Below are 72,089 nucleotides of genomic sequence, written 5' to 3'. Positions count from 1 at the left end.
TAACTAATATATTAAAGCAAAACCAATTTGTCCACTTGTCATTTTCCTAGGGTGTCCACCTAATGTTTCATGTCATCCACTTTCCATGCTTATAATTTCCACATAATTAATCAATTAATTTTAATCATAATGCTAATTAACATTTAAACCAATATATAACACAAGCATTGGTCAAACTTAACATTTAAAGTTTTGAATTAATTACTTAACAAATGTTTTAACCAACCTAAATATAAAAAAATTCAATGTTTAGATTAGATCGATACAGAAGGCAAGCGGGCAACAAGCTACGCCGCTACCCATTTTTGAATTGCAAAACCCAATCTTTTAAAAACTGCATTTGCTGATCTTCGAGTCATAATATTACTATGTGTGACATTTGTCAATTTCGGGTTATTTTATATTTGTATTCTTAATGTAAGCCCGACCCGTTTTGTATCCCGAACCTTTCGATATTATCAAAATGATGAATTGTATGTTAAATATTTGTTTTATAGTTGTTGGGTAAAAAAACACCATTTTCAGTTCTTAAAATTTCCCGAAAACGCTCAAAACGAACTCCAGGGACTAAAACTACCAAAATGGAGACTTGAAGGACCCATTTGTAGTTTGTGCTTCTTGGGTCTATAACCAACCCATTTTCATGAAACACCCTTTATGAAAGACCCATTCAACTTACTCTATATATACACACCCATCTTCTTCATTTGTGCTTGCTCATTTCTTCATTTCTCTCTCAAATTCTTGAATTCTAAGGTTGTTCTTCATAAGCTAATCTTTCATTTTAACTAACTTCTCAACACTTAAAGCTTGATGTTACAACATATATATAATATACACTTCTTGTTTACCTTCGGTCTTTCATTTCTCCGGTCTCGGCCGGTTGAAATGTCGGGCTAGTAAGGCAAGGTTACATGGAGGACTTTGTAGTCCTTGTTTATATATTTAACAAATCTAACCATATAACTTGTTATACTTGCTTAACTTCTACCTATTTTAGTTTATTGTTCATATTTGTCAAGTTCCATGGTATTGGGTATGTGGTGACTAGCTTCGGTTTCATCCCGAGTTGAGAACCGAACCAAAAATTGAACTTTTGTTTAAAAGCATTATTGTTAACTTTTTGAATGTAAAAGTTGAGTATTATTATTTATAAGTTATTTTACAAGTTCTATGGTAATTGGGTATGTGGTAACCATCCTCGGTCTTATTCCGAGTCAAGGACCGAACCAAAAACCGAACTTTTGTTTAAAAGCTTTATTGTTAACTTTTTGAATGTAAAACTTGAGTATTATTATTTATAAGTTATTTTACAAGTTCCATGGTAATTGGGTATGTGGTAACCATCCTCGGTCTTATTCCGAGTCAAGGACCGAACCAAAAACCGAACTAAACCGAGTTCACTCGCTTAAGACACACAAGTGTGTTTTTAGCCACCAAAACTCATATTTTTCTTCAAGATTATATTTTAAATCAATTTTTGTTAGTTTCTAAACATACTTGGCATGTCGGTAACCAACTTGATCTTATAACAAGTTCGAACCGATAAGGTCGTATACTCGCTTAACGAACGTTAAGGTTCTTCACAATAGAACTACATACTTGGTTAAGTCTATTTTGATTTTATTGAGTTATCTCATAACATTTATTATTTTGGGAAGTTAACTGTGAGCTTGGTCAATTATCAAGTCTCGAACCGACAAACCCGAACACTCGTTTAAACCTCGTTTTGGGTATTCTTATAACCAAGGGTTTTGCAATATCGCATTTTAACCCACATTATTACTTAACATAGGTTGAGTAAAAAAAAGAAAAAAACTAATGAATAGAATACCGAGACCCGGTTTCGAGTAAACATATTTTACAAAACTCGTTTCTTTAATTTCTCAAATATCTATATCTTAAATCCTAAATTTTATTTATTTACTTTATTTGTCATGTATTTTATTTTAAACCCTTCCAAGACTACCTACTAACACAAGACCCGTTTAATATAGGTCTTGCTCGTTAAACCGATCTCTCCGATTATTCACGACACTATCTTTCAAGTTACTTGTTAATGTGAGTACTTTTTTATCCCCCGTTTTCCATCTTTCATTTTGGGGGTGGCATTGCATACTTATTCAAATTCAAATGATTTATACTTGAGTCTTAAACCACAACACGTATTGTATATGTTTACTTAAATAAATGCTCGATTTGGTGTTATATGCTTTACATGATTATGTGCAAATTCTTGAATGCTAAGGCGGGTAGCCTCATCAAAGTATGATCATACGTTAATTCCGAGTATATATGGTATCCCCATATAGAAAGGTGTCGTCAATGTATTCTTATTGACGATTTCATTATTGTCGTCAATGTATTCTTATTGACGATTTTATTATCTAAATTGTTGCTATTATTTATTGTTTTCATATACTAGTTGTGGATTTCATACTATATACTTATTGTCCAAAACTATGAAAATTGCTCACCAACCTTCGTGTTGACAAACTCTATTTTATGCAATGTTACAGGTTTGATGTTAGCTTGATTGGATTACTTGAAGAAACTTATTATCTTGGCTTTAGGATATTAGAAAATAAAAGAACAAGTTGTTTGTTTATCTATCTATTTGGCATTTTGTATGAACAATTGTTGTGTTATTTATGATGATATGGATTTAAATGAGTTGTTTAAATATTGTAACTTTATAGTGTCATTATGCAATGAGCAATCATGTCGCGCCTCGATGTTTCCGCCTTCATTGGTCGGGGTGTGACACTATGCATGACACGCTGAACACGGGTAAGTTACTCCACAGCTTCAGGCGCGAGGAAACCAAAAGTGTTAAAATCAAAAGGAATAAATACATGTTGATTGTTAAGACACGCCTTAACATTTGCTTTGACTTTATTACATCTAAGTAATATATTAAAGGAAATCCAATTTGTCCACTTGTCCTTCTCCTAGGGTATCCACCTAATGTTCCATGTCATTCACTTTCTATGCTTATAATTTCCACATAATTAATCAATTAATTTTAATTCTATTGCTAATTTTCTTACTATACTATTAAATCAAAACAAGATATTCACATTACCTTCAAATAAGATGTCCACACAAGCTTACAAGGTTTCCATCTCTAGAATTGCCACATAATTCACTAATTAATATTTTCTAGAATTATAACCTCACTAATTAATGTTTCTCGAATTATAACCAAATATTTCCTTTTTAATTGATTTAAAAACCGATTTTGACTACAGTTAATTATTTATAACTAATTTTTGTTAGCTTTTTTAGTATGACTATTACTTTAGCAATTAAATGATTTGTATATTTATACAGTTTCTCATTCACACAATTTATACATATTTTTCCTACATCTCGTGGTTTTGTAGAAAACAATGTAAAGAATTCTTATGATAGCCACACACACACACACACATATATATATATATATATGACGTTTGAATTTTTTTCCACCCGTGTGTAACACGGGCCACTATCCTAGTATAATAATAATGTAAGTGGAGATTTTCATCAATCATAATCATTATTATTTGAAGCATATTTAATTTGCATTTTGAGTATACTTCATAAATTACACATTGTATCCTAAACAAATAGTCTTTAACAATGTTTAATGCATATAGATTCAAAAATAAAGCCCACTCTATGCATCAGTAACAGAACCCCATATAAGTTTCAAATATTCAGCAAACTGTTTTTCTCTTCCTATTATAATTGTATTATGATTAGCGCCTTCGATGATCTTAACCTCTGCGTCGGTTACCTTAACTTTAATATTGTTGCTACATTCCACTGGCACCACCTGGTCCCTAGACCCCTGGACCACAATCACATGTGCTTGAACCCGTCGCAGTATTTCAAGACACGGGTCCATCATCTTGGCTCCACCACATATCACATTGTGCATTGTGTGCCAAGCCGAATAGTGCGTGTGCCTGAACAAGTCCACCACTAGGAAATTGAGCTTCCAGCACATCACCATCCACCATTTAGTCATTTATATACCTGTCAGATTTCATACGATAGTAACAAAGTTTCTAAACTGTTTCAATAAAGTCACGCGAACTTTTTTTTTTGCTGGTCAGTAAAAAGAATTCAAAAAAAAAATCATTAAAAATTATAACTCAAAATATAAATCGAAAACAAAAAATGTAAAAAAAACACAAAAATATTTCCTCCGTTGTCCTCGTTCAAAAATTAAAAAAAAAACAACCGACCCAAAAACCCATTTTGACTCATTCCAACTTGGACCGTTCCAACCCGAACCTATTGACTCATTCCTATAAGGAATATAAATCTCAATTGATACAGTCAAAGCGGTTACACTAATATCAAGGAACAAATTATGCTATTCAATAATTTTCCTTATTTACTTGCACAAATATCTCCTGTACATTCAATTGATGGTTATTGCTCCTCTTGTATATTTTCTATAAATTGGTTGTAAACATTATATAATTTATCAAAAAATATTCAATCATTAACACATATTTTACATGATAATCAGAGCTCTTCAACTCCTCTGAGTTCTTTTCCGATCCAAAACCACCTTGCTGCCTTCTTTTTTTTTTTTTCTCATACAACAGACACATTATGTCTTCCTCCACCATTATTGAACTTTCAACCCACAACCATTTTCCAATCAAACTAACTACAACCAACTTTCCCTCATGGCGAAAACACGTCCTATCCATGCTCATGGGTCTTGAACTCGAACAATTTGTTGACGGTCGAACCGAACCACCACCAAAAACACTTGAAGGAAAACCGAATCCAGCCTATCGTCTCTGGTTTCGCCAAGACAAAATTCTTCTCGGGGCACTTCTTGGAAGTTGCTCGGACACGATTCAACCAATCGTCTCATCTGCTGAGACCTCTAACCAGCTTTTCACACGTCTCACCGACAGCTTTGCTGGTGTCTCACGGTCCCGGACTATCTCCCTTCGATCAAAACTTGCTACAAACAGCAAAGGCACCAAACCTGTAGCAGAATACCTCAACGAGATGAAAGCTATAGCCGATGAATTAGCCTTGGCTCACAAGCCGATTGATGATGATGATGATCTCATAGTTCACATACTCACCCATCTGGGTGACGAATACAAAGAAATCTCTGCCGCCTTAAAGATTCGAGACACACCGATCACTTTCTCTGATTTCTATGAGAAACTTGTAGATCATGAGCGATCGCTACAAGCCTCTAAACCAGCAACCCTAATCACCACAGTTAACAGCACGTATCGTCACAACAACACAAATGCTGTCCGATACCACCTGTCACACCCGGCCCTGAGCGGCGGAAACAGCCGGGCGCGCGCGAGTGGGGATTGATAATTAAGCACGGGCCATTGCAAACATTCAAAGATTTTCATTGCGCATGAAATGTTTAATACAATACATTACATTGTTTAGAAATTACATAAAAACATCCAAGTATAAAACTGTTGAAGATTTCCACGCCATATCCCCATGCGCGGCGGGAACAACCACGCTCATCGAAGGGATAGAACTAAAATCTTCCAAAAAGCTAGTTTAGAAGTTCAGCGTGAGGTGCTCTAAGTGTGACTCCATGCGCTACCTAATTATCTCCTGAAAGACACGTAAAAACATTTGAATCAGTATAAACTGAGTGAGTTCACAAGTTTTTGCAACTTGATAAATCGTATTGCATCATAATCATTCTGAAACATAATTCTGGTAGCATCATTAAAACACATGCTTGGTAAAACATAGTTCTATCAACATATTCTGATAAAATCGTTCCGCGGTTTACGCGCGAACATTTCTGGGAACTGTGCTCGTCTATGCAAAGTGGCGCTGCCACTACGAGCTAAAATAAGTAATACCGTCCCGCGGGTTACGCGCGAACGTTTCAGGAAAATGTGCTCGTCCATGCAAAGTGGCGCTGCCACTACGAGCTAATCAATAATTCCGTCCCGCGGGTTACGCGCGGACGTTGTGCCGGAAAACAAGGCGCTCGTCCATGCAAAGAGGCGCGACCCCTACGAGCGGGCTCAAACCCATAGTACTGCCCCATGACCATACTAGGCACTCGTCCATGCAAAGAGGTGCGACCCCTACGAGTGGGTGGATCAAACCAGCAGTCCATACCCTTAGAGTTCCAATGGTAAAGTGATCACTTACTCGAATCTGGTGCACTAACATCGAAATACCATAGATAATTGTTCGCATTGCTCATCATGAAACATAACTTAAACACGTAATCGTTTGCATAGCTTGTAAGTATACCATGATAAAACATTATTTAAGTACGTGTCCCTCGCCCCGAAAACAGTTTAAAATAGTGAAAATAGTGAAAATAGGGGCTGTGAGACTCACCTGAGGTTCTTGTTAAGGGATTAATCGAGATTCGGGTTTTCTTGGTGTTGGCCTCGGAATCGAAGGTCTAGAATACGATTAAATAACAAGAAGTATATGTATTAAGATCAATAAACGGGAGAACATAAGGGTTGGAAAGTAGATCTCAGGGTTATATTCTCGGCTTACCTAGTAACAGGATCGGAAATGAAAACAACGGATGCTTGGGAGAGGATTAGTGCAAGTTTGTAGTTCTTTGAAGTGTGTTTTGGGTGATAATTTAGGTTACAAATTTATAGGCAAACTCAAGGGAACACAATCCCTTGCTTTAGGGGATTGAAATCTTTTCATATCTAAATGTAATGATGATAAAGTATGGAAGTTATTATTATTTACTTAAGAGTGGAGTGGTGGATAAAAGATTTTGATTTGATTTGGACAGAACATGCAGGTCTGGGGTTGGTGAGAATAGGGTGGCTGACAGTTGACTTTTCATGTTACAGTGTGCTTTTTCAGGTACTTTTGTCAGTGTACAGTAAAAAGTGGAAAATCTCTGAAACACGCTACTGTTTCCTTTTGGGCGGGAGTAATCTCCTTATGTCTGGAGAATAGACTAAGTGTTCTGTGCGCATCACTTTGTGCGCATAGCTTTCTGCGTGAAGGACATTTCTTTGCTGCGGGTAGGTGCGTAACCTTCTCGCAGTTAGGGACATTGAGTTTCATTTGTAGATTCTCCAGGGGGTCTTGGTATTTCAACATAGTGATCAGTCATGTTGAAGTCAATTCCATCTTGGAGCTTCAGACAAACTAGCTCTCAACGTTCCCGCCATGCGGGTAGGTTAGTTCCCCTCCCGCACGCGCATAATTGGTTTTGGGATGCACCCGCCTTAGCCTCATGCGTGACGGTCAACCCATTTAGACAACATAAAGTTTCATGAAAACATAAGGCCAAAACGTTCACGCATGGCGCATATAACATATGCTCACGCTGGTTCTTAACATGGTGCGCTCGCGCAGGGCGCACATAACAGATGCACGCGCTGACTATCATGGCGCGCTCGCGCAGGGCGCACATAACAAATGCACGCGCTGACTAATATGGCGCGCTTAATATTCACAATCACCTAATTATTAGGTTGATTACTTAGCTTATGGGTTTGGGAATTTACCGGTTGTCACATTCTCCCCTCGTTAAACGAATTTCGTCCCGAAATTTAGGAGACGTTGCTGTCAGAAGCCATGCTCTGAAAGAGGTGTGGGTATTTCATGCGCATCTGGTCTTCTCTTTCCCAAGTGAATTCAGGCCCACGCCTCGAGTTCCATTGAACCTTTACTAACTTGATTCTGCTTCTGCGTAACTTTTGTTCTTTCCAATCGGTTACTGCTATAGGTTCTTCTATGAAGTGCAGCTGTTTGTCGATGTGAATCTCTCCCATCGGCAAAATTAACGTTTCGTCAGATAAGCACTTTTTGAGGTTGGACACATGGAACGTATTATGAACTCCATTGAGTTCGGCGGGTAAACGGAGCTTATAAGCAACCGGACCGATCCTTTCCAGGATCTCAAATGGCCCAATGTAGCGTGGATTCAACTTTCCTCGCTTGCCGAAACGGGGGACTCCTTTCCATGGAGAGACTTTCAAAAGTACTTTATCCCCTACTAGAAATTCCAATGGTTTCCTTCGCACATCTGCGTAGCTCTTCTGTCTATCGCGCGCTGTCTTAAGGCGATCCCTTATCTGAAAAATCTTGTCTGTTGTTTCTTGGATCAATTCTGGACCAGTCATTTGCTTGTCACCCACTTCAGCCCAGCACAGTGGGGATCTACACTTGCGCCCATACAAAGCTTCGAACGGCGCAGCCTTAATGCTTGTGTGATAGCTATTGTTGTAAGAAAATTCAACCAATGGAAGATGAGTATCCCAGCTACCTTCGAAATCGATTGCGCACGCGCGTAGCATATCTTCCAATGTCTGGATTGTTCGCTCGCTTTGCCCATCCGTTTGAGGATGATAAGCTGTACTCATATCAAGGCGAGTACCTAGAGCTCCTTGTAACGATCTCCAAAACCTTGATGTGAACCGACTATCTCTATCAGAAATGATGGACACTGGGACTCCATGTTTTGAAACTACTTCTCGAATATACAATCGGGCTAACTTTTCCATCTTATCGGTTTCCTTGATCGGCAGGAAGTGCGCTGACTTAGTTAGCCGATCTACAATAACCCAGATCGTGTCATAACCCCCAGGTGTCCTTGGCAGTTTGGTGATGAAGTCCATAGAGATTTGTTCCCACTTCCACATGGGAATTTCTGGCTGTTGAAGCAATCCTGATGGTTTCTGGTATTCAGCCTTTACCTTTGAACACGTCAGGCACTTACTGACATACGTCGCGATGGCGCCTTTAAGATTGGGCCACCAATACAGCGTTTTAACATCTTGGTACATCTTGTCTGCGCCAGGATGTACAGAATACCGCGTCTTGTGAGCTTCGTTTAATACTTGCTCACGCAATCCTCCCTTGAGAGGGACCCATATGCGGTTAGCGAAATATAGATTGCCGTTCTCTTTCAGTTCCAAATTCTTAACCATACCCCCAAGGCATTCGTTTTTAACAAACTCTGGTTTCAAGGCTTCTTGCTGAGCGTCTCGGATGCGGGTAGAGAGATCTGCGTGAATGGTCAACCTTAGAGCCTTGACTCGTAGCGTTTTTATTCGCTCCTTCCTACTTAGCGCGTCTGCTACCACATTCGCCTTTCCAGGGTGGTACTTGATTTCACAATCATAATCATTCAACAACTCCACCCATCTTCGTTGCCTCATGTTTAAATCCTTTTGATCAAATATATGTTGAAGGCTCTTGTGATCCGTAAAGATTATACACTTTGTACCATAGAGGTAATGGCGCCAAATCTTTAGCGCGAAGACAACCGCTCCAAGTTCTAAATCATGCGTTGTGTAGTTCTTTTCATTGGTCTTGAGTTGGCGCGAGGCATACGCTATGACTTTGTCTCGCTGCATAAGGACACATCCGAGTCCTTGATGTGAAGCGTCGCAGTAAACGACGATGTCATCTGTCCCCTCGGGCAGAGATAGAATTGGCGCACTACATAACTTCTGCTTCAACATTTGAAACGCTGCTTCCTGGTTTTCGCCCCAAACAAACATCCTGTCTTTCTGAGTTAGCGCGGTCAGAGGTAGAGCTATCTTGGAGAAGTTCTCAATGAAGCGTCGATAGTAGCCAGCTAGCCCTAGGAATTGCCTCACCTCAGTTGGGGTTTTTGGCGCTTCCCAGTTTTCGATGGCCTTGACTTTAGAAGGATCAACGTGTATTCCTTTCTCGTTTACAACGTGACCGAGAAAATGAACTTCTCTAAGCCAAAACTCACATTTGGAAAACTTCGCATACAACTTTTCTTTCCTCAACAATTCCAAAATCAATCTCAGGTGTTGCTCATGCTCGGCCTTGGTCCGAGAGTAAATCAAAATATCATCTATAAACACAATCACAAACTTGTCCAAGTATGGTTTGCACACGCGGTTCATCAGATCCATGAACACAGCCGGCGCATTAGTTAGCCCGAAAGGCATCACTAAGAACTCATAATGGCCATATCTAGTTCGGAAGGCTGTTTTCGGCACATCTTCCTCATGGACCCTAAGTTGGTGGTATCCTGACCGTAGATCTATCTTCGAATAATAACTGGATCCTTGCAACTGGTCAAATAGGTCGTCAATCCTCGGTAAGGGGTACCGATTTTTGACTGTCAGCTTATTCAGCTCCCTGTAGTCAATACACATTCTGAACGAACCATCCTTCTTCTTAACAAACAGTACTGGGGCTCCCCAAGGTGAAAAGCTTGGGCGTATGAAACCCTTATCCAATAGTTCCTGTAACTGATTGGATAGCTCTTGCATCTCAGATGGAGCTAGTCGATAAGGCGCTCGAGCTACTGGCGCAGCTCCTGGGACTAAATCAATACGAAATTCTACTTGTCGCGGCTGCGGCAATCCGGGCAAATCTTCAGGAAAAACTTCTGGAAATTCGCGCACTACTGGTAAGTCTTCAATTCTTCGCTCATCTCCTTTCTTCTCTACTACATGCGCCAGGAAGGCGTAGCACCCTTTCCTTAGGCACTTACGCGCCTTTAGGCACGAAATCAGTTTCGTCGCAACTCCCCTTCTTTCCCCTTGAATCACCAAGGTTTCTCCGTTCAACAGTGGGACCCGAACCTGCTTCTCATGGCAAATAACTTCCGCGTGGTTCTCGACTAACCAATCCATACCTACCACGATGTCAAAACTTCCCAAGTCTATTGGCAACAAGTTAATATTGAACCCGTGACCTCCCATGACTATTACACATTCTTCAGTTCTTTCGTTCGCGCATAACTGCCTACCATTGGCTAGTTCTATAGTATAAGGCGTGTCTAGCCTACTGGTTGCTAGGCCTAGGGAGTTTTTAAACTCAGCAGATATAAAACTTAGGTCAGCGCCAGTATCAAATAAGACAGATGCAAAATGTCCGTTAAGCAAAAACGTACCGGTTACCACATTCGGCTCTTCTTTAGCTTCGCCTGCGCCGATCACAAAAGCTCTCCCGCGAGCTTGGTTCCCCTTTTGCGGGCAATCCCGACTAAAATGCCCTGGCTTTCCGCATGCGTAGCAGTTGTCATTGGCTCCAGCTTCTTTAGCACGGCAATTCACCGTCTTGTGTCCTGGCCTGTTACATTTGGCGCACGTGACGCTCGCGCATTCACCCTCGTGGTGAAACTTGCATTTGTTGCACCATGGGTAAGGGCCACTGTATCCTTTGTCCAAGGCTCCTGATTCGGGTTCTGGGGTCTCATTCTGACGACCCTGACTAGATTCGGCCTTGCTGGCCTCATGTGTCGCAATCGCCTGCGCGATTATTTCCGCGAGTTCCTCGGGTGTCATGGTAATTCCCTTGGCTTTAGTTGGAGGCATTCTCGCTTTAAAAGAGTGAAAATATATTAAACTTAGCGCATGTACTCTGAGCACATAATGTTATCATTATTTACTACACTGTGTGACCCGTGTTCCTAAGTGTGTGTATAGTTTCTTTTGAAAATATTTTCTTTGAAAAATATTTCATGCGATTCCCCAACGGTTATAGTCTAGGTTAAAACTTCTTTTCCTAGTTCGCTATAACCATTGCTCTGATACCAATCTGTCACACCCTGCCCTGAGCGGCGGAAACAGCCGGGCGCGCGCGAGTGGGGATTGATAATTAAGCACGGGCCATTGCAAACATTCAAAGATTTTCATTGCGCATGAAATGTTTAATACAATACATTACATTGTTTAGAAATTACATAAAAACATCCAAGTATAAAACTGTTGAAGATTTCCACGCCATATCCCCATGCGCGGCGGGAACAACCACGCGCATCGAAGGGATAGAACTAAAATCTTCCAAAAAGCTAGTTTAGAAGTTCAGCGTGAGGTGCTCTAAGTGTGACTCCATGCGCTACCTAATTATCTCCTGAAAGACACGTAAAAACATTTGAATCAGTATAAATTGAGTGAGTTCACAAGTTTTTGCAACTTGATAAATCGTATTGCATCATAATCATTCTGAAACATAATTCTGGTAGCATCATTAAAACACATGCTTGGTAAAACATAGTTCTATCAACATATTCTGATAAAATCGTTCCGCGGTTTACGCGCGAACATTTCTGGGAACTGTGCTCGTCTATGCAAAGTGGCGCTGCCACTACGAGCTAAAATAAGTAATACCGTCCCGCGGGTTACGCGCGAACGTTTCAGGAAAATGTGCTCGTCCATGCAAAGTGGCGCTGCCACTACGAGCTAATCAATAATTCCGTCCCGCGGGTTACGCGCGGACGTTGTGCCGGAAAACAAGGCGCTCGTCCATGCAAAGAGGCGCGACCCCTACGAGCGGGCTCAAACCCATAGTACTGCCCCATGACCATACTAGGCACTCGTCCATGCAAAGAGGTGCGACCCCTACGAGTGGGTGGATCAAACCAGCAGTCCCTACCCTTAGAGTTCCAATGGTAAAGTGATCACTTACTCGAATCTGGTGCACTAACATCGAAATACCATAGATAATTGTTCGCATTGCTCATCATGAAACATAACTTAAACACGTAATCGTTTGCATAGCTTGTAAGTATACCATGATAAAACATTATTTAAGTACGTGTCCCTCGCCCCGAAAACAGTTTAAAATAGTGAAAATAGTGAAAATAGGGGCTGTGAGACTCACCTGAGGTTCTTGTTAAGGGATTAATCGAGATTCGGGTTTTCTTGGTGTTGGCCTCGGAATCGAAGGTCTAGAATACGATTAAATAACAAGAAGTATATGTATTAAGATCAATAAACGGGAGAACATAAGGGTTGGAAAGTAGATCTCAGGGTTATATTCTCGGCTTACCTAGTAACAGGATCGGAAATGAAAACAACGGATGCTTGGGAGAGGATTAGTGCAAGTTTGTAGTTCTTTGAAGTGTGTTTTGGGTGATAATTTAGGTTACAAATTTATAGGCAAACTCAAGGGAACACAATCCCTTGCTTTAGGGGATTGAAATCTTTTCATATCTAAATGTAATGATGATAAAGTATGGAAGTTATTATTATTTACTTAAGAGTGGAGTGGTGGATAAAAGATTTTGATTTGATTTGGACAGAACATGCAGGTCTGGGGTTGGTGAGAATAGGGTGGCTGACAGTTGACTTTTCATGTTACAGTGTGCTTTTTCAGGTACTTTTGTCAGTGTACAGTAAAAAGTGGAAAATCTCTGAAACACGCTACTGTTTCCTTTTGGGCGGGAGTAATCTCCTTATGTCTGGAGAATAGACTAAGTGTTCTGTGCGCATCACTTTGTGCGCATAGCTTTCTGCGTGAAGGACATTTCTTTGCTGCGGGTAGGTGCGTAACCTTCTCGCAGTTAGGGACATTGAGTTTCATTTGTAGATTCTCCAGGGGGTCTTGGTATTTCAACATAGTGATCAGTCATGTTGAAGTCAATTCCATCTTGGAGCTTCAGACAAACTAGCTCTCAACGTTCCCGCCATGCGGGTAGGTTAGTTCCCCTCCCGCACGCGCATAATTGGTTTTGGGATGCACCCGCCTTAGCCTCATGCGTGACGGTCAACCCATTTAGACAACATAAAGTTTCATGAAAACATAAGGCCAAAACGTTCACGCATGGCGCATATAACATATGCTCACGCTGGTTCTTAACATGGTGCGCTCGCGCAGGGCGCACATAACAGATGCACGCGCTGACTATCATGGCGCGCTCGCGCAGGGCGCACATAACAAATGCACGCGCTGACTAATATGGCGCGCTTAATATTCACAATCACCTAATTATTAGGTTGATTACTTAGCTTATGGGTTTGGGAATTTACCGGTTGTCACACCACCCAAATCGGTCCAACACCTCTGGGCCTCACACCGGACCAGGCCGTTTTTCAAATCGGGCAAATCAATTTGGGTCGCGATCCACTGCTGCTCCAAATGCAATCGGAGGCCAACCGACAAATTATCGTACTAACCGTCATAATTTCTTTTGTCAATTTTGTAGCATTCCAAGACATGACACCAAGGATTGCCGGAAACTTGCTCGGTTTTTGCAAAACAACAACATTGCTATTGCCAAGCCATCCTCAAACCCGCAAGTCAACTCATCCATGGCAAGCTTATCAACCTCACTAATGTTTGACACCGGTGCCTCCGATCATGCCGCACCCAACCAAGCCTTCATGCACAACCTCTCCGAATACGGGGGGCCCGACGAGATCGTTCTCGGTAATGGTAATACTCTTCCCATTTCTCACATTGGTCACTCTTCTATTCCTACATCATCTCGCTCTTTACTACTTCACAATGTCTTACTCGTTCCTAAACTACGTAATCATCTTATTTCGGTTGCTAAGCTTTGCAAAACTAACAACGTTTCTGTTGAATTCTTTCCTTTTCATTTTTTGGTTAAGGATCTTCGCAGGGGACGCACCTAATGCGGGGAGTGAACATCAATGATGTCTACTATGCAACACCCAACCCTCGACATTCTCCCATGCAAGTTAATTTAAGCACCAAGACATCTAGCTCTCTCCTTTCGTGGCATCACAAATTTGGACACCCATCTATTCAAGTTCTAAAGCGCCTACTAAATAAATTAGGACTTGTTTACAATAATATGTCCGCTAGTTATTTTCATTGTGATGCATGTTCGTTAAATAAAAGCCCTTTGGTGAAAACTCTTTTACTGTGTCTAAACCGCTTGAACTTGTTTACACGGATGTTTGGGGACCGGTTCAAACCTCAAATGATGGATATTCCTATTATGTACTTTTTGTCGATTTTTACTCTAAGTACACTTGGCTATATCTCATTAAAAAGAAATCGGACGTTTCTATATTGTTTCCACAATTTAAAACACTAGTTGAAAAATTCTTTCGTACACCACTAGTGTCACTTTTTTCGGATAATGGAGGTGAATACATAGGACTTACTTCATATCTTCAACAAAATGGTATTTCTCATTTTACAACCCCTCCACACACTCCGGAACAAAACGGAGTCGTGGAACGCCGACATCGACATATCATTGAAACCGGGCTTTCTCTCCTTTATCATGCTAATCTACCACTCACGTTTTGGTCTCACGCGTTTCAAACCGCGGTCTATCTCATAAATCGACTTCCCACAAAAATACTAAATTTCTTGTCACCTTTTGAACAATTATACAAATCCACACCTACCTACACCAAACTTAAACCCTTTGGTTGTTTGTGTTTTCCATGGCTCCGTCCATATGCTAAATCGAAGCTTCACCCTCTTCTCATCGTCTATATCACTCCCGCCATGTTGAATTTGTTGACCACAGTTTCCCATTCAACACTCAAAATACTGATCAAAGTCCTCTACCCACTCCTGCCAACTTCCTTTCTACTATTTATAAAAGAAAACCACCTTCTCTAAACAACACCTCATCTCCTTCTAGAACTAGTTCTACCTCCATGCAATCCCCACGTCAAATAAACCCTTCTGTCCCATCAACCCACTCCCAACAACCAAACACCTCACACTTCCCCATCAATCCCTCTTCTACTTCCTCATCTACTTCAAGCCAACATATTTCTTCACCCACCAACTCTTCAATCAACTCTTCACCATACACATCCGACCCCACATCAAATTCACCTACTACCACACCCACATCCCCATCTGACTCCAATACTATTCCAGCCGAAAGCCAAACTTCATCCACACCTGAATCCAATCTCATTCCAACCGATAGCCAATCACCACCCTCCACGACCGCCACTCCCACAACCGAAACCACTTCTTCTTCCCCTACTGCTCCCTCTCGGCCTCAACGAATTAGAAAACCGAACCCAAAATATTACAATTCTCATACTGTTAACAACACTACTCTCCACCCTCTTCCACCCACACTTGAACCTACAACTCACAACCAAGCATCTAAGGACCCACAATGGCGTGCTGCTATGGACTCCGAGTTCAACGCGCTACTTCAAAACCAAACATGGGAACTTGTTCCCGCTACATCCGATAAACCAATTGGTTGCAAATGGGTCTTTAGAATTAAACGTAATCCAGACGGCTCTATTACAAAATACAAAGCCCGTCTTGTAGCGAAAGGGTTCCCCCAACAACATGGAAAGGACTACTTCGATACCTTTAGTCCCGTCACTAAACCAATCACCATTCGGACTATTCTCTCCATTGCACTTACCAAAAATTGGCCACTACGTCAATTGGATGTCAATAACGCCTTCCTTCATGGAACACTTCATGAAGATGTCTTCATGATTCAGCCACTAGGCTATGTTAATCCACAATACCCCAATCACATTTGTAAGCTCAAAAAGTCCTTGTACGGCTTAAAACAAGCACCACGTGCTTGGTATATCAAACTTGCAAACTTTCTTCTTCGCTTTGGATTTCAAAAATCCTTAGCCGATGCCTCTCTTTTTATCTACAAACATCAAGATATCATTTGTTATTTCATGGTTTATGTAGATGATATAGTTCTTACGGGCAACAACTCACAATTCCTTGAGCATTTTATCGAGGCTTTAAGCCGCAAATTCTCTATCAAGGATCTTGGTATGCTCCATCACTTTCTAGGTGTTGAAGTCATTCCCACACCAAAGGGTCTTTTTCTATCACAACATCACTACATCCAAGACATTTTGCATCAGTTTAAAATGGATGGAGCAAAAGATGTTACCACCCCACTTAGCGCCACTGAACCTTTATCCGCCTCTGACTCCTCTCCTACGGTCGATGTAACACCATATCGGAAACTCGTAGGATCACTTCAATATCTGGCATTCACTCGCCCGGATATTTCTTTCGCCATTAATAAACTCTCCCAATTTATGCACCACCCACGCGAAACACATTGGCAGGCCCTCAAACGTGTCCTCCGTTATCTTAAAGGTACCATTCATCATGGCCTTTTTCTAAACCGAAATTCATCGCTTGATCTCTCGGCCTTCTCAGATTCGGATTGGGGCGGTGTACATGACGCTGGTCGGTCTACCACTGCCTACATGCTTTACCTAGGCACTAATATTATTTCATGGAAGTCTACTCGTCAAAAGTCGGTTTCACGCTCCTCAACCGAAGCCGAATATAAAGCTCTAGCAAACACTGCAGCGGAAATCACTTGGACTAAGAATTTATTGCATGAACTTGGCTTTACTTCAACAACGCCTCCAACACTGTTTTGTGACAACTCTGGTGCTACGTATCTTTGCGCCAATCCCGTATACCATTCACGAATGAAACATATAGCACTTGATTATCACTTTGTTAGAGAAAAAATTGCGGCTGGACAGTTACGGGTTCTTCATATTAGCTCTCAAGATCAATTAGCGGACATGCTCACCAAACCTTTAACGAGAGCACCATTTCTTCGTAATCGGTCCAAGATTGGCGTATCCGATGGATCCTCCATCTTGCGGGGGCGTATAAGGAATATAAATCTCAATTGATACAGTCAAAGCGGTTACAGTAATATCAAGGAACAAATTATGCTATTCAATAATTTTCCTTATTTACTTGCACAAATATCTCCTGTACATTCAATTGATGGTTATTGCTCCTCTTGTATATTTTCTATAAATTGGTTGTAAACATTATATAATTTATCAAAAAATATTCAATCATTAACACATATTTTACAATTCCGACCCTAACCCGATCCAACCCATGACCTGTTTCGACCCAACCCAACCCAGTTGCCACCCCTACCGGTCACAAAACTTTCCTTAGGCGTTCCTATATTGCGAACTTAAAAAACAAATTATTTTTGTTTTCTAAATTATGTGATCTAAATGGATAATATATAAATCCTGGTTATACTGTCTATTTTTTTTTTCAGTTTGGCATAAAATGAACATTTATGAAACCTGAATATTATGTAGTGAATTATTTTGAAAACAAATTAACACTTTTAAAAAATTTAACAATTTTAGAAAAAATTCAGAACATTGGAAACCTTAATGAAATTTGTGTTACTTTAGTAGAAGTATAGAACAGTTGGAAATTTTGGTTGTTATTAGACTTTCCCTTAAGAAAGAAGAAATTTGATAAAAAAATTTAAAATAATAATAATAATAATAATAATAATAATAAAATCTAAAAATTTTGTACCTTTTTCGCGTAACCAGCTTCAAGATCTTTTCCCATTTTCTATGATTCCTACACAAAACAAAACACACACATCTGCCCAAATGTTCATACCATGTCATGAATGCTGATCCAAACAACAATGGTGGCCATACACTCTTGCATGCAAGTCTTTTCAATGCTATTTCACTAGCATCCTCTTCTTTGGACGATAAAAAGTAAGGCTGCAGGTTAAATTTAACCAAATTAAATAAAAAACAACAAGCTTTGACTTTTAAAGTCAAACTGATACGTTCTGAATATTTAACAAAAAGAGTAGTCGTTCATATGAAAGAAAGCTATAACCATATCATGTTACACTACACAACAATTTTTAAATATTTACTTCTAAAATGGAAGTTGATATAGATTTGATCATTTGAATTTGAAAATTACTAGTTGACTTTGACTATCTTGAACATGTAAAGGGACTTGCAAGATTTTGACTTTGAAAGTCAAACTGATGCATTTTAAAAATTTAACGAGAGGAGTATTCGTTTACGTGAAATAAATTTATAACCATGTTTAGTTTTACTTTAAAAGTTACAACACATTTTGAGCTAAAAAGAAAACCTTTTTTTCTAAAAGTACTGAAGTTGACTTTGACTTTGACTTTGACTATGGTGAGCATGTAAAGAGACTTACAGGAGCAACTAGAGTGATGGATTTGATATTTTTGGGATATTTTGCTGCTAATGCTAAAGCAATAATACACCTCATGGAGTGTGCAACTAAATGGAAAGATTTCAACTCGAATTCACGGATGACTGATTTTTCGACGGCTTCCAAATGGTCATTTAAAGTGTAAAGACAGTCTCTTGGCTTTGGGCTGCTTCCAAATCCCAAAAGATCAACAGCGAAAAGTCGGTATTTAGTATCAACTAGTTCTGGGAATATGGTTTCGGTCCAAATAAACAAAGACGACATAAATCCGTGTAGAAATATCACATTTTCTGTCGATGTGTTACCAAAATCTTGATTTCCTGCATGATCATCAAGAATCAATATTTAGAATAATCAGATACATATTTACACTAAGATTTTTGTTGTAAATCAGAATTTATCAAATCTACATCCAAACACTGCTTTTGCTGCGCGTTCATTACCAACGATCAGTTTGATTCGGATTATTCTATATGAGTAATCACTTTCAAAGTGAATAGATGTTAATAAAGATTGGTCTTTAGATTTTTGCTGTTACATGAGGTACTCAAGCCTAAAAATAAACTTGTTTAGTTAACAAGCCTGAGCTCAAGCTGGCTCGTGAGTGTATTATTTATGTAAATTTTATTTAATATATTAAAAATTATATTTAAGTATATAACTAATAATAATAAGTGTATATAAACTAATTGATAAACAATAAATGAGCCTTTTCCAAGCTCGAAACAAACATAACTCGAGCTCTCGTAAGTTAAACGACCCCAGCTCAATTTAAACATATACTCCTTCCATCTAAGGCTGTCCAAACTGCTCGCCGTTCGACGCTCGCTCGAAATTGCTCTAAAATGCTCGTTCGATTTCCGCTCGGTTTGGAAGTGAGCCGTTCTGCTCGGTCCGGTTTGAAAACAAACCAAGCACGAGCAAAGCCTCGCTCGGTTCGGTTCGGTTTTGCTTGAATTATTTTTCATTTATTATTTTTATACATATATTTTAAGTATATATATATAAATAAAGTATTTTTTAAAGTTTTTGAAAATTCTCTCTTTTGTGTTGACTTTAAAGTTCAATTTAAACTCTAGTTGCTCCTTTTAGATATGTTTTTTTAGTTAACTTTGAGTTTTAGATATTTTAGGGTTGGAAGTCTAGACATTTTGGAGCTGAAAGTCTTGAATTAATGATACTTTTTACTTTTATAAATTTTAAATTAAAAACTTTGTACGAAACCAAGCCAAACCAAGCGCTTGGTTTCAAACCAAACCAAGTTCAAGTATAAAAATATCGCTCGTTTCTTAAAATTCAATCCGCTCGGATCGTCTCGCTTTCAAACCTAATCAAGTATGAGCAAACCTGCGCTCGGTTTTGCTCGGTTCATGAACAGTCCTACTTCCATCCATTATAAACAGTTACACTAAGTTATAATTAAGCTGCAATCTTGGATGTCACAAATAAACAAGATTAATCCTTTAACTACTTTGGCTACATGTTTTCTTTTTTTTCCCTATTTTTATAAATTATCATATACTGTTTATAACAAACTTTTGGGCTTCTAAATGTTTTTAACATCCTGTTCTTTCTAAGCTTATAGAATCCACTATGTTTGATTTGACATCCAAAAGTCAAACCGTATATTTTCACCTAATTAACTACAAAATGTACAGATGCATAACATAACGTAACATAACATTAACATGAAACTAATAATAAAAAGTGTTACCTTTTAATGACTCCTTAACAACAACATGAAGCTTCTTCTGATCACCACCACTACTCATCCAAGAAACACACCCCTCACACCCGCAATCCGACCACCTAGTTTTCTCCGAAACATCCTTAACAAATCTCCTTTGTGTCTTTCCAACAAATCCCATTTCCTTAAAAACATTTTTCCTACCAAACAAAGTATTTGAAATCCCATTATTCATTTCCTCAAAATTGTTTGTTGGATTTTGTCTTTGACTTTGACAGTAGCATGGGGTTGACTTTCCCTCCAAATATTCATCAATATATTTGTAAAAAATGCACATTATGAAGTCTAATAAATCAAGAAAGATGAACACCATTGGATTTATTATAGATAGGATAATATCTGCCATTAAAGCCATCCTTGTTACCAAATCACAAATTTATACATACACACACATATATATATATATATAGAGATAGATAGATAGAGAAAAAAAAACACAAAGAGAACCTAACTAGAAGCAATGAGAGGATTCAAAGATGAAGCATAATTTGACAAATACATGCGACGTACTTTTTGCCACGTCATGTAGAATATTGAGTAGTTGGAAGTTACACTTTTTGCCCTTGCACTTTGCTTATTTGGACTTTAACTAACTAAACTTTTAAAAGGTGAGGTGATTTATCTAGGGGGTAAACAAGCTTAGGATTGATAATTAAACGAGTTTTATTTAAGGCTCGGGCTTAGCTTGTTTCGAGTTTATTATCGATTTGAGCTCGAGTAGATCGCGATCAGCTTGGTTCATTTGCAACCATATAGCTTTATCTGTTTATAGCTAGTTGGACTTTGGACTAGTCGAATACAACTAAAGGTTGTTTTTTTATGGCTAGCGGTGCAACTTGTTACCCACTTTTCTGTTTGCCTTCTATTTTGATTTTAAAAATGTTTGGAAAAAAGGAGAGTATGACAAGCATGTTGAAGTAGACGGTTCAACAAATGAAAATTTTATACTTTTAAATGATTATAACCGAATAAGCGAATGATTAAATACACTTAAACGGATGCATTTTTTTTTTGTTTGAGTTCAATCGTTATGTATATGAAAATAGGGAAATGAGTATAAAAAGACATAAACAAACCCAAAAAGTAAATAGAAATATCGTAAACAATATACAAATTAAAGTCCTAGTTGTAGGAAGTTTGGGTTTCTCAACGGAGACCCAAGTTTAACCCCCACTTACAACACTTTGAAGGGGACATGGGCGGCTTAATAAAGGAAGACTGGATCTTTGTGATCTACAGTTCGATACTGCGGGTGTCCGGGTTTTACCACCAGTGAGCCTTCAGGTGGGTGGATTTTCCCCGAAACTGAAGATAACTTGGAGACACTTAAGGTCTCCGTACGACTGGGTTAGGCCAGCCGACGGTGGCCTTTTACCATTAGGTCACCTCGAACGGAGTACCTAGCTATTCATTTTATGTTTGTTGGCCGTTAAAAAAAATATATATACAAAATTAAAGTCTAAATGTTATCACATAATTCAATAAGATAATAATAATTAATAATATACTTAGATTAATATATACACAATCAAACATAAATGAGTCTAATTGAACGAAAAGGGTGTGTGTTTAGAGGGGAAGGGGCACATGCAAGGGTAAGCTTTATGGGTTTCAAGTCACAAAGTAAACCCACCCCTACCTTTGTAAGTAGATTGCCAAATTGCAATTCATGGCAAACCTTTGTCAAGAAGAATATATGATAATTGGAAAAAATAAATGAGTAATTAATTATTATTATAAAAAACAAAAACACAAAAAGTTCTAGGGTACTAGTGGGTAGGTGCCGCCGGTGAATTTGTGGTTTGTGGGTACATAAGGGTAGAAATGAGATGGCAGTACGGGATTGACCGATGCATAGATAATACCCATGAGTGCCCCTTCCCCTCTATTCGTTCTTTTAACAAAACAAAAAAAAACACATTTACGTTGGTTTATTTATAACAAATTGATTGATTTTAAAACATATATCCAAACATATTGATGCAAGTAAAGGGGTTGTAATGTAATATATTAATTTATTTTTCCATTTTTGCCGATTGGCCTAATATTCTATTGGCTTTTACGATAGGGTTATTCGACCAAAACTGTCGTTCAATGAAAGCCCATCACGTACATGATTCGGTTTTGGTTAATACTCACAGGATTTAAATCTAAATAAATGTGTTTAAAATAGGTTGATGAAATTAATGGTAATAAATAAGCGAAATAAACTAACTTATGGAGTTATGGTTACACCATTCTTATTATCAACCATTCATCTATCTATAATATATATAAACGAAACTCCTAAAATCCTATGTGTCGCGATGTGATCGCTCCTTTCTTTTATGGAATCCATCAGATTGCTTGATTTTAAATGAAGGTCTCTCATTGATTTAACCCAAATTCATGGGTATGGGTCTTACCAAAACCAGATAGCTCTTAAACGGGTTATAACATATCATTAAATTAAAAATTAATCTTACCAATTATTTGATATGAAAATCCTATAAAATAGGGATATACTAAAATTTAATATCAAATTTAAAAAGAAAAAGATATTATTTATAATTAATAAACAACTTTATAGTAAAAAAAAAATATAAGCGGGTCATGAGTCATCAAATCCAGATAGCTTTTAAACGGGTTATAACATATCATTTATTTATGAAACTCTTTCATTATCAAACCCTAAGTATATTATTAACTTTCTTACAATAAAGAAAATTAAAATCCAAAAAAATAAATATTTAAAAACAAAAAAATATAAAACAACCATTCTCTCAAGCCATCAGATTGCTTTATTTGTAAATGAATGTTTCTCACGCATTTGACCTGAATTCACCGGTAAAGGTCTCACCAAACCCAGATAGGTCTTAAATAGGTTATAACATCTCATTATATTAAAAATTAATCTCATAAAATATTTGATATGAAAATCTTATGAAACAGGGATATACTAAAAATTATATCCTATTTTATTTAAAAAAAAGATATTATTTATAATTAAGAAACAATTTTATAATAAAGAAAATAAACGGGAAATGGGTATCACCAAACCCTGATAGCTTTTAAACCAGATTATAACATATCATTTATTTATAAAACTATTTTATTATCAAACCTCAAGTATATTAATTATTAAATTTCTTACAATAAATAAAATTCAAATCCAAATATACATATATAAATATTAAAAACGAATGATGTAAAATAACCCCTCATAATACGATAGATAAAATCTAGTTATTAATATTGCTAACTAAATGTTTTCAAAAGTAATAAAAAAAACACAAAGATGTTTATAATATAGTGGCATCAAGATAAAGGTGTTCATCTCAAATATTTGAGAGTAAAGGTAGTTTAATAAATAAATATATAGTCATAATATAGTTACTAATAATAGTTCCCAAAGCCTATGTTTATTTAGTCATATTAATGATATTTACAAAGTCGTTCTGTCTTTTAATGGTGGGTTTGATTTATGTAAAATGAAAATGAATGTTTTCGAATTAGACCTAAAAGATTCAGACATCAAACAATTATAAGTCTCGTATCAAGTATCTAGAAAATTTGTCTTTAATGTCTATTAAGCATAGGAGTTTATGAACATGTTGAAGACTATATCTGGGTTGATGCTATGATATTCACATTATATCATATCATATTATATCGTTACAGGGTTGATTTTGTCTCATTTAAAGACGAAACATCAGATCAAGGGGGTATTAGGAGATATGTTTGGTGCGTATGTGATTAGATATGTATATATTGTCTCAGACCTGTGTTGTATTCATATTATCTAGATATGTGGGTAAATTTTCTTTGTTTTTTTTGGTTTTCGGTCAATGGACTTGTCATAGATGTACCCTGCACATCTTTTGGGATCTACAAGCACTCCTCATTTATAATTAGAGTATTGTAATACAAGCCGTCCTCATATGGATTTGTAATAAAATCATAACGTTTTGGTTTTAAAAGCACAAATATTGTTGATTTTACATAAATCAAGTGTTACCTTCACGTTTCGCCTTTTTCACGGTGTTAATCGGTCATACAAATTAATAAACGAGTTGGAACAATATTTTATAAAAACGACTAAAAGAACAAGGCATAATGCAAGGACTGGATCACCTGTTTTCGAACAAGAAAATTTAACCGACTCTGAGAAACGTTGAGAACAAGGTATTTTTCAATCATAATATGAAATACCAGTTAATTGAGGAGTCTTACATGTAAACTATCCGTCCAATTTCTTCAAAGATTTCAAGTTGATTTTGATTTTGGAAGTCCGGTTATTTTTCAATTGTTTGTGAGACAACGCGTAATGGTAACTAAGCACATAGAGGGGTTGTGCGACACGTGACGTCCCAGTCAGCAATGACTAGTTTTGCTAAAAGTGGCATAGTAGTAAAATGTTACATAACCTGTAACATTCGTTATTTTTCAAAACCCAAAAACCCGACCCATTTTAAATGGTTTTGTTTATTAAAATAAATACATATAGTATATAACTCTCAAGTTTTGATTCCTCGTATTTTATTTAGCATCCGTCAACGTTTATTACTCGTAACTGTATTTGTATTCGTTAAACCAACCCGTTTTGTCATTTCAGTGTATTATTGTTTGTCGTGCATCATTAATGTTTCAATCTCGATACTTTACGGTTAACTTTTGTCACACCCCGACCAAAGGCGGCGGAACATGCCGAGATGTAACGATTGTCCATAAGCACATGACACTAATTAAAGTGACAGTATTTAATAAACTCATTTCATTTCACAACATCGAAAATGTCACATAACAATTATCCATAAAATAACCATAAACAAGATATCACAAAATATGGTAAATTGATATTGTTCATTTTTACTAATATCCTAAGGTCTTTGATGTCGTTTTCTTCACAATCATAAATCAACCAAGATGCAAACCTGCAACATTTCATAAAATAAAGTTTGTCAACACAAAGGTCGGTGAGCAATTCATAAGTTTGATCATATTAGTATATAATAAAGATAGCCACAAAACTTGCATACGAAACGATAAATAAAAGTGGTAATTTGGATAAATAGATATCGCTAAATACATTAGCGACACCTAGCTATAAGGGGATGCCAAATAGTCTAGGATTTTATAGTTATCGTTAATTGCATTACGTTAACGACACCTTGCTATAAGGGGATGCCAAATAGTCTAGGATTTTATAGTTCCACCAACCAAAAGCGATAAACACATAGGCATATAAGCATAGAACACCAAATCGAGCAATTATTTAGGTAAAGTATACAACTACGTTTGTGGTTTAAGATTCAAATATAAAGCATTTTGTTGAATAAGTATGAAATGTCACCCCCAAAATAAAAGATGGAAAATGGGGTATGAAGTACTCACCTTCAAGTGGTAAACTTGAAAGATGATAATTTGGAGATTTGTCGGAACGACGAGTTTAACGCACAATGCCTAAAAAGAAAAGAAGTCTTGAATTTAGAAAGGTTGTCTTGAAGGTCTTTAAACAAAATAAATGTTGAGAAATGTAAATAATTAAAGTTCAAGGTTTAAAATGTGACTATTTAAGAATTTATAATAACAACCCTTTAAAAATGTAAGTTTGCTCGAAACCGGGTTAAAGTATCTAACCTTAATATTTACTCAACCTATGTTAAGTAATAAGGTGGGTAAAATGCAAGAATGCAAATCCCTTTGGAATAAAGATACTAAAACGGGTTTTTTTTATCGAGTGTTCGGGTTGTCGGTTCGGGTCTTGATAATTGGTCAAACCCAAAGTCAACTTTCCAAGATATCGAATGTTATGAGATAACTCAATAAAATTTAATAAGACTTAACAAAGTATGTAGTTCCATTGTTTTAGAACTAACAACGCACGTTAAGCGAGTGTTCGGTTTTGTCGATCCAAACTTTGTTATGAGATCAAGTTGGATCCAACATTTCCAAGCACTTAAGAAAATATTTAAAAATCAATTTGTAACTATTTTTAAAGAAATATACAAGTCTTGATGGCTAAAAAAAACACACTTGTGTGTCTTAAGCGAGCAAGAATCGGTTTGGTTCGGTTTCCATCTCACAACAAGTTCATAGATGGTTTCCACATGTCCAAACACTAAATAACTTGTATAATAATGTACAAATAAAAAAATACCAAAAGTGAACAATAAAGTCTTTAAACAAAAGTTCGGTTTTCGGTTCGGATCGTGTTTCGGGTTAAGACCGAGGTAAGATTCTACAAACCCATAAACATAGAATTTGTAAAAATGATTTTAGAAACTTTGATCTAGCACTAAGTATGTTTAAACAAACAAAACTAGTAACAAAGTTCGGTTTAGAGCTATTTACGGTTAAACCGAAGCATAGACTCTTAAAAACTCATAACCATGGAACTTGTAAACATGACCAACAAACTAAAATAAGCAAGATTAATATGTATGAACAAGTTATATAGATGTATATATATCAAGGACACGAAATCCTCCATGAAGCCTTACCTTATGGGGTCCGAAACCTCACCGACCGGAATCGGAGAAGTAACTACCAAAGGTAAACAAGGGGTGTATATTATATATATGTTGCACAACCATAAACAAGTATTAATAAGGCCACATAAACTAATTAAGATGAAAGACCAAAATCCTTCAAGAACACTTAAGAAGATAACCTTGAATCTTTGATGTTTGAGAGAGTTTTTTTTTTTGGAGTTGTAGCAAGGGAAAAATGAAGAGGAAAGGTGGTGTATATATAGGGTAATGTTGGTGGTCAAATATGGGTGTGAGACACAAGAGTTTTCATGCAAAATGGATCAAGACAAAAACACAAAACAACAAAAAAAAAATAATAAATAAATAAATAAATAAATAATAAATAAATAAATAAAAATACAAATAAAAATAGGATGTTTTCAAGACCCAACAAGTGTGAAACAATATTGTAACATAAATCCATCATTTTGATTATAACATAAGCTTCGGTTTACAAATCGGGTCGGTTTACATAATAAACAAATACAAAAACGAATACAAACAAGACCCGAAATTGACGAATGTCACAACTTTCGTTCGTCTCTATTTGTTTTTGCTCGATTAACGAATCTCCGAGATTTAGAGTTCTATAAAGTTATGTTTATTCAATTTGCAAACAATCCGGGTCTAATACGATAAGTATCTAAGATCTATCAGTGTCATATCAATATTAATACGTTTCAAAGTTTGGGACCCAATGCATAAAATTATTTTAATCTTTTGATCTTAAAACAATTCGAAGTTCGAGATTTAAATTGTAATTATAGTTTAATATCAGTTTTAAGGTATTTAGAAACTATAGGGACTAAACATGCAAATTATAATTAAAATATAATATAATATGCAGCACCCCCCCCCCCCTTACCCCGCTTTTCCGGCGAGAGTACTGACCGGCGACCCACCGTAATTCCGGCAACACCCAATCACTCCCTAATCCTCGCATTTTGACTCGTTAAATCAGTGCAACGACTTTTGACGTCAATAGCAAATCATAATCAACATGTTAATTAAGTTATAACGTCCATTAACCATCGCTAATATGGCCGGATTTTATGTAAATTCAATTAACGAGAAATTAACACTAATCGATCCAATTGATATTATATATAGGACATAATCAGCAAGCTAAACTCGCTCACAACCTCTAAATCCACTAATAAACGCATTGTAATCGGTATTGAATCCTCAAAACCCGTCTTCGGCCAAGTCCCTGTTCTCCGTCAATCCGCAATATTAACAGGTAATTTATACATGATTTCTAATAGTTTATAGCCAACGAATAAAACCCCCAACATGGATTTAACATTCATGGAACATATTAAGATGATCAGAACCTAGGGTTTGTTGAGGAAGATGATGAACATAACTCTATTGGTTTTATTGTTTTGTTTTCTGTTTTACAATCAAATTGATATTCTGGTCTAGTGGTTAAACATGTTTGCTGATAAACCACAGACCCGGGTCGGGTCAAAGCAGTTTTTGTTATTATTTAAAAAAAAAACCATTTATTTAATTGTATAAAAACCAAATAAATCATGTAAAAATCATAAATAATCAATTTTAAATCAAATAAAAATTTTATAAAATTTAAATTATCATTTTCAACTAAAACCCAACTTTCACGTTCGTTAAACCATTAAAACTAAGTTATTTTCTTTTCATTACTTTCTAAACTTTAAAATTTGTTAGATCGTTATAAACGAGTTTATAAATTTCGTTACATTAAATTTAATTCGTTAGCTTTAAAATTCATTAAACTTTTGATTCACTAGATGTTGTTCGTTAAACCATAATTCGTTAGCCTATATTTCATTAAACTTTAGCTCATTAACTTTTAAACCGTTAGCGTGATAATTCGTTAGTCTTAGTTTTACTTCGTTAACTCAGTTATAACCGTACAAGATAAAATCCCTATTAAAATTCATACTTTGAATTCTTGAAATTATCGTAACTTCCACATGAATGTTTAAGTTATAATATTAAATTATAAACATCGCTAAAATTTCGTTAAAACTTAAATATAATATTATAATATGAATCCCATAAAATATGTTAAAATAAGGTAAAATCCCGATAAACCAAACGTATTTAACTTCTTCAATCCCGTTAGTTATATTTCGCTTTTGTTTTTATTATAGTTCTTGAAGTTTGGTTGCTTCGGCTTTGTTATTGTGCTTTCGGCTTTTATTACAAGTTTATCTTTAATTTTAAGGTAAGTTTCTCACAACCCCTTTTTAAATGTTTTCATATTTTGGGTAGCATATGTATCCTACAAAAATTCAATTATTACGATTTCGATTACAAACTACAATTCACTATATGGACTTGTGTGTTACTTGATTACTTTGCTCATAATTACTTGCTCGAATTTACTTGCACGTGGTAGCCTCAATAAGTATGATCATACGCCCACCTTTGCACTCAGGTCCATCGTATCAAGTGGAAAAGGGCCTCATTATCCGAGTACGTTGGTTGTTACCAACTGGAAAGGACCTTACTTGCGCGATTACCCGAGTACGTTGGTTGATACCAACTGGATAGGACTTTACTTGCTCGTTTATCACTTGTCCATGAATTGTATGATTTTTACGTATTATATCAAACTGTGGGAATCTCACCAGCTATGTTCATAGCTGACTTTATTTTATACATATGTTACAGGTGTAAAGATACGAGGATGAAAGTTAGAAGACACATAGCATGCCTATAGGATATTCAAAGAACAACTTATCATATGTTTATTTATTTGTTACAACTTGTATTATTTGATAAACTTGTGTTACATGATGATTTAAATGAAATAATGTTATTATGATCACCTAATAGTGTCACGTGTGTTTGAGCAATCTGTACGTCACACTCAGACATTTCCGCTTTAGCTGGGGTGTTACATAACCCCTTTCAATCATTACACAATTAATAATTTTTTTAAAATTTTCTAATATAAATTGAAAATCAAAAAAGTTTAAATTGACCCCCCCCCCTCCCATGGTGCACAACGAACCCAACCAACACGAAGACGAAAATGAAGGTGGGGGTGGTGTTCGCCACGTTTCGACCTTCACAACGAAACCAGTACGTCTGGTCTAATCTGATAGACGTAGAATTTGGACGGTTTAATGGAGGTTTTTGAAATTAAAAACACATTTTGACAAGTATCCCCTTTTTAAGAAGAGGAAGACACCAATAATGCATAGTTGGAACATTTTTAACCATCAGATTAAATATATATACACTATTTGTTGAGCTTTAAGAACTTAAAAACTTCATTTTTAACCACACATTTGATTAAATATATTAGATTATGTGGTTGAGATTAAATTTGATTAAAAAATTAAGTAGGAGAGAGAATAAAGATGTACAGTGATTACACTAATTTAAACGTCCGTTACACCTATGTAAAAGGTCGACTCGGTACGTAAAAAATGGATCCGACGAAATTCGAGCCACGTGTCAACGTATCAATGGATCCGACGAAATTCGTTAAAGAATCGTCGCATCCGTTGTAATTATTCATCTTCTAACTCTCAACCTCTAAACCTCCATAACCAACCTCCATCTCCATCTTTCTTATTTATCTACAAAATCAAGCAAATCGCTTAGTTTTTCGAGAAGAACACAACCATAATGTTCAATTTCACTCTAGAACTCAAAATCAAAAACCCCCAAATTGAAAATCTAGGGTTCGACAAACAAATTAAACAATCGGATCCGACGGCAGCATGAATTAAACAGTCGGATCCGACAGTTTATTATCACGTCGCCTAGAACACGAATTCGTCAGATAGCTTAAAAGACGTCGGATCCTCCGGAAAATTTGAATCCATCGGATTAGCTCTTGTTTTTGTTGGATTCAACAAAAAAATAGGCTATTTTGAAGAATTATGTACAACATAGGCTATTTCTGAAAATCTTTGGTTAAAATAGGCTATTTTGAGGATTTTCCGAATATAAAATTGTGATACAAATAGTAGATATAGTTATAGTTATCCACATGGTCATATCCTAGATCTCCAAACATACGAAATGATGTTTAAATGATCAACAACGAATCAAATCAGTTAATAAATATTAGACAAAGGCATCATGACCGGACGACCGATGCCTAAATGTGGGTAGTCAAAAAATCAAAAGTTATAAGTATCTTATACCAGATGTTATGATTGTATCATGCATAAGTGGTCCAATACTCCAATGTGCATGCAAAAATGTTATAAACAGTTTTAAAACGGGTGAAGAACCAAGCAATCGAAGAACTACAATACATGAATAATGCGGTTGTGGATCAAACGTGAAAGATCGAAAGGTATGAGTAAATAAATCAAGTCAATCTTTGAGCTTCAAGTCAACAACATGTCTACATATTATTTGCATTTTCACACTATATAAACAGTCATTCACCCTAAATATGAAATGCCCTCTTGCACAATAAAACCTTAAGTAATCTTTAACTTTAAAAACACATTTGAACCAAAAAGAAAGAATGTGGCTTGCAAGAGATGGTGTTGAATATTTTTCATATATCATGTATGAGTATTCACACTTACCTTCATTCTAAGATCTATAATGATGATCTATATACATATAAGATAAACATTGTATTTGTGTTCTCTAGGAGTGTAACATTCCAAATGTTGTGAAACATAATTGAAGACAGTGAGATCTTGGCCAACCCTAGAACTTAAATTTTCATCATTCAAAAGTCATGTTTGCGCCTAAGATCATCCACACTAGCCTTAGCAATTTTGACTTTCTTTTAATATATATATTTTTAATAACTTTTACTTAAAACAATAAAATACCGATCTTCAAAGAACAATTTATTTATCTTATCTACTATATTGTTATCAAACTGCTAATGAGGATGACGATGATTGTGAATTCCTTTTTTAAGTGATTGTAAACTTGATATTCAACACTCAAATATCTTAAACCTATTATAGACTTTTATTTAAATGACTTTTGATTACATAATTATGTAGTTTTGGATTACTTTTTGAGATAAAGTTGTATTTCAAAAAAGGATTTAAATCATATAGTATTACCGGCTGTACCTTTGTTAAGCCCGACCCATATAAAAACGTGATTGCAAACTTTGTCATCTTTTGTTTCCTTTTGACAAATATGTTGACAAATTTGAGATATTAATTCAAAATATAAAAGGCTATATATCTATCCATAAAACGGTTCAAAATAATACACACATATTTATAAAGGGTATTTTCTTCGGTTTACTTCTAATTATCAAGTACACCCCAAACCCAAACACCATTAATTACAATTATTATTTGAGGTGAAGCTATATTTTAAAACCGATTGATGTACAACCCAACTTAATTCATATTTTTACTCTCATTCAATAAAAAAAGAAAAATACTCTCTATTCTAGTTCTACGTATACAACCCAACTTAATCCACATTTTCACTCTCATTTACAACCCAACATAAATCAATTTTTTTTATTAAACAAATATGTTTTGTGATCCTATAAAATTTATAAATATTTTTATATAGTAAGTTTATGAACTACTAATATAAATATCAAACCCATATTAAATAAATACGTGTTTTAAGCTATATTTTTTATAAAATTTATGTCGAAATGTCCTAAAAAACACAACTAAGCAATATTGTGTTCTTATAAATTTTAAAAAATGTTAAATTTTATAAATTACTAAACAAAAATCAAATCATATGTTAAATAAATTATTAGAAAAGAAAAAAGGAGAATGCAACATAGGTTGTGGCACCAAGCTAGGTTGTGAAAGGTTGTTAAAATTAATTGATTTTACATTTTTTTTAAATCCACATGATAATCCAAGCAACATTGGGTCACCAATAAAAATAATCTTACTGAACCTAACCTAGTTACAATATAAAAACCGGTTTTTAAAGCATTAATTGCAAACTTTGTTCTTTTTTGTTTTCTTTTGACAAATATATATGTTTTGACAATTTGAGATAATTCAAATTTCAAAATCCAAATATATAACATTAAAAAAATATAATAATAATAATAATAGTAGTAGTAGTACACTCATCCATCATATATATATTTATAAAGGGCATTTTCGTCCGTTTGATTCTAAATTAAATTATCAAGTACACCCCCAAACAAACCCAAACACCATATTCACTTTCCACATAACCAAAACGCCTCCATCCAAATTCCATTCCATTCCATTCAATTAAACTCGCCGCCGACGGAATATTCCGATCACTAGGGTTTTGACTCGTCAACGCCGTCACTAGGGAAAAGGACGGGAATCGAGGGGAAAAGAGCGAAAAGCGGAAGTCGGAGAGAGAGTCTGGGAGGAAGGAGAAGGAATATAAGGTCGAGAGTCAGTCAAGCAAGAAAGAAAAGGAGAGTACTGGTATGAAAATATGTCGATACTTATTATTATTATTATTATGGGCATATGGTATCTTTAGTTTAAAGATTGCTAATTAGTGTATTTTGTTGAAGTTTTGATTTGAATTATCAAAGGTGCACACATGAGGATTAAGTTATTGGGAAGCTGGTTTGTAGTAAAATGAATGTGCATATGGTATCTTTAGTTTAAAGATTGTTAATTAGTGTATTTTGTTGAGCTTTCGATTTGAATTATTAAAGGTGAAAACATGAGGATTAATATTAAAGGTGCAAACATGAGCATTAAGTTATTGGGAAGTTGGTTTGTAGTAAAATGAGGAAAAGAGACAATGCTAACCTTAGTAGTTATCCCACAGTGTGTTGTTATTTTGATATGTTTTTATGTTTGTGAATTGGTTTATAGTAGGAAAGTTAGTGTTTTTATGTGCATATGGTATGTTTGGTGGTTGAAAGATTGTTAATTTGTGCATTTTGTTGAACTTTTGATTTGAGTTATTAAAGCTGGAAACTTGAGCATTAAGTTACTGGGAATTTGGTTTGTAGTTAAATGAGGAAAAGAGGCAATGCTAACCTTAGTAGTGATTTATGTGCATATGGTATGCTTGGTTGAAAAATTGCTAATTTGTTTATTTTGGTGAACTTTTGATTTGAATTATTAAAGCTGCAAACCTTAGCATTAAGTTAGTGGGAATAATGTTGGTAGTAAAATGAGGAAAAGAGGCAATGTTAACCTTAGTAGTAACTTATGTGCATATGATATGTTTGGTTGCAACTTACAAGATTGCGAATTTGTGCATTTTGTTGAAGTTTTTAATTTGACAGCTGGAAACTTGAGCATTAAGTTATTGGGAATTTGGTTTGTAGTAAATAGAGGAAAAGAGGCAATGCTACCCTTAGTAGTAACTTATGTGTATATGATGTGTTTGGTTGCAAGATTGATAATTTGAGCATTTTGTTGAACTTTTGATTTCAATTATCAAACGTGCAAACATGAGCATTAAGTACTGGGAGTTTGATATTTACTAAAATGAGGAAAATAGGCAATCTAACCTTAGTAGTAACTTTTGTGCATATGGCATGTTTGGTTGCAACTTGCAAGATTGCTAATTTGTGCATTTTGTTGAAGTTTTTAAATTGAATTATTAAAGCTGGAAACTTGAACATTAAGTTACTGGGAATTTGGTTTGTAGTAAAATGAGGAAAAGAGGCAATGCTAACCTTAGTAGTGACTTATGTGCATATGGTATGTTTGGTTGCAAGATCACTAATTTATGCATTAAACTTTTTTTTAATAAAGAGCTTAAACAGCAGTGTTTGTATTATTAAAGCTGCAAACATGAGCATTAATCTACTGGGAATTTGGTTGGTAGTAAAATGAGGAAAAGAGACAATGGTAACCTTAGAAGTTATTCGTGTGTTGTCATTTTAGGTGCTACTAACTGCTTGTCTGGTTATACTTGGCTTTCACTTTCAATTTCAACACCTTTAAGTTTTCACCCCATGTGGTCAGCATAATGTTACCTAATTTGTGGTTTTTTTATATGTAAGGTGAAGGGTTCTTGTTTTGCTTTTGCCTTTACATTTGCACAATGTCTAGTTTCATCACTAAATCTAGATATCACCAGCTGAAAGCTTATATCATGCTAGCTAGTAGCCTAGTACATGTATCTTTTGCGGGCCCATCTATGAGTGAAATACCAAGAACAATCCTTTGATGCTAGATAACTGGGATAATTCATGGTAAAAAAGGAACATTTCTTCTCCATCACATGTATTCTGGTCTGTTATTAGTTATTACATCTTCATACACAATCAAGCCTTTTTAGAACGTTTTTCTCGTGACATTCTAGTCCATGACATCCCTTCATATGCCTTAAATGTACTCCATTAAACATCACATACATATTATTCTTGTGCTTCTTAATACTCTTCATGCGGTTGCTAATAATTTTATAAGATGTTATGGTGGACAGAGCATTTGATGTAGACTAAGAGTGCATAGAGAATTAAACATATTACATACTGAAAGAGTAATCAATTACCATGAACTTTTGTTCAGCACGAATTACTCTTTCAACAACACCTTTTGGGAATGTTATATAAAAAGTCAACCTTGAGTAGTTTTTCTATCTGCTAATCATATAATGGCATTTAAGTTATTCGGATTTCAAAAGTTATTAAAGTTATCTGCTTTCTAATCGTTATTTTTATGTTCTATTAGAATGGTCAATAGAAGAAGAGTTAAGAAACCCTGAGTTAGAAAAGGAGCTCGAGAAGAGGATGAGAAGAAGAGGAGAAGCGTCTAGTGTAAAAGATAAATATCAAGATGATACAAAAGAAACCGAAGATAGACACTTATCTACAAGAAACGATCGTTCCAAAGAAGAAAGACATAAAAACGAAGAATATGGAGACACTAAAGAATCTCGACATAAAGACGAGAAACACCGGGAAGATGGTGAACGCGATAGAAAAAGTCGTGATGTTAAACACCGCGGTGAAAGTGGAAGATACAGCAAACACAAGGATGACAAATATTATGAAGATAAGTATAGTGAAGATGGAAATAAAGAAACCAAATATAAAGATGATAAATATATGGAAACCAGTGATAAAGATGAAAGAGGTAGGGATCGTAAACGCAGACAAGATGATGATAGAGATTATAAACATAAGGAAGAGAAGAGAGCACGTGATTCCAAACGTTCAAGGGATGTTAATGATAGAAAAACAAATAATCGGGATGGAAGCCCGGTTTATGATGATCGTGTAGCTAGATATAAAGATGATAAAGATAGAAAAAGAGGCTATGAAAAAGACGAATCTAGTGATTATAGATCCCGTAGTAGCATTAAAGAACGGATTGAATCAGAAAAGAGATCGAGTGCTAAAGCTGAGTCAGCTTCTGAATGGGGAAGATCCAGTTCTCGTTATGCTGATGTGGAAATTGCATCCAACCATAGCCGTCGTAGGAGTTCACCCAGTTCAGCAAGAGATCATCATAGGTAAATCTTTGTTGCATATTTATAATTATTGTTAGTTTCTCTGTCTGAATAATAAATAATGTGTAACATTTATCAGGGTTTCAAAGCAAGAAGAAACCAAGTACCGGGATTATTCTTATGAAGATCGATCCCGACATAATGCTCATTCAAGTAAAGATTACGATTCTGTCCATGGACAATCAGGTAAGAAAGTCACTTTAAAGGATGACGGTTACACGGGTGTTGATTTATCAGGGGAAAAACGTGCTAGGCCCGAATCCCCGTCATCAACGAGTAACGAACGCAGGAACTTAATTAAAACTGACGGTAGAAAAAGTCTTGATCTTGATGAACCAGGCCCCCGAACTGGTGGATCTAAAGATACTGTTAAAGATGGTAAAGGAAGTCGGGAATTGGTTAACGAAGTTGATAACGATAATTTATCGGTTTCATCACCGTACATGAGAAATTCTCATTATTCTGGTAATACAAAGTCTCACCTACCACCTCCATCTCCATCTCCATCTATGTTTGAAGATGACAGAAGTAAGTCAAACAATCGGCACCGGAGGATGGTTGACCCGAACATGAACAGAGGTCAAAGTCAAAGTCAAGGTAATTGGAACAACGTTTCAAATTGGCCTTCTCCAATGGTGACTGGGGGTTACATCCCATTCCAGCATGTTCCACCGCCCATGTTTCATCCTCTTATGCCTCAGTTTCCACCACAAATATTTGGTAGACCACCAATGAAAGTCAACCCTGGTTTATCTTACCATGTTCCTGATCATACCCGACCACCTTTGTTGCACGGTTGGGATGCTAACAATGCTGTATTTGGTGATGAATCTCACTTATATGGTCGGCTTGATTGGGACCACAGGACCCAAATGAGCAACCGAGGGTGGGACCAAAGTGGCACGGATGTGCAACCGGGTCAACAAAAAGACGGGTATTTGGGTCACAGACATGATGAAAACTGGACCGGACCGACAGGTCAGCCTGATGAAGGTGAACAGAACCAACCTGATTTACTGCCCGACACCTTGAATTTTGATAAAAACGGGCCTGAAACTCAGAAAGTAACCGAAAGCCCTCAAATTTTTGAGGCTGTTAAGGAAATCAACAACGCTGTTATTTCCCAAGTGTATCTTTCTAAGGTTGATGTATCTAAAGATCTTACCCAACCTGAGTTGTATGAGGAATGCACAAACATGATTGATTTAGATCAGGAAGCATCATTATCTGATGAATTCGACTGCAAGATTTTGTTTTTAGAGGTAATACCGTAATAAATATATGTTTTTAACGTTGTTTTTCCACCTGGACAAATGTACTTAGTTTTTTCTCTTTATATGCTACAGGATGCTGTAGATGTTGATGTTATTGATAGTGCTTCACTATTTTCTGTCACAAATGATTCCATTTTTCAGGTTCGTATCTTTTGCTATCAACTTAAATGCATTAGTTATGATCTTATGATTACAAAAAGAATATTACGACAATGTTGGTCTAAATCTTTTATAAAAATATGAACTTTATTTTGAGATACTTTTGTTATTGCGTGTTTTAGAAAGCGATGCTGCTTTACAAGAGGCAAAAGGAAGAGTTTGATCCAATGAATACAAAGAAAGAGAAAGGCGATTCAGATGGTGATAAGCCAGCAGATGAGGTGGCTGCTGAGTTGGATCGCGAGGATTCAAAGGAAAATGTTGAACCACTGAATAAACCTGAGGAACCAACAAATATGGAGGTGGATCATGCTGTTGTAAAGCAAGAGGAAGAAGATGAGGCTGTAAAGCAAGAGGAAGAAGATGGTGACAAGTCAGCAAGTGACGAGAAGAATGGTGGTGGTGGTGTTGTGTCTACTGCTGACGTGGCAGTGACACCAACAGAGTCTAATGAGTTTGGGTCAGTAAATCTAAATCGGATACATCACCATTCTCCTGAAAGTACACATTGAGACAATTTTTTTATATTTGTGCCTTTAAAATGCCATTTTATTCCTGGCCCTAGCTTATTATCGTTGCTTCTTGATTAATAAAACTCTCGCTCGTTCTATTAGTTTGCTTGTGTGGTTGTGTTGCTTGTTATTTGCAGGTGGTCGGTCAGATCAGTCTTGCACTGCGGTAGTGGTGATTAGGACAACACCTTCTTGGGTGATATCTTATCAGGTGAGTTTTAGAATCAAATCTGACTACAACTGTTTTTGTTATAAACAAGACCGCTAACTTAATAATACACGTTTTTTTTTAAGTTTTAAAAAATATTTATATTTATAAGTATATGATACTTATAACAGCCTTAGAATTAACTGTTATAAAAATTGTCCATTGATGCCACTAGTTCATCCATTGCCTTCCCACTTTTCGATCTTGGTCTTCACGCCTCATGGTGTGCTAGAAAGCTTGTTTACTAGATAATAATGTCGATATGAGACACATTAAATTTATAATTCTCTAAGAATGGGGTCAAATTTCCCCATGTATGCTTCACTATTTAAGTTATTTAACTACTCAACTACGGATTAAATCATGCTATCAGACTATCAGAGATCAAAGTTACGTGTTCCATTTAATCGTCCTCGAGGGAACAACCAGTGTGGTAAAGAGGTGTACTCTCAATTAACAGGTTGTTCAAATTTTGTGAAATGCATGTGTGGTGATTTTAGAAGTAGAGAGTGTTGTTTTCGACCGATAAAAAACATGTTTTATTTAATTTGACTATTTGTCACATGCATAAGAATTCATGTTCATTTGTCATCAATTATGATGTTCTTCCGACCCGTTACTAATAGCTATGAAATTGACCAAATGTATTTAACGTATTTTACAAAATAGCTCAAACAAATAAACGATAAAACAAATAAGCAATCTATCCTTTTAATTTCTTATTAAAAACTAACTTAGGCTATGTGTAGTGGAGGGCTACAAAATGGAAGGATTTTCGACACGTAGCACATTGTCAGCAGATGAGCTATTTTCATTTTAAAGGTACCAGTGTTGTAAGCCAACCCCCCCCCCCCCCCCCCCCAAAAAAAAAAAAAAAAAAAAAACAGTTATTGGTTTATTTAATAAATAATACTTTTTAACCCAACCGGTGACAAAATTATGTTGCCCCTCCTAAAATCTCTCTAATATCGCCTAGGGGGACGGCGTTGTCGCTCAAAAACCACCAACTTGTCGCTCCACTACGCATACACTTACAAGTTAGAAAATAATTGTTGTTATTTCTTTTTTCAAGTTACTTCAAATCTTTTATGGATTTTATTAACATATCGACCTCTGATATACATTATATTTTTTTTAAGTTACAATTCTTTCATATTAAAGTTCTTTTAAGAAATTTTATATTAAAAAAAAAATAGTGAACCAAATGGTTGTTCACACAAGGTTACAAATAGGGAATGTTTCTAAACCATAAAAATTCATTTTGAAAATCAAATTAAGAGAACGGTAATCACAAAAGTAATCATCATTAATTAAAATTGAAGGAAAACGTTGTAATTTATAAGCATAGGCATGCCAAACTAGAGGTGCAAATATTGGTTTTAAAGCATCGATTACTAGCCATACCTGGTTATTGGTCAAACGGTCAAAATCGTTTATTGTAAATTGTAATTAACCAGTTACAATTCATAATCGTTTTCTTTTTAGTGAAAAAGGTTACCAATCTTTGTAACAAGTTAACCTTATTAACCTATTGAAATCATCTTATAAACACGAAGCTTATTATCATAACGGAATTAACAGATTTTCTGTTAAACCGTTGTTAAAATCTGTAATATGTCTCTAACCTACAGTTATTATTGATTAGGGATGAGCTAGTGGCACCGGTACGAATTAGGTACCGTCGAAACCAACTTTTTTTTTTGGGGGGGGGGGGGGGGGGGTTGGGATCGGTATGGTACCGATAATTTACCGAACTTTTGCCTCTGGTACCTGTACTGCACTGGTACCAACCGAGCATTTTCATTATCGGTACTGATATCCAATTTTGATTTTCGGTAGCGGTATTTTCAGTACCGAGCTCATCCCTAAGATCGGTTACAAACATGTTTCCACTATACCGGTTAATAACCCGTTTCTATTTATGGTTAACCGAAAAAGTCAGTGTCAAACCAAATAGAGAATTAGAGATGCACAAAAAACCGGTTTGGAACCGGTTCAATGCAAACCGACCCGAACCAGCTTGACAAAAAAACTGTGACTTGGGCCGTCGGTTCTATCACTAGGTCCCCTTCTAAACTACCAAACCAGTTTTAAAACTGAATCGGTGTAAGAAAAAACCAGTTAAAACAGTTCTAAACCGAACCGAATCGATTTGGACCAGTTCTCATGCTCCTAAACCAGTTTCTAAACCGAACTTTTGTACACCTCTAAACCCACCAAAGTAAGTTTGAGATTATTAGTCAGGCGCAATACTCAATAATATTTGGGCTTTTGCATTTGAAACCGAATTCATGTACTCATTCTGTATACAACACACACTCTTATTCTGCCCTGTTTCCGATCACCATCTCCGCCGTCTGTTACCGCCAGGTATATATTATTATTATTATTATTATTATTATCATCTCGATCTACCTACCGATTTGTTTTTGAATTTCATTTTTCCGATTTGTGTATTAAGGCCTAGGGTTTCTAGTGTAATCGTAGAATTTTGGATTTAATTTTCCATTGTTAGGTATCTGGTTTAACAATTCTTCAACAGCTGTAACATTTGGAGTTATGTATGCGAAAACCTCTAGCTAACTTGCTTATATTGTTTAGGATAGTTGATTTATCTTAGTGCATTAAGGCCTAGGGTTTGTAGTGTAATTGTAGATTTAAGTTTACGATACGGTGGGAATGTATAGGGGAAGTTACATTGATGGAGATCTGGTTGAAGGATTTTTATTTGAAATTTGATGAGGTTTTCGTATAATGGCGTCTTTGTTTAGATTTATGTATGCAGTACCTTTAGCTGACTTGCATATATAGTTTAGGCGTAGTTATCAAATGCGCTAGGCGCATAGGCCTCACCTAGGGCCTAGACGCAAGGCGCTAAAAAGCGAGGGCCTGAGGGAAAAAAAAGCACTTAAATAAACAATTTAAAATAGATTATGTATATGGAAAATAATACTATTCTTCAAATAAAATAAACAAAAGCTATTATATAACATGTAGTATCATCTAATTAGTACCAAAAGTTCTAAAATAGTCAAGATTCAAATTTAATTACAGAACTTGAATTGCAAAATGTATCTATATAATGTCTTTGACCTCTTCTAGATCCAAATTTCAATAGCACATTAGCACTTCTTGTGTTTCTCTTGCTCGGCTTTTACCTTCTCATGTTCTTGGCATAGACAATGCTGAAGCACTTGCTTAGGAACTAGAGGCGCATTTATTGAGCCTAGCCTGTAAAATGGGCCTAGGCACAAGAAGCGAGGGATTTTAATAACTATGAGTTTAGGATAATTGATATCTCAAAGTATTACGTATGTTTGTATGCATGCTTTCTTGTGAATTGTTATTCTATTATTTTATTTGCTATGTGGAAGAAATTGGATGTTAAACCGTGTAGGAACTAGCAGCAAGTAGTCAAGTAGTTGCTATTGGTTGCAAATTTTGCTTTCAAGTAGTTCTACAATGTTGGTTGTTTATGCTTGGCAAAACTTTCTATATAAGTCATGCACCCACGCTGCTATTGGTTTCTTGAGTTCTTGTTAGCTTTTAAGGTTTTAATGATTAAAAGAGTAAATGAGATCACCATTGCTTGTTCTATGCACACATAACACCATGTTTGATTGAAATGGCAAACTTTGATAGTTGCACATTACTCTGGTGTACGTGTATCAACAAAAATGTGCTCTTTTGTAATGCTGTAATTATCTACCAGTCAAATGATTTATAATGAGTTTTATTTTATTTATTTATGCTCGTCTGATTTTATCCAATACAAAGAAATGATGAATACAGACATCTTGTTGTTGCTAAGTGTGCTAGTCTTGTTTGATTGATAGCTATTTCTCATATCGTATATATAAAATTATAAACCAAAGGCTTTAGTTTAAGATGATGAAATGAAACACTATTTTTAGCAAGAAGTGTATTATGCACAATGTATTAATATTTCAATATGTTGGTAAGTTATATGTAAACATCAACTATAAGGGGAGGAACAAACTAGTGAAAAATGAAACGGGAGAGTGGAAATTATGGTATTTTTGCATCCGATTCTTTGCATTTGAATATGTGATGTATAACTGGAGAGGATAACTGTTCGAATTTGCTGCTAGCCTGTATAACCTATGATCACCTTTTTCTGTTTAGTTTGTTTGTTCTTGTGTTTTATTAAGTGCAGTGGTTAATATGTTTTTGGTGTTTTATGGCTTTTTGCATGTTTTTGTTGATCACTTCTATTCTCTCGTGATACAGTCAAATTTGATCTTTTTTTGGGTGAATCAATACAATCCGCCATCTCAGTCAACGCCGTAATCACCCGACAACCTCAGGTAGAGACATTATATGCATTTTCTCACCACTTTCAATTATAAATCCATACTAGTCAAATGATCTTGCTTTAGTTAATTAGCACTGTTCCCATTATTTTTCACTCTTTTGACTCTCAGATTGAAATATGTGAACTTATAAATGATAATTAACAGGAATTATGATGGATGGAGGCTCGCCTAACTTCAAAACATGGAATACAATATATCCTGTTTACATCAACTCAAAGAAGACCATCGCTGAAGGTAGAAGAATCTCCGCATCAAAAGCATGTGAAAACCCTACCGCGTTAGAAATTGGCGATTGTTGTGGCCACCTCAAAATCCCTTTTGCCATTGAGGTTTTTTCTCTTCTAAAGTTTACATTTTTACCTAATTTGCATTTGGTTAATTGTAATTCGTATTTGTAAACTCATTATAACGGTTTTATAGATTGATAAGGCGTATCCAAGGGATTTCATGCAAGTTGGGAGGGTGCGTGTTTTACTGAAAAGACCAGACGGGAGTCCGTATAATCCCCTTATTACATCCAGTAAGCATAATTCTCTAATTTATTGCATTTTTCTATGACGTCCGTTACATATATTCTGTAAATAATAGCGGTTTGTTTGGATGGTGGCAGAAAAACAGCTGATGATTCGGATTGCTGAACTGGTTCCTAGACACCCTGGTAGATTGAAGAAACAAGAAGCTGCTTCAAAGTCTGCTGCGTCTGCTTCAAATGCTGGTGCGCCTGCAAAATCCGGCAAGGGTGGGAAGAAGAAGAGATAAATTTATCGATGTCGTGTGTAACTTTTAGTTGAGATTTGCTAAGCCCTTTGGTCGGTCGGTGAGATAAGACGTTTTTTATCTTGTGGATGTTTGTAATTGAACATGGTTTTAAATGCATAGACAAAGAACTTAAGTGAATAAAAGCCTGTGGTCTGGTTTTAGTTTTCAGTTTTGTGAGTCTATACCGGTTTTCACAATGTTTGGTTCATCATAGGACGAAAAGTAGGGCTGTAAATGAACCGAACGAACACGAACAAAGCCGTGTTCATGTTCGTTCGTTATGAAAATAATGTGTTTATGAACGGTTCATGAACACTTACCGAACGAGATTTTGTGTCCGTGTTCGTTCATTAAGGAAAATAATGTGTTCACGAACGGTTCACGAACACAAACGAACACAAATAAAATCGACAGAGCCTAGAGATTGAAACCGATGTGTTCATCAATGTGAATAATGAAAGTCTGTAAATGAATCGAATGAACACAAACATGGGCATGTTCGTGTTTGTTCATTTAACTTTGAAATAACACGGACACTTAATCGAACAAATATTTATGTTCATGTTCGTTTATTTAAAAAGGGATATTTGTGTTCGTTTGTTTAAAATCTAAACGAACATAACTGAATAAAGATAAACGAACATACATGAACAAATGTAAATGAACACAAATAAGCATAAACGAACTTAAATGAAAACACTTAACTGACACAAATTAACATATATAAAACCTTTAAGCAGATTACCTGTCTAGATAATATTTAATTATTTTCTATTAATACATAAATTAAAATAAATAAATAGACATAAACGAATATAAATAAACGAACATAAACGAACGTTCATGAACATAAATGAACGAACGGAGCATGTGTTCATGTTCGTTCGTTTAATTAAAAGAACACAAGTTTTTTGTTCATGTTTGTTCGTTTATTAAATAAACGAACTTCCCGCCAAACGGTTCACGAATAGTTCACCGAACATTCGGTTCGTTTACAGGCCTAACGAAAAGTTTTCCTGTTTGAAGAAATTTATTGAACCCTTTCAGCGATCGTTGAGTTAGATTGAAGAAGAAATAGAAAAAAATATGTTTGATGAAGAAACCACGTTGGGAATTAAAGATGTTATGAATCGTTTATTTTATTTATTATGATAATGATATTATATTTTATTTATATGACCGATTGACCCATCCAAGCCCAAAAACTTTGACGCCATAAAAAAAATCAAACGTCGAAAAATCCTGAACCCATAGGAAAAATTACTAGCTCCGCCAGTGTCTATTTCTATCTCATGAAAGGGGTAGTTTGCAAACAATTTAGTAAGTACAAATTAGAAGTCCTGTTGAATTTTACTTCACTTTCTTGGGACATTTATTGTCGTTACACGTGAGACATAACCAGTTTTTCTTGTTTAATCGGTAAATCTTTAAGTTAAAAAAAAAATCTTTCAACATAAATCTCTTTTGGTAGGTAGGTATGATCATCGTAACCATTCAATTTAGTAATCTGTTAGCATATCAATTTCAGTATCTTGTTATCAAGTATTAAATGTTTAATACAACTTCAAATGTCAAAATGGGGATGTAGCTCATATGGTAGAGCGCTCGCTTCGCATGCGAGAGGTACGGGGTTCGATTCCCCGCATCTCCATATTTTTTGTCAGCTCCAAGTTCGAATTCAATCCCCACCGGGTTTTACCGCAACCCATCCCTTTAGCCATTGTGTCACCCCGGATAGCTAAACTTTATTCGTTTTTTTTTTTCTATTTTTAAAGAGCCATTCCTTTGTTACTTTGTAGCATACATGGTTACTGAAAGACCTCACAAAAGTGGAAAACATAATATCATGGCATATTTCGAAGGGTGCATCCAATGCATGGTAATTGAAAGATCTCACATGCGAGTAGCAAGTTTTATTTTATTATTAATTTTTTGTGTATATAAATAGTCTTTTAAGTTATTTTCCCAAATTTTATAAAATGTGCAGGCCTTTGAGCACCTTGTTGATTGGCAGCTATTCTTGTTTGGCTTTGGGAACTAGATTAACTATAGGTTCTACCGAGTGTTTCCGGGAAGTGCAGTATTTGCACCCGAAAGATGGGGTGTACCCGGAAAAAGTCAACGCGGGGCGACAAGGTGTGGGTCAAAACATGAGGTCAATTGGGAAAATGTTGGCCCTATTGAAGTCAAGTTTACTGGCAAGCAACCTTATGATATATGAATGATGAGTGATGATGGATATGTGCTTCAGTGCTTGTTATGTAATGATTTGTTTTGTAATTAAAAGTTAAAACAAGTGTGATATTATCAAATTAAACATTACATCGAAATAGAAGGCAAACATGCACCAATTGTTTGATGTCATATTAATTGTGTACTTTATGTGTTAACATTGATTTTTGTGGTTCACATGGTAGCAACATAAGTTCACAACATAGAATACAAACCCGAAATAAATACAACTTGTAGTAGAGAAAAACGAAAAAAACAAAAGTGAATACTTGAGAAATACGCGTGGTAGAGGCTCGGATTATACTACTACTTCTAGATCCCGGACTTTGGTATGCAACACGAAGTTTGGAAACGCTTGAGTGATCTCCCTGTGACAAAACATATTACTCTTTAATCAACAGAATCAGGTAAATCACAGCTGACTTGTGACCTTTTAGAGGTTACAAGGTTACAACAGGAAACCAGTGGATTGTTTACCTTTTTTTCTTAGTTCTTACCCCTTACCACTTACCACTGTACCACCCCGGCACCCCTTGAAGATTTACTTATTCGGATTTTATAGAATAAAATGTTATAGAAAAAGATAAAATGTTAAATGATGAAAATGGAAATTAGAACTTGCCTTAAAAGAGGAAGTGTCATATTTTTTGAAATGGGTGGATTTTTTGAAACAAATATTTTCCACTCTTCTAAATCAATCTTTCCATCTCCATTTAAATCTGCATCCTGAATTGTCTTAACAAACAATAAACAAAGAGTCAAAGACTAAAAAGTCAAATTTGATGATCAAAAAGTCAAACCCATGATTATTACCTTATTCAATATACCTTCAACTGCATCATCTGATAAATCAACATTCATTTCACTCAACAGAGCCAAAACCATCTCTTTCAGCTTCAAGTTATAAAACATTTCCAATATTAGAGTCCAATAAAAAGTCAGCCTTTGACTAAATGTCAAAACTTTTAGTATACTAGTTCTTTTTCATTTACCTCGTCACGTTCTATGAAACCGTTGTGCTTCAAGTCATATAATTTAAACATGACTGTAACCAAATCATAAAATGTGTCAAAAGCTTCAAAGATAGTCAACTTTGACTTAGAAGTCAAACCAATTCATTTTGGTTATATGTCTTACATTCAATTTTGTCCGATTCGGGTGTATCTGGATGGAAAACATTTAGAGAACGAACAAATTCGTCAAACTCAATCACTCCATTTTTTTTCATGTCAAATGTATCAAACAACTGCAAAAATGTTTTTATACCATAAAAGAAGTCATCATTTTAGGACAAAATCACACATTATAATTAAGAAATAATAATAATAATAATAATAACAACGCTTACTTACTCTATCTGCAAAAAAATTCTTCATGCTACTATTGCTAAAAAGTGCAAGCAAAAACTCTTCCTGTTCATTAAATCACAAAACTACTACCTTCTTAATTTTTTTATCTAATAATTAGTAACGTTATTTAAAGTTCATCATCGTACTCAGTATATCCCACCAATAGCAATGCTATGGTAGGGTCTGATGTTATTTAAAGTTGTAACAATTAAATAATCAGAAAGAGTACCTTGTGAATACGTCCGTCTTCAACAATAGCATAACTTAATCGCTCAAAAAGATCATATAACGCCTCTATTTCATTAATAGTAACTGTGAAAAAAAAAAGATGTGATCATATTAATTCACCCAAAACTTATGTCAAAAAATGTTTTTGCTACTAACATAATGTCTCGGAAGCAAGACGCGCATATAGTATAGCTTGACTCGGGTTCTTAAGTTTCTTCAAGAAACAACAACATTCTTTTATGGTCATATTTGTCATTGTCAAGTAGTGATGCATATACACCTATGATCAAAACCATTCAATTAATATCAAAAGTCATTAATAAATCCCATTTTTAGCAAAAAAAAAAAAAGGAAAAAAAAAAAACTCAATCAACCATCCAATATTCTTGAACTGGAATCAAATTATCATTTATCAAGCTTTCTTAAATCATAAATCAAGACGCGCGCGCATAAACACAGATACGTACCTGAAGATTACAAAGTAATGGTGTATAGCAATGAGTTTAATAATCTTGTGGATTTGATTTGTTCTTGTGAAAACTATTGCTTGTTAATGACTAATGAACTCAGATCAAGGTTTGTCATGATCTGTGAAATATGTCAACTCCAGTTTTTTAATATTATAAAGAGCACTGGTCATGAAGATATGAATATAAATAATATTCCAGTTTTACTTTTTGATCTTGTTTCAATAATTTCATTTTTTTAATAAGCAATGACTTTCTTGAGATGGCTAAGTGTATTAACCAATCTCTTTGATCCAATCTGATATTGTATTTTAATCCAATAAAAAATTATATACAAACTAAAATAATAAAATATGTAGAAGGGTAAATATAATCATAGGTTTAAAAAATTGGTAAAAGGTTATGATGTTTAGAAAGTTATAAACATGTTTAAATTTCTAATCTCGGGTTTATTTAATAGTTAACTATTCATTACCCTTCGGGATTGTGGGACGTTTATGATTTCAAGTGTTCAAATTTTATCTGTTGAAATTCTCGTCAGTGTAAACCGTACCTAAAATTGAATTGAAATATATACAAACTTAAATACGTTTATACCGTTTGCTAAGTTTGAATAATTTAAAGTTTTTAGGAAAATTGGTTTTAAATAATCCCAACTATGTCTTATTGATAAATAACAGTCTCAACTTCATGCTTGACTGGTGGCGGTCTTAACTAAAGGTGTATTTGTTTTTAATGGTCCACAACTAATAGATGGTTAGCTCCAATTAGTCTGTTGCTTACGTGGCACGTCCAGCTGTCAAAAAAAATCTTACGTGGTACGATTATGTGGCATAGACTCTTTATAAACATTTTTTAAGTATTATACAATCAAAAAATTGAACTCCAGCTCTTCATTCAGTTTGTAATCGTGTTAGCGAATGAATATTTAACAAAAAAATATTGAACTTCCTTTCTGAAAGTGGAAGATGAATAGGTGATATTTATGCTACACTATTTATATCATATTAGAACACTACAACACTTCAATAAGTATTTATAATGTATAAAGTAACTTTAGGATATACAAAAGTGCCTTTTGAATAACCTTATTTCTTGTTTTATTTTATTAAGTCAAGTGATATCATGATCATTATATTAAGTTTTAGAAATAGTTTATACCAATTGTATTATTACCGACACTGTAGATATCATTATTGAGGATGTCATGGGCTTTGACATTCGTTACATACATTATTTGTCACAAATATTATATACATTTCAAAGAAATAAGTTGAGTGTTACATTAAACTATAAACAACTAATTTCAAAGTTGAATAAATGTACAGTTGTCGTACTAATTAACATTTAAAAAAAAAACTCGCATGTTGCATTAATGAACCAACGCGAATTTGACCGGTATCGATTTAAGGCACAAAACCAAACCACAGAAAAGCTGACACGTTTATATATAAAAACAAAAAAAGAAAACAAAATTCATGGCAAACCAACAAAAAATAAATAAAACTAACGTGATGCGGTGATGAAGCGACCCAAATTCGGCCGTAACAAACGTGTAAGCATTAAACCGAAAACATAAATTAGTATGCCCCTAACACTCTAACAGTAACATAAAGTATGAATTATTGTTGAGGGCGCTGAATTCTCAATTATGTATTCTTTATGCCATTCTTGGTTCACTGACTTCACTCATAGGATCTCTTATAATTATTATGTATTCAATAGGAACTTACTAAGGAGAACCTTACAATTTGAAACCTTAAATAAAGCTGGATAAATGAAAAAATTTCCCTTCGGAAAATAGTAATTCGACTTATTGAGGCTTGGCTTCAAAGGATTCAAATCCCAAGATATATGAAACTCCTTCATTAATGGCCTACTTTTTTGCCAGCTGAATTGACGCGCCGCTATACTAGGGGTTGACATTGGCAGCAGTCAGACGGGAAAGACCTGTCAAATCAAAGAGTCAGAACAGTTGGCAAAAAAGTAGGCCAAAGCAGACGGACCCATAACCAAGGGCACTAAAAGACAAAAGTAAAAATCAAACGACCCAAACCCAAGCCTCACGTCGACTGACTAGAGGACCTGTAGGGGTAACACCCCAAATAACCTATCTACAGCTATGCCACTGCATCTACAGGTATGAGGCTGAGGGGTGTGGGGGGCTTTAATGAGGCTTTAGTGGGGGCTCCAACCAATAATATTATGACGTGTGGCAGAGAGAGAAACTGGATAAGGGGGTTGTTGGAGCCCCTGTTGGAGCCCTGGCCCCTGGTGTGGGAGGGGCTCCAGCAGGGGCTCCAGCGAAAATTTTTTTTTTATTTTTTATAAATATATTCAAACAACGTATTATTAAAAAAACTCATAAATTATTAAAAAAACACACATTAATAAAAAAAACACATTAATATCTAAAATTCAAATTACAAAAAAAAACATACTAAAAATTAAACAAACAATAATACTTAATAATAACACTAATCTAATACAAGATCATCGGGTCGCCTCGCCCACAAATGTTCAACCAACTCATGTCGAAGATTCCCGTGTATCTCACGGCTCTTGATATTTGCTATGTTATGAAGTCTTTGTTGATCACTGATTGTGGATGGTTGTGGCGGAATGTCACCTTGAGAGGATTTTAGGAGGAAAGGTGTATAATTGTGAAATGAAGTATATTTTATAAAGGTATATATTTATAGTTTAAGAAAATATTTTTTTTTAATTTAATATGAGCTCAACGGCTCTTTTCCGTAAACCTATATAGAAAATATTTTTTTTTTGTTTTTTTCGGCTCCCAACGATCCAAAATACCTCAAAAGGTGTGCTCCTCTCTCTCTTCTCCCGCTAACCAGCTCACGCCTGCATTGTTTTTCGCGTTAGCGCCCCCGTTAGCGCCCCGGTGGTGTGGTGTTAGCGCCTGGGGGCGCGAGCGGAGGGGCGCTAGCGCCCCCGTTGAAGCCCCACACCCCTCAGCCTGAGACAAAAGGACAGCATCTACTAAATAAGACAAGATAGAAGATCGTACATAACGGCTGGAAAGGACATACCACTATGAGGTTACAATTGGAATATACCTAGATAGCGACGTTTACCGGCCCCCCTCGGGAACCACTAGGAATACAGTACTATTAGATAGATGTGATGTGTCCTCTATAAATAAAGAGTCTTGTTGTGTGACAACCCCTACTCTTCGAGTCCTTAATTATATTGTGCTATTTAAAAAGACCAAGAATCGAATATAATTGATAACCGCTAAGCATGCCAATTTTGTTGAGTTTAGTAATAATTATTTTTAATTAGCAACAATTAAATAAAAAAACAAAAGAATGAATATCCGGATGATTAAGGTGTTTAACTACTCATAATAATAAAAACATAAACAAATCAATTAAGTTCATAAGAAAAACAAATTAAAAGGTTCAAACCGAGTTGTTAACGAGATAAACGTTAACCAAAGTGCTCTATAATTTTCCTCCAAGTTTCCATGTTCATTGTCCAGCCCAAGTTCACGTTTATTAAAAGAGCCCACCATCATTATCGAAGCCCACTTGGTTAGTTAACAATATGGCCCACTTGGTTAAACAAAAATGTTTTTTTTTAAGTAGGCATGGTCAATAGAGATGAAAAGAAAAACCCGGAATCAGACCCGAAAAGAAAAAACTTGGAATCAGGTTTTTTATACCCAGATTTTCATTACCCGAACCCGTAATTGATCGTACCCGTAGGGTACGTATAGGGTATGCATTTCAGTACCAAAACCCGTACCCGGAACCGGACCCGATTTGTACCCGGTAATACCCGAAAACCAGAACCGGTTCCATACCTGGAGTTGGGATTTTCCAATACCTGAAACCGGGTTTTTCAAATTTCCGATCTATACCCAAAATTACCCGTAATATCTAAAAAGTACCAAAAGAATATCCCCAAAGCGTGCAACCCTTTAAATAGCCCAATCTATACCTAAAAATATGGTATTTAAATACTCGGTTTTAGAATGCACGGTTCTATACCCGAACAGAACCCAATGCATAGGGTATGATTTTAGAGACAACACTCGAACCGGTATTATTAATACCTGATTTTCTAATACCTGGTTATACCCGAATCTGATTCCATACCCAAAACCGGATATTAGACAAACCTGATGTATACACAAATGGTCATTATCTATATAACAAAAAACAATTTATGAACAATTGCAACTCACACATTTTATTTTGTACATATGTGCATATATTTTGTTTTATTGTATAATTTCTTATTTTCAATTTCACCTCTTATGATAAAGATGATATAAGGCGGTTTTTTATATTGTAGGACATCATGTCGAGCATAACCAATACGACTGAACAACATTAGTACCAGTATCAATATTATCGGAATCAATGCTTGTATTTGTTTTGGTTTCAATCGATATAAAACAAGATTTTTTTATTTTTTATTTTATTTTATTATTATTATTATTATTATTATTATTATTTGTGAAACATTAGTTAAATGTGGTTTGAAGCATATTGAGATTCCAAACTTTTTAAACAGAAAGTTTACTTTAACAAGAACTTGTGACCAGTTGTTGGTATGATAAGTGCAAGTCATGAAGTCATATTATTAGTAATTAACTTTAAGATCTGTGTTATCATTCTTAATCTTTGTTTTCTTAAACTAAAAGACATGGTTTTAATACGTCATTAGTATCGTCACATACAACAATTAAGATTAAATTAATTTCATCAACTCCAAGCTGGAAGTGAATTAGTAAAGTTGTAATATCAAGCTTTAAGGTCTTAATTTCGTCTTAAAAGATTAATCAAATAAAATACTGACAGAGGGTCAACAAGAGGTTACTTTCGTCACTAATAAAACTTTCTCGCTCCTTGTTTTTTTCCAATGAATTCATCATTTTTGTCCTACTCATGAAAATCTATTTTATATATGGGAAAATTCCCAAAATAGGTATTTATGAAAATAAAATTCTAGTTTTAGGTATGATTTTCAAATAATTCCAAAAATATGTATTATAAACTAGTCGTGACGAGTATACTATTTTTGTACACGAGTAGTTTGCAGATCCAATCAAAACATGCCACGTGGCCATAAACTAACCGTGGCGAGTAAGTTCACTAACCATTTAGTCGTCACGACTAAAGTAGTATCATGTATCGTAATCAACAACCACGAGTATTGCATAGATGTTTTAGTCGTGACGAGTAGATTACAACTTTTCAAGACACGAGTAGTTTACTAAATTAACCATAACGGGTTGTTTTGTTTACCAAATTCATCGAACCAGTTATTTTTACAAAAAACTAACTGGACCGGTTAGTTCTTCCTTATACATTCCCAATACGAGTAGTTCTTCCGTAAACATGTCCAATACTAGTAGTTTGTTACCAGCTAACCCGTCACGACTAGTTTGACCTTATAATCTACTCGTGGCTACTCATTTTAGCGTTAATACGATTTAATTTAAAATATTCTAAAAGATTACCAGCCGCGGTGCAATTAATTAAATCCTACTCGCCGTGGTACGGATTTGTAGTTTGAAGATAAAAGACTCTAAGCGGTTGATTATCACATAATGGTGTTTTTTATTCGTAAATACGATTTGTGGTATTGTGATTCCAATCAGAAAACCCTCCAATTTAATTATAAAATATTCAAAAAGATTGCTCGCCGCGGCTTGAAGAAGTGAGTTCCGATAAGTAGACGCGCGTTCATGCATTTGCAAACGACAATTACATGACTACAATTAATTGCACCGTGGCGAGTAATCTTTTAGAATATTTTATAATTAAATCGAATTGACGCTAAAAATGATTAGCCACAAGTAGATTATTAGGTCAAAGTAGTTGCGACGGGTTAACTGGTAACAAACTACTAGTATTGGATATGTTTACGTAAGAACTACTCGTATTGGGAATGCATAGGAAAGAACTACTCGTAGTTACTATTTGAGATTCAAACTAACCGGTCCAGTTAGTTTCTTGTAAAACTAACTGGTTCGATAAATTTGGTAAACAAAACAACTCGTTATGGTTAGTTTAATCAACTGCTCGTGTCTCGAAAAGTTGTAATCTACTCGTCACGACTAAAGCATTTATGCAGTACTCGTGGTTGTAGATTACGATGCATGCAACTACTTTACGCGTGACGACTAGATGGTTAGTGAACTTACTCGTCACGGTTAGTTTATGGCCACGTGGTATGTTTTGATTGGATCTGCAAACTACTCGTGTACTAAAATAATATACTCGTCACGACTAGTTTATAATACATATTTTTGGAATTCTTTAAAAATCATACCTAAAACTAGAATTTTGTTTTCATAAATACCTATTTTAATAATTTTCCCTTTATATATTGCATATATATATATATGATATATCAACCGTTACAAAATCCGTCATGATTTACTTAATATTTGTCTCAAATTTCGTTTACAGGGATAGACTTTTAGTTTTATTAAAATACTAGGTTAGCTACCCATGTACAACATGGGTTTAAGAAGTTAATTTTATAACTTCAAAACGTTTGAAATATTAATAACGAAAAGTCATGAAAGATAAATTTGCTTATTAAACAAAAATGTACAAACAAACATTACAATTATTAGATAAATAAAATTCTTGTGACAAATACATTGATCATAAATAGGAAAATCAGTTATGTTTTCCAACAAAATGAGATTTTCTTGGTATTCTACACATGCTTAACTTTTAGCACATTTTCAGCAAGTGTTCCTATTAAGAAAACACATATTCAAAGTTAGGAAAGTAAGTTTTAAACCCGGCTTGCTTGCGTCTTCATTCCCTGAGAGTTTAATCAAGTTGTGATTGATGAATATAAAAAAAAAATGATGTTGAAAATTTACCTCCCCATCCATTATAATGTCATCACATTTTGCTATTTATAACACTATAGAATTACCAAGTTGTTAATGAATTAATTTGATATAAAAATGTCATCACGTTTTGCTATTTATAACACTATAGAATTAGCAAGTTGTTAATGAACCAATCGTTTGCTTTGGAAACAGAATAATTGTTTTGATTATTAATCAAATTTCCATAATTTGTATAATAAATCACAAAATTTCTTGTTGATTTAAATAAGTTTGTAACTGAATTGAAGGATTAGACCTAATTTAGGTTGACATCTAAGTTTACATAGAAATTAAATGACACAGTCAACTTGCTAAATTAGATAGAGTCATTGTAAAATCGTAATTTGAATAATTTGAATTTCACACAGCAAAACAAATAGCTTGACAAGTTTTGCTATTTGGAAACGTTTTTAGAGGACTGTAATTAGGGAGTAAAATACGGAAAATACTATAATTAATTAATTATAATTTCTATTCATAAATGATATATTCAATTATAGAAAAAGTCATAGAAAACTTACTAGTTAGTAAAAATTAGTAGTTATTTCCAAGATTAAAATTATATAATCAAGTCAATTGTTTCTCAATAACTTAAATGAGTCAAAACGGGTTAGGTCAACCTCGAAACACATTTTTGTACCGTATAAGAAGTGATACCAAGTTATTTATAGTAAACGTTACATAAGATATGATTTATTTATTCCAAAATCACTTAATCATCATCTTGACTATTATTTTAAGAAGAAAAATATATTTTATTAAATTTTCAAAAAAGAACATCGAATAGGTATCATATGTCATATGAACACAATATCGTACAAAAATCATATATAAAATTAAAAAAGAACATTTTTTTTTAAATTACAAAACATCAAATAGTTATGCAAGTGTTTACGCTTAAGTATACCGGAAAATATTTGCAGTGAAAGTGTTTGAGAAGCCTAAAAAAAAGATTAGGTCAAAAGAAAAGAAGATTTATAGGTTTACGGACAAAAAAAAGTTTGTAAATATAATTTCATTTTTGTTACACAGTCAAGATCATGGCGGCGCTATCGTTTTTTCATAACTATTTTTATGACTATAATTTCATATAAAAAATCCTAGTACAGATAAATATTTGTAAGCACGGTAATCAAAATTGGCTAAACATGTATAAGATAGATTAAATTATAATATAAATGTAATTAAAAATTCAGAAAGATTACGAATTTATTATATATGATACGTTAGACACAAGAAAAATGATGAATGGGTAGGTGATGATTCAGATTCATTTCCTGTAATTAAAGATTGATTTACAGTTTCTCGAAGAAACATTACCAAACTCCAAAAAAATGATTTAGGGTTTCCGATATGATATGAGAGAAATCGAAGAAAGTCATTAGTTCTAGTCGCCAGTGATTTTGAAGATGAAATTAGAGGTTTCTGATTTAGGTTTTCTGGAGATGAAATTCGAAGTATTGCCGCCAGTGATTTTGGAATTTGGGATCGATTTGATAGATCAATGAGAGGAGAGATTGGAATGTTAAACATTAGGAAAGAGACAAGAAATAGGGCTTCTGAAAAATTGTCAATGTGTTTGTTCGGGTTATAAGTAGTTAATTGGGTTGGGTAAGGATATGAATCGGGTTTGTAAAAGGAATGTGGTGGGAGGCGGGAAATTGAAATGAATGATGGGCTAAAAAGAGGACACGTGGCATAAGAAAATCTTTATTTATTAATTAGTATAGATTAGTGATTTGTGTTGGAATGAATTTTGATCTTGTTAGTTCATCAAAGCTTTGGTAAATGATTAGTTAATTTTAGTCGGCGTCCAGGCAGTAAAGTCAGGGTGCAAATTGTAATTAGTAAACAGTTTGTGTAAATATTGTAATTAGTTAGAAGCCGTCGATGGGTATAAATGCCACTGACGGCCACCATTTGTAAACCATCGGTTCTAGACAGATCGATCATATATGTTCTTCAAGATTTATAATACATGTTCACTTTCTATTGTTATGTTTAATCGATCCAATCAAGAAGGGCCCATCAATCTTGAATATAAATTTTTAATCATTTGTTTAATCTAATTTAACTAGTTGGTCAATTATGTAATAATAATATGGAGTAACTAAAAAAATCCCACCTCCATTAATTAAGTTAATGGTGATTACTATTAACTACTAGAACGTTGTTCAACCACCGGCAGTGCTTAATGTTGGCAGGTAAACCATCATTAAACTCAATGACATTATAAATAATTTTATGTAACATTTATTCACCTATGATATATGGTAAATATTTGTTTATAATGCAAAGTATACATGTGATGGGATCCAGTGGCAGACATATATTGTGCACCGGGTTCAGCCGAACCCAGTCTTTTTCTGGTTTTCTATATAACATGTAGCATTGAATTAATAAACGAAGTCATTCTTTTTCGTCGAACGAACCCAGTATCATTTTAAAAAAATGTCGAACACATTGATTATGAAAATTTAATTAAAAGTTCTTTTAGTAATAAATACCTTTTTATAAAATATAACCAAATCGTGTGTGCTAATTAAATCGTTGCCAAGCGAATCGGGCATTGATTACAATGACTAAGGTTGTCGTTTTACCTTTGCCAGACGAATCGGGCTCCGGTTACTAAGACGGTCGTATGATCATACTAATGAGAACCCTCTACTAGGGGATATGTTGGACCTCTCCGAAACGTTATCAAATAAACAATAAAACATGTAGCAGCTAGCAAATAACATTCAACTGATATTCACACAATGATTATATTTGCGATTTTGTGTATATATATAGATAGAAAATATGAATAAGTACGCAAATGTTCCCAAAACGTTTAAAAACAGTAGATAAAAAGGGGAATGATCAAACTCACCTTAGACGGAAGGCAAGTGATTAATAAATTCGACAAACGAACTAATGATTTAAGCGAGTCGTCCAATACGCGTCCAACGAGATTAATGATCAGAACCCGGAAAGTGAAAGGATCAAGAGATATAACGAGTCAAAGATCAACGTATAAGCAAAGTCAAACATCAAGGCTTGTGTCTTTAACGAATATGCAAAATTCGGTTTTGAGAATGAGCAGAGGTAGGTGACGGCTGGAGGAGATGTAGTAGGGTTAGGTTAAGGTTTACAGTAGGGAATTATGATGTGTTTATGTAATAATAGCTAAAACGAACTAAATATGAGCTTTTTGGCCCGTTTAAGCAAGTATATACGATTTAAGGAAAGAATCTTCGATTTATTCACAAAGATCTGATATTGGATGAAGGAAAACGAATTAGGAATGGTATTTTAGATGTATGATGCTTACTTGGACCTTAATTCACTCTAACGTGCCTAAAATAAACGATTTTATACCTTAAACGAACTAGAAAACGAACTAAGGCTTAAACGATCTGTGCAGGTACCCCGTCGCGCAGCGCCCCGGGCCACAATGGGGAAAGTTTCATTTTTTGTATTTTTAGTCCATGTAGTTTGATATTTTGGTCCATTATTGAACTTTTTATGTTTTAAATAAGGATTTAGACATTATATAAAGTATGAGGGGTATAAATTGAACATTAGAAACTTAAATATATTATTTTTGTTTAATAATGAAAATCTAAATTATTCCCGGTCGGTTTAAACGTAAACGAAAAATCCGAGATGTTACATGTATTTTATTGAATGCTGATGATTTACTTTTGATATTATTGTGATATTGCATTTTTATTTATCTGATCGAATGATCAAACCGACCCGACTCATCCGGCTAGGAAACCTTGACATAGAAAAAAAATCGAGTACCGAAAAATCCCGAACACATAGGAAAAATTCATGACTCCGCCACTGGATGGGATCCACAATCATATGATGTTTAGGTCTGACTTAAAAATAGACAATAACTCCAACGATGTTTTAAGTCCGACTTAAAAATAGACAGAACCCTAAGCAACCGGGTAATGATTAATTAATCGTTAAAACTTGAATCATGACATTTATATGGTTCTTAATGTGTGTGGGATTATAAAATTGTACATGTATCATCATTCATCAAACACTATATAGAATCCTATATGTGAGAAAAATTATAGAATTAATGTATAAACGCTTGAACATGAAATTCTAAGGTAAATTGATGTGAGAAAATTATATGTGTTTGGTGTAGTGCACGGCTAATAACGCCTGGCCATCTACAGTGTATGCCTTCAATGGATCATTGCAATCCGAACATGTTGTGGAGATTTCAAAAATAAACGTAACACCACCCGCATGTACTGAAATAATGATTTATCAGCGTTTAGTTAACGAGATTAATCATCATATATAATATTTTCAAAGGTTTTACATTGATATAATAACTTATAAGCTTTTGTTGATTATAATTTTCTAGTCAACATATAGTACATCTAGTGACATAGACCTTTCTAGCCGTCTAATAATGTCACTTTAATAATATATATTTTTTTTCACATGTACGCATTAATGATATATATAAAACTTCGTCTTACGTCCTTGACTAAAAGCCACATTTGATATCGTTACTTTAAAGATCTATGGCATACATATACTAACAATTGCTTTATTCTTTTCAACTGAATAAATTGTATTTTATTGGAAGGAGCATTGCCATAGATTACCCTCAAAATTTAGTAATTTACAAAATTTATATGTCAAAATAATGCTTGAAGAGTTTTGTGACTTTTGTCCAATATGCATTAAAAACTTGTAATTTGAGAAAAAATAATTTTGTAATTTGTAAATTTATAAGTGGATATACGCAAATAGGGCTGTAATCGGCTCGAGTCAAGTCGGGCCAGGATGCGCTCGAGCTCGAACTTAATCGAGCTGGTACTAGCTCGGCTTGTTTTCTTTATCGAGATGAAAAATCGAGCTCGAGCGGCTCATTTAAAGCTCAAGCCGAGCTCAAGCGCGTCGAGCCGGGCTCCTTTAATTTTTTAATATTTTATTTTCATTTATTTTTTATTTTACAAATTTTGATATATAAAAGACAAAAATTATAATTTTAACATACATATTGTATAAAATGTATAAACTAGTGAATTTATAACTTTATATGATTTACTTTTGTTATTTTTTATAATGTTTTAGGGATTGAGTGGCATAATATATGTATAATTGTTATTTATTTATTTCTTAGTGTGCTATTATTATATATAGATATTTAAATTTAGGGTTTAATCTAAACGAGCCAACGAGCCAAGCTAACGAGCCGAGCCAAGATTGATCCACGAGCCAAGCTAACCTTGACTCGAGCTCGGCTCGTTTAGAAATAGAGCCGAGTCAAGTCGAGCTCATTTAGAATCGAGCTTTATTCTAGCCGAGCTATTTTCGAGCCGCGAGCTTCGAGCGTAACGTAAATTCCTCTTACTCACATGATAAATTTTGTAAGTGCATCTAATTGTCTTCTTACTACTTATTATGCTTCACGTACTATGTGTTAATGTATTAACCGGTGTTTTTATGTATCAATGCTTTCTATTTCCACGACACCTAACAGGCATCTTGTGTTTCTTGTAATTTAAACTGTTCCAAGCAACTTTCTATTCATCGTCGTTCCAAAAAACATATACATATATTAAGGGTATTATATATTTATATGTTTCATGTGCTATGTATTAATGTATTACACGATCACTTTCATATTTTTGGTATAAACTTGCAAAGCACCTTACTTATTCAAAATAAATAGATATTGTATGGTGGGAAAAAAGAATAAGGTGGTGTGCACTTTAGATTGATGCCTTAATTGACCTAATCTGCTACACTAATCTCATAACTAATAGGGTTTGGTCAGCAAATCATTGAGATTTATAAAATGCATCATTGACTTTTTTTTATTAATAAAGAGTGCTCTTCAATTGATATTCTCTTTGACTTGTCTTAATCTAGATTTTCCATTCTACCTTTGCTAATTTTTCGCATTTCTAATCATTTTATTTGTATTTTACGTTTCGGTTAAAACTATTATCTTTTTGTAAGAATTGCTACACATTATACTTTAGGAAGACCGAAGAATTGTTGTCATAACATTTTTAGAAAAATACGAATTAAAAAAAATTAAATTTGTATGTCTGTGTGTAATCAAGGTTAAGTAAAATTTATTTTTCCCAAATTCGTAAAAATAGGAATAAACCACTCATTTAAGATACACAAAGTGAAATTAATGCATCGAATTCATATGAAATGACAAGATAAATGATAAAAAGAGTAAACCAACAAACAAACATACTCTGTAAAATCTAGAATGAATTAGACGGGAGCAAAACTTACGTCTATCAAAAAGATAGGTGATAAAAGAGCAGTTCTTGTAAAATAGTAAGTATTTACCTACGAGTGAATAACGGACATGTTCATTAAACAATTGTAATAACCATATAAGCATTTGTATCTTTTCCAACAAATGTGATAAATAAGGTTGTTGTTTAACGTTTTAACCGTCCACCCCCACTATTTTTCTTACTCACATCATATCCATCAAACGCCTACACATATGTATAATGCGATCCTAACAGTTTTTTCCTTAAACCAAATTATCTAATACACGGAGAGAGATCACTAGTCATGTGTGTGTACAGACAGTCACACAACACACACTAATTATATGTGTATGTGAGAACTCAACCCTATAGATTTCTTTTGTTTCCACACATACACATGTGTTTAAGGTTTGTCTTTGCTAAGTTGGGAAAAGGGAGATGTTGGAGTTGAGAAAACCTAAAATGATTGAAGTTGTTTTATTTCCTTTTATGTACTCTAGAAAGAAAGGGTGGTGAATGAATTCATTATCCATTATACATGCTCCATAGTCATGGGCTAAGACCTTATCTATGCTACTCAGAAAAGACTTGGGCTTGGTCAAAAGTCTCTTCAACTGTTTATTGGGGACCATTGGACCACTCCCGTCTTTTACTTTTTTCTTCTTTTGTTACACTTACAAATTTAGTCCCTCTTTTACAATGTTGAAAGCTTGAGTGATTTGGAATTTCATGTTATGGTTATGTTTTTTAACAGCTAAATGTTGTATGCTATGGGTAATTGAACCCTTAACCTTTCCTTTTACACCCATACCATCTTACTACGTCACCAAAATGGAAATGGCTGTGTTATAATTACGTTACTCATTATGCATCAAATTTATAAATCAAGCCCGTGCTCATATTATTTCCTAAAAAAGCACCTTACTTTTAATATTTTTTTGACACAATTTTCGCTTATCGAATCTATGCAGTGCAGTTTAATTTAAAATATCACTTTCAAGGGATACTGGATTATATTTCCCTATTATATATCCCTGACTTGTGGGTTGTGGTCTAGTGGTAAGAATGTTTGGTTCTCTAGTGAAGACCCAAGTTTGATTCTTACTTGTGTCACTGGATAATATCACTTTCAAAATGGATTATATCCCCCATTTGTGGGTTGTGGTCTAGCGGTAAGAATTTGATTCTCTAGTGAAGACAATTAGGTTTTATTATATGGCTAATGAGATACTATGTTAATTTAATGTATACTCAAATGTGTGAAACTAGAGGAGAGGAGATATTTTGGTGGCAAAAATGGTATATGATTAGTTGTGTCATAATACATAGATTAATCATTGAAAATAATTTACTATACATTGTTGATCAAACAATTGCTTCATGTAAGAAATGATGACTCCTATGATGTTGATGAAAATGGCATATAGAGTTTCACTTTTTATCTTAAATAATGACAACACATAACTTAGCAAAAGTGAAAAAGTTTTCTTCTTAATTTTTGTTAGACGACTTTACTTTTGGGCTTAGGCTACCGTATTTTCTAATTTGAAGAGCTCTTTTTTTATTTTGGTCAGACTGTGTTGTTTTAACCTAGCCCATGCTGGTTTCAGAGTTTGGCTTGGGTGTTCCCCCGAAAACCATACTACTGACTAGAGGTGGGCAAATAAACCGGTTAACCGAACCAACCCGAAAATTGAATCGAAACCGAACCGGTTTGAAACCGATTATGTAGAAACCGGTTTGAACCAATTGAAACTGTAGGTTCGGAACCGGTTTTTAGTTTTCTCCACCAAAACCGGTTCCAAACTGGTTAACCGAACCGAAACCGGTCAAAACCCGAACCGAAACCGATCAAAACCCAAACTGAAACCGATCATAAACCGGTTTTGACTTTTGTTGACCAAACCGAACCGTTTCAACCCAAACCGGTTTTGAGTTTTAAACCGGTTTGTGCACCCCTACTACCGGCTGCCACTTGACAGTCATTGTGCTGCCACAAAAGCATAACTCTCAGGCGTAACACACGGTGAGACGAAACCCGGGTGAGCTCGAGATCCGAACTGACAACCTCGCAAGACTTAACTTAAATCTTCATATAATAAAACCTAATTGTCTTCACTAGAGAACCAAACATTCTTACCGCTAGACCACAACCCACAAGCGGGGGGATATATAATAGAGATATATAATCCAGTATCAAAAGTGAAACTCTACATGCCATTTTCATCAACATCATAGGAGTCATCATTTCTTACAGGAAGCAATTGTTTGATCAACAATGTATAGTAAATTATTTTCAATGATTAATCTATGTATTATGACACAACTAATCATATACCATTTTTGCCACCAAAATATCTCCTCGCCGCTAGTTTCACACATTTGAGTATACATTAAATTAACATAGTATCTCATTAGCCATATAATAAAACCTAATTGTCTACAATTAGCTTTGAAAGATATCTAAGCATCAAAGAAACTGAATCTACTTACAATATTGGGAAAATCATTTTCACAATTTCCTCAATTATCATTATGGATTCCAAAAAGTTCTAATCAATTTCCCTAATGACATCATAAACTTAATTACATTTGTTTTACTTTAATCATTTTTGCTTTAAACCTACTTTCTTGGGTGTCAATGGGTTCTAGCAAAGGAACAACAAACAAATTGGTCTCCACATGGGGCATGAATTCTAAAATAGTTATTACTTTAATGAGTTAATCATTTTTATTAATAGCTTTTCGCCTATTTATAATTTACACGAGCATGAAATATAATATTTTATAACCATGTCTATTATTGTCACTAAAAGTTAGATACTTTTGTGATAGTTTATTATACTGAAGAGGTATGTACCCGCCTCAACACCGAGCAAGGCGGGTCAACCCACAAGATATAGACAAGAGGCTTGAAATCAAGACATTACGAAGTCACAAAGCCAAAACCTATGCGCATGGCGCATATCACATATGCTCAGGCATCATATGCCCAGGCACCACACATGCTCAGGCATCATATGCCCAGGCACACATATGCTCACGCATATCACATATGCGCGTGGCGCATCAGCGCGCGGCGCATATCACATGCTCGTGCATATCACATCCGCGCGTGGCGCATATCACATGCTTGTGCATATCACATCTGCGCATGAAACATCTGCGCGTGAGAATAAAGAGAAGACCTCGCGCATCCTCAGGATAGGCGCATATCACACATGCACATAATCAACCTCGTCCTTATCCAAATCAGGATTAGGGCAACCTTGATTGTGCACGTCAGACAACCTTCCAGAAGGTATCTTTTTAAGGAATAAGAATATGCTGATGTTGACAGCTGCCAAATGAAGGACGGACAACTCAGCATAACCTATGTGCTACCACGTGATTACAACCAATGAGAAAGCACCAGGTGTCCCAGAGGACACGTGGCGCAGAGCAATTGGAGGAGGCCAACAAGGCTGAGCCCAATCAGTGGAAACCCTAGCACTATAAATACAGCATCAACTCCACAAGGAAAAGATCATCCAACAACACACAGTTACAGCCAGTAACATATTCAATCATATTCAATCACATTCACTCACAGGCAGTTACAGTCAGTAACACACACAATCACAGCAAATTATAAAGTATTCAGCTATTAAGCAATACTCCCCAGATTTCCTTACTCTGATATTATTATCTTCTCTCACAAATACTTATTCTCACACCGGAGGGTTACCCCAAAGAGGACCCCTCTGTCCCTTTCTGAGGGGTAAGTTGACGGTGCTGTTCATTTTGTAGGTGGAAGAACACAGATCCAAGAAAACCATTGGTGAAATAGTATAATCACACCCGAGGAAAGTAGATCGTCTACCAGTGAGTCGATCCACGTTTCTTCATTGGCGCCATCCACTGTTACAACGGCAATCAGATCTCATCAGATCTATATATAAAAAAAAATCACCATGGTTTCTGTCGTTCATAACGTTGATCAAGTTTTGGAGGATATTGAACGTGAGGATGTTAATGAGGGACAACAGTTTCTGAGGGGGCCGCGTGATTCTACGCGCACCACCAGTAACCGTCCCTTCATCACAACTCCTCACGGCCAGACTGAAACTCCTCCAGACGATCTCACGTTACAGAATCTTGCCGGCGCGAAACAAAAAGGACCAATGGGTCCAGAATATGAAATAAATGATCCTAAAGAATGGCTCATAAACGAGCAGCGGCGTCTAATGGACAAGTACAATGAGATGGTCAAACAGAAAAAGCTAGCCGACTTAACACAAAGGCAAGCGTTTGATAAGCAAACTGTTCATGGAACAAAAAGGCCGCGCGCGCCGGAAGAAGGACATTCTGTTCACACTGCACACACTGAGTTCAGTGATGAAGAGGTACACAGCATGAGGAAGACGCGAGATACTCATGCAGGAGGCTCACAGCTCCGCGCGCCTGTGAACATGGCGCCTGGAGTCAGAGCCGATCTGGATCTGCACATACCATACAGCCCACCAGTTAGAGGGCAAGTGGACGTAACCACACCGTACAGACCAGCCATCTTGGTGAAACATTCAAAGTTCACTGAGCGCATCGCTAAGGCCCCCATCCAGCACAAAACCAAGATGCCAAGTGGTTTGGGCAAATATGACGGCACAACAGATCCAGACGATTTCTTGCAAGGTTTTTACAACACGGGAAACCTAGAGAGCTGGACGATGCCAACATGGTGTCACATGTTTGCTCGCTGCCTAACGGGCGCGGCGCGTGTCTGGTTCGAGAGCTTGCCGACTGGGCAAATCGATGGGTTCGAGGAACTATTGGAAAAGTTCCAAGCCCACTTCGTGCAGCAGCGCAGACACACGCGCGACCCTGATGACATCATGCATTGCGTGCGCAGGAATGATGAAACGATTGAAGACTACATCACTCGTTTCAATCAGGAGTCTCTGGCAATCGGAGGTATCACTGAGCAACTATTGCGCGTGGCCTTTATACAAGGCGCGCGCAGTGATCAACTCCGCCGAGCTCTCGTAAGCAGAGATGGCATGCCCACCACTTGGGCAAAACTAATGGAAGCATCGCGAGTCTTCGCGAGAAATGAAAAACAAATTGCCCAAGATAGGGCAAGAGAAAGAGCGCATCAAGCTGAGTCACCGCGCAGCAAAGAAAAAAGGGGCAAACAGAACTCTGTATGGTCCAGGTTGCAACCAACCAGTTTTTCTTCCGCAGAAAAGCAGGCGCAACAAAGCTCACCCCAGCCCCAAAAAGATGTTCGTAATCGCGGGGAGGGTGACAAGAGGGAAGGCGGCAGAGATCCTAACAGACCTCTGCCAAGAATATAGACTCCCCTCACTAAAACGCCTTCACAGGTGTTAAACACTGAGAATGTCCAATTCAAAAGCCCCAAGCCACTACACTACAAGGGACCATCAGACAGTGGCAAGTACTGTGAGTTTCACAAGTCCACAGGACACAACACTGATGCATGCCACCACTTGAAGGATGCAATTGAAAAGGACGTGAAATCAGGCAAGCTGACTCACCTGGTAAAAAACTCAAGACCAGAAATGAACAACCAGAAGGAGCCTCTGCCAGCAAAAAGTACAAAAGAATCTGTGTAGCCGAGGGAGGAAGGCAAGGGCAAACATCAAGAAAGAGAAGCGCGCAAATACAAGGAGATTGGCGCGAGCAACAAGTAATCTTCCCAAGAATCAGGGGAGGCCCTTCCATCAGCAGTCCTCTTGTTATCACTACACACATTGCTCATTACGAGGTGTCAAAAGTCCTGGTGGACACTGGCAGCGAATCAGACATCATGTATGAGCAATGTTTCAGAAAACTTGATCCGGCAGACCAAGCAAGGCTTGAGATTGTGAATGCACCAATCTCTGGTGTTTCAAATGAAATCATTCATCCCCTAGGTCAAATACAATTTGAGCTAACTATGGGGGATGAGAAACACAAGCGAGCCGAAGTTGTTAACTTCTTGGTCTTGCCCACCACTTCTTGCCACAATATGATCTTGGGTAGGGGAACGATTGCCCAATTCAACGCCATACCGTCGCCAGCGCACGGCGCGTTGGGGTTCCCAACACCAACAGGTGTAACTTTTGTATACCGAGATCATTTTGCGCAGTGACAAGTACTCCGCGGGAGGGGAGAATGAAAATTCCAATGGCAGAAAACGCGCCAGAGGAATGGATTCTCAACCCGAAATTCCCGGAGCAAAAAATCACAATTGGCGCTACGATATCAGACGATGCGAGGTTGAGAATGAAAAGGTTGCTCACAGCATATATGTCGGTCTTCACGTGGCAACACTCTGATATGACTGGGGTTCCGCGAGACCTGGCACAACATTCTCTCAACACGTTCAAGTCTGTAGAGCCAATTGCTCAAAAGAAGAGAGTCATGGGGGATGAAAAGGCGAGGGCCATGAATGAGCAGGTTGAGGATCTACTGCGCGCAAACATCATCCGCCCGATACGATACCAGACGTGGGTAGCCAATCCTGTGATGGTAAAGAAAAGTAACGGGTCGTGGAGGATGTGCATTGACTTCAAGGACCTCAACAAAGCGTGCCCAAAGGATTGTTACCCCCTCCCAAACATCGACGCAAAGGTGGACTCCGTGGCGCCATTCAAGCTCAAATGTTTCCTGGATGCCTACAAAGGCTATCACCAGATTCAAATGGCACCACAAGATGAGGACAAGACCGCATTTAGAACCGACAAGGGTGTTTATTGCTACACAAAAATGCCCTTTGGTTTGAAGAATGCGGGCGCCACCTACCAAAGACTTATGGATGCCGTTTTCAGCGAGCAAATCAGAAGAAACCTAGAAGTCTATGTGGATGATTTGGTGATCAAGAGCAGGGAGGAAAAGTAAATGCTCAAAGACATCGAAGAAACCCTTGGGCGCCTAAAGGAAGTTAACATGAAGCTCAATCCGAGCAAATGTACTTTCGGCGTACTAGAGGGAAAATTTCTAGGTGTAATGGTCACCAAGGATGGTTTCAAGGTTAACCCTGAGAAGGTGGAGGCCATCCTTGACATGCCCTCGCCATCCACCATGAAAGAGGTCCAGAAGCTGAATGGTAGATTGGTTTCAATCAACAGGTTCCTAGCGAACCATGCAAGCAAATCTACCCCATTTGTCAATACGTTGAGAAACTGCTTAAAGAAAAGCCAGTTCAAATGGACTCCTGAGGCCGAGCAAGCTTTCAGTGAGATAAAAGAATGTTTGATAAATCTGCCCGCGCTCACAGCTCCACTTCCTGGTGAAACTTTGACGTTGTACCTATCAGCAGGAGAGCGCGCCATCGGCGCAGTATTATTGGTGGATCGCAAGGGAATCCAAACGCCAATATACTATGTGAGTCGGGTGCTGACAGATCCTGAGACGCGCTACTCCATCATGGAAAAGTTAGTTTTGTCACTAACACACGCGTCGCGCAAGCTTCATAGATATTTCAATGGTCATCCCATTGAAGTACTGACTGGTTACAACATCCAGCAAGTCTTGCGGCGCCCCGCGCTCTCGGGAAGGCTGACAAAGTGGGCGCTGGAATTAGGAGAGCACACGATCTCCTATAAGCCCCGTCCAGCAATAAAGGGACAAGTCTTGGCTGATTTCGTTGCAGAAGTCCCAGAAGGAAGAGTTGAAGAGGCTCAGCGCGAGGTAGACCCTCCGCGAGCCAATGATGAAGAAAATGTTTGGAGATTGTTCACTGACGGAGCTTCAAACAACGAAGGGTCCGGCGCAGGCCTTAAACTGGTGGATCCAGAAAATCATGAATATACTTACGCCATCAGGTTGGACTTCAAGAGCACCAACAATGAGGCTGAGTATGAAGCCCTGCTAGCTGGCCTGCGCATCGCGCACAAATTCGGGGTTAAAAAGCTAGAGGCCCATGTTGATTCATACTTGGTAGCAGCACAGGTCAATGGCCTTTATGATGCCAAGGAGAACACCATGCCTCTATATCTAGAGCAGGCGAAAAAGCTCATCGAGCAATTTGACTGCTTCAGAATCATTCATATTCCGCGCAGTGAAAACAAATCTGCAGACGCGCTGAGTAAGATGGCATCAACCAGTTTTGATCACTTTGGCAAAGATGTCAGGGTAGAGGTAATGAGCAACCCGTCGGTGGTAGCGAAGTCTGTCCTGGTAACTCATACAACCCCTTTATCATGGATAACTCCAATAATGGAATTCTTGAAGGAGGGAAAGGTACCAGATGATCGCGCACAAGCGAGGAAGATAAGACACAAGGCGCAGAACTATGAACTGCTTGATGGTACATTATATCGACGCTCTTATCTTGGGCCGCTCATGAAATGCCTAGATGCTGAGGAAGCAAGCTATGTGATCAGAGAGATACACGAAGGAATCTGTGGAATTCATGCTGGCCCGCGCATGGTGGTTGCCAAGGCAATGAGCGCATGCTACTATTGGCCAGGCATGTACTTGGACGCTTTAAAAGAGATCCAAAAATGCAAAGCATGTCAGAGCTATGCGCCAAACACCATGCGGCCAAAGAACAACTTGATTCCGGTGACCTCCGCATGGCCTTTCCATAAATGGGCAATCGATATTGTGGGTCCCCTACCGCAAGCGCCTGGGCGAGTAAAATTTTTGGTAGTGGCAGTAGACTATTTCACAAAATGGGTTGAAGCCAAGCCACTAGCAAAAATAACAGCCGAAGCGATGAAGCAGTTTATCTGGAGCCACATCATATGCCGTTTTGGCTTGCCCATGGAAATTGTGAGCGATAATGGCAAGCAATTCACTGACAAGAAGATATCCAGCTGGCTCAAGGAATTGCGCATCAACCAAATTTTCACTTCTGTTTATCACCCTCAGGGGAATGGACAAGTGGAACGCGCGAACCAAAGTTTGTTAAATGGGCTGAAGAAAAGGTTGGAGGGAGAATCTCATTCTTGGGTCGAAGAGCTACCTACTGTCCTGTGGGCACACAGGACATTAAGCAAAACCAGCAATGGCGAATCCCCGTTCAGCCTAACCTATGGAACAGAGGCAATGATTCCAGCAGAAGTTGGATGCCCATCCCATAGAGTGCTCATGATGAGCAAGATTGATAACGAGCGCGAAAGAAGGTTGGATCTCAACTTACTTGAAGGGCGCAGAGAGGCGGCTATCATCAGTGAAGCCAAATACAAGAAAAAACTGGAAAAATATTACAACCAGCGCGTGAAAGAATGCCACTTCAAGAAAAATGATTTTGTCCTTCGAAACAATGAGGCTAGTCGCGCGATAATCCCGGGAAAAATGTCCCCCAATTGGGAGGGACCTTATCAAGTCTCGGAAGAATTGGGAAAAGGCGCATACGCCTTAAAAGATTTGAATGGAAAGAAGATCCCGCGCGCATGGAACGCAGCGCAGCTTAGAAAATGTTTCATGTAAAAAAATGTCAAGTTTGTAATCAAGGCTTTTTAAGTCATTATGAATAATGATACGCGATATCTTCTCTTAATGTGAATTCTATTACCTTGCATACATGTTTCACACTTCCTTTTAATAGTTTTGAGCAATATGACAACATTGTATTGACGTCAAAACGAAATAAAAAAGAAGTAAAACATACATGCGCGAGCTTCAAGCTCAAACGCGTTAACGAGTCTTAACTCTAAAACGTCAGGGCCTTAGCCCAATTCTACTACCTTTTGCATACATGTTTCACACTTCCATTTATTAATTTTGAGCAATATGACAACATTGTATTGACATCAAAACAAAATAAAACGAAGTAAAACATACATGCGCAAAAGCGTTAAAGAGTCTTAACTCTGAAACGTCAGGGCCTTAGCCCAATAATGTGAGCCTTAGCTCAAATAACTCACAACATCCATCCTGCATGCTGCGCAGCCTGACCATAAAATACCTAAACACAACTAAGGCAAAGCAAATGCTAAAACATAGTTGTTAAGGTCTCAGGTCGAGGTCGCGCATAAAATTGTAATGGATATCTGAGTAACACATTGACACGTAAGGCTAAAAAACTCATAATTCCATAAACGCGCGATAACGTCGCGCAAAAGAGGAATAATGAAAGCGCCAAGACACGTGTCAACATAATCAAGATATGGCAAAATCACTTACAATATGACAAGGGTTAAGTATAATAAATTCATTACAACCTTGTTCTTATTCCAACGTGCAAGCATATCTTATATAAAGAGATGGATGGGAATGCGCAAGATGCGAAGAAGGGAAAAACAGAATTTCATTCAAAAGCATTGAAATTTACAAGTTTACAAGATGAGATACAAACTACAAATAAAAATAAAAAACATGAAGGGCTGCTCAAGTCTCCACGTTGACATCAGCCTCTTCATCATCCTCATCATCGCCCTCAGCATCTGGCGCAGCCTGCTCCTCATCATCTCCAAACTGACCATAGTCAAGTTGTTCATCTTGAATGGAGTCTTCTAGCACGACAGTGTCAGGAGCGGATCCTTTGGCCACGACAGAGCCGCTAGCAACGCCAGCATTCGCCGCGCCATCATCGCCGCCGCCAGCCCCTTCGCACTCGTCAAGTAATTTCTTTAGCGCGACGAGATCGGGCTGGTCAGCAAGCGCGGATATCTGCAAATCATAAGAAAAAATATGAGTACAAAAAGACTTAGAAAATAAGTCAAGGTAATCTCATTAAGGTTAAAATACCTGTGCAAGGATGGGAATGGGAGTATTCATATACTTCTCCCCCATCGCGGCCATTTCCGCGCAGGCCGCGTCGCTCTGATAAGGGTACTCGGATGGGTTCTTCTTCAACATGCCATATTCATAACCATCCGTGAACCCTTCAGCTTGGCCCACCAAGCGCGCGGCAGCGTTGCAATCCATCACCAGGGCCTGAAACTCGTATGAGTATTTCATCGCGTAAGCGCAACGAGTCATGCCCTGTGAGATCAGCCATTGGCGATCCTGCGCGAGGCCAGCAACAGACGTCTCGAGGGCAGGAACATGAGAGTTTAATAACTCAACAGTTTCCTTAGTCTTTTTCAGCTCCTCTTTGTCGGACGCTGCTGCCGCCAAGATTTCTTCTTTTTCTGCCCGCGCAGCATC

The 72,089-nt window shown here is 36.3% G+C and overlaps 4 protein-coding genes and 1 non-coding gene across 5 annotated transcripts; 3 read left to right on the top strand and 2 right to left on the bottom strand.

The window, feature by feature from the left end:
• Positions 1–17,453: 17,453 nt before the first annotated feature.
• On the bottom strand, positions 17,454–20,804 carry LOC143548674 (putative lysophospholipase BODYGUARD 4). Its single transcript, XM_077039773.1, has 4 exons — positions 20,417–20,804; positions 18,685–19,022; positions 18,025–18,224; positions 17,454–17,487 (listed from the first exon to the last, which is right to left on the bottom strand). Exons 1-4 carry the CDS (start codon positions 20,802–20,804, stop codon positions 17,454–17,456), a joined length of 960 nt encoding a protein of 319 aa, XP_076895888.1.
• A 14,737-nt stretch (positions 20,805–35,541) lies between these two features.
• Positions 35,542–38,330, top strand: LOC143548686 (uncharacterized). Its single transcript, XM_077039785.1, has 4 exons — positions 35,542–36,339; positions 36,416–37,598; positions 37,683–37,751; positions 37,892–38,330. Exons 1-4 carry the CDS (start codon positions 35,615–35,617, stop codon positions 38,279–38,281), a joined length of 2,367 nt encoding a protein of 788 aa, XP_076895900.1. The 5' UTR covers positions 35,542–35,614; the 3' UTR covers positions 38,282–38,330.
• A 4,397-nt stretch (positions 38,331–42,727) lies between these two features.
• Positions 42,728–43,724, top strand: LOC143548664 (signal recognition particle 19 kDa protein-like). The gene is made up of 4 exons (XM_077039767.1): positions 42,728–42,817; positions 42,971–43,155; positions 43,247–43,346; positions 43,437–43,724. The coding sequence occupies exons 2-4, from the start codon at positions 42,976–42,978 to the stop codon at positions 43,583–43,585; spliced, it is 429 nt and encodes a 142-aa protein (XP_076895882.1). The 5' UTR covers positions 42,728–42,817; positions 42,971–42,975; the 3' UTR covers positions 43,586–43,724.
• A 1,439-nt stretch (positions 43,725–45,163) lies between these two features.
• On the top strand, positions 45,164–45,236 carry TRNAA-CGC (transfer RNA alanine (anticodon CGC)). The gene has a single exon. It is a non-coding gene; the product is annotated as a tRNA-Ala (tRNA).
• Positions 45,237–46,037: 801 nt separating this feature from the next.
• On the bottom strand, positions 46,038–47,641 carry LOC143548673 (calcineurin B-like protein 7). Its single transcript, XM_077039772.1, has 8 exons — positions 47,551–47,641; positions 47,396–47,478; positions 47,170–47,229; positions 46,955–47,063; positions 46,810–46,862; positions 46,631–46,711; positions 46,436–46,552; positions 46,038–46,181 (listed from the first exon to the last, which is right to left on the bottom strand). The coding sequence occupies exons 1-8, from the start codon at positions 47,639–47,641 to the stop codon at positions 46,116–46,118; spliced, it is 660 nt and encodes a 219-aa protein (XP_076895887.1). The 3' UTR covers positions 46,038–46,115.
• Between the last annotated feature and the right edge of the window lie 24,448 nt (positions 47,642–72,089).

The sequence above is a fragment of the Bidens hawaiensis genome, unplaced genomic scaffold (genome assembly GCF_021521415.1).
Source record: "Bidens hawaiensis isolate Kalapana, Puna unplaced genomic scaffold, B.hawaiensis_p1.1 tig00015212_1, whole genome shotgun sequence".
Taxonomy (NCBI): Eukaryota; Viridiplantae; Streptophyta; class Magnoliopsida; order Asterales; family Asteraceae; genus Bidens; species Bidens hawaiensis.
This window is presented reverse-complemented; position numbering and strand designations above follow the sequence as displayed.

Coding starts and splice junctions, on each gene's coding strand:
- LOC143548674 (XM_077039773.1), bottom strand. CDS start 20,804: ATGGCTTTAATGGCAGATATTATCCTATCTATAATAAATCCAATGGTG. Junction 19,023..20,416: donor TGTTAAGGAGTCATTAAAAG/GTAACACTTTTT, acceptor ATGATCATGCAG/GAAATCAAGATTTTGGTAAC. Junction 17,488..18,024: donor AAGCTGGTTACGCGAAAAAG/GTACAAAATTTT, acceptor ACCAATTTATAG/AAAATATACAAGAGGAGCAA.
- LOC143548686 (XM_077039785.1), top strand. CDS start 35,615: ATGAGAAGAAGAGGAGAAGCGTCTAGTGTAAAAGATAAATATCAAGAT. Junction 36,340..36,415: donor TCAGCAAGAGATCATCATAG/GTAAATCTTTGT, acceptor AACATTTATCAG/GGTTTCAAAGCAAGAAGAAA. Junction 37,752..37,891: donor CAAATGATTCCATTTTTCAG/GTTCGTATCTTT, acceptor TGCGTGTTTTAG/AAAGCGATGCTGCTTTACAA.
- LOC143548664 (XM_077039767.1), top strand. CDS start 42,976: ATGATGGATGGAGGCTCGCCTAACTTCAAAACATGGAATACAATATAT. Junction 43,156..43,246: donor AAATCCCTTTTGCCATTGAG/GTTTTTTCTCTT, acceptor ACGGTTTTATAG/ATTGATAAGGCGTATCCAAG. Junction 43,347..43,436: donor TAATCCCCTTATTACATCCA/GTAAGCATAATT, acceptor GGATGGTGGCAG/AAAAACAGCTGATGATTCGG.
- LOC143548673 (XM_077039772.1), bottom strand. CDS start 47,641: ATGACCATAAAAGAATGTTGTTGTTTCTTGAAGAAACTTAAGAACCCG. Junction 46,712..46,809: donor GTTTCATAGAACGTGACGAG/GTAAATGAAAAA, acceptor TATAACTTGAAG/CTGAAAGAGATGGTTTTGGC. Junction 46,553..46,630: donor TTGAAGGTATATTGAATAAG/GTAATAATCATG, acceptor TTGTTTGTTAAG/ACAATTCAGGATGCAGATTT.